Consider the following 62,327-nt stretch of genomic DNA (forward strand, 5'->3'; position numbering starts at 1 on the left):
AATGAATGAAGCTCTGGGCTCAATCCCCAGCACCCTGTAAACTGACAGGATGCTGCATGCCTGTGAATCCAACACTAGGGAAATAAGGCAGGAGGGTCAGGAGTCAAAGGTCATCATTGGCTATATAAGGAATTCAAGTCCAACTTGGATTCCATAAACCCCCAATTCTGAATAAAAAGGAGGTAGAACGTAAGTTTAAAATGTTTTTAAGTAGCTCAGTACAGCCATACATTACATTTACAGATAAAAGAATAAGTTGTCTTTGTGTTTTTGTATAAGCTCTCCTTGGTAATTGAGATTGCTTTAAATTGAAGGAAAAAAAATGAAGTTATCCAATTGGCTAAACCCCTAAGAGGAGAGTGACTTCAGAACAAAATGAGATTAACAAATCATAGCATCTAAATAGATGTTATTGAGAGGGAAGAGTAGCTCTCCATTTAGCAAGCCTCCAGGTGGTCTGAAGGTGTATTAAATAAAGGCGGATGGACCCCACCCCCAGCCTATGATTTAGTAGTCAGGTGTAGGATCCACAGCCACACAGTGTTTGATGTGTACTTAGATTTCTTCTGCAAGAGGCTTCACGTAAATGGCATTTATCACTTTAATGAATTTAGCCTGCTGTAAGATCAGACCTTTCTTTAGAAACCTGATTTCAACAGTAAAAGAGACAGTAACTATTAGTCGAGTTCACGGGTGTAAGGACCAGGATATCACTTTCCCATCATCACTGGACTTTGCCCATAGTAGATTGAATCTGAGGTCTTTCTTCCTGGTGCTGCCTTTGCTCTCAGCTGCCTGGACTGCGGGCATGGTTTTCTAGATTAATATGTTTATTGAGCTAACCTGGTTTGGCTGGTTGGGTGGCTGTTTGTCTCTTTGGGATAACACTGCATACCTTGGCTTTTGATTGATTGTATGTAAACCTTTTAGTGTGTTGAAGAGCATCATTTTAAATCTAGGAAATAGGGGCTGGGGATTTAGCTCAGTGGTAGAGCGCTTGCCTAGCAAGCGCAAGGCCCTGGGTTCGGTCCCCAGCTCCGAAAAAAAAAAAGAAAAAAGAAAGAAAATCTAGGAAATAGAATTTGTCATTGCATATGTGCTGGGTCACAAGACAAAATGGAAGCCACTGATTTTTAAAAATATTTCAAATTCAGGTCTTAATGTTACATATATTCTGCATGAATGATATGAATTATATAAAAAATTATCTTAAGCCAAGGATGGCAGTACATGCCTATGGTCGGCACTGTAGAAGCGGAGGCAGTCAGGAGCTTGTAGCCAGCCTAAGTACTGTAACTATGTCAATTAACTAATTCTGGTCTGACTGTTTTCCTAAGTCTTTTGACCCCTCTGAACATTTTACTCTCAGAATTGTTGGACTAATGATTATCGATACAAGGCCTTGATTTATATTATATTGCAGATACTAAGAGCTGTCATGTCAATTTTTTAAGATAGAAAGGTGGCCCAGTGTGCAAAGGCACTTACTGCCAAGCCTGTCACTGACTACTGTAAGTTAGGTACACGTGCACATGTGGGGCTCACACGCACATGCACACAAATGATTATTAAGAGAAGATGAGAAGGTAATGATACATTTTAAGAACTTGTTGATCTGATCTGAAGAAAGGGGATAAACCTGTTTCCTTTAAAGTCGTCGATACAGAACACCTCATTTTCTTACTCTGAATAAAATTATCACTGAAGGAAGTGCGCAGAATGATATTCCCACAACTGCTCTGTTGCTGCTTACTCATTTGCGTAACCTTGTAGTATGTATTGTCATTGTCCTCGGTTTAGTGATGAGGTTAAGTAGCTGGCCTGAAGCCAAGGATTCAGCGTAAGCATTAGCTGGGGATAAAACTATATTCTACCTCAGGGTTATTACAAGATGCAAATCAGACAAGCTTGGGAGCCTGTACATCCTAAGGACTTGCATGCACAAATATGGTACACTTAGTTCCTGCAGGTAAAACAACCTTACACATAAAAATAAATCTTTGGGGGAAAACACCTGAGTTCTAAAAGAACACGGCCTATAGGGTTGGAGGATTGATTTAGTACTTGTAAAGAGTTTAAGATAATGCCAAATATAGTTCTAAGTAGACACTGAAAAATGGCAAACACCCAAGCTCCTGACTCAATTTCTAAACTTCTGAGCTGGAGTGGGGTGTGGAAGAGAGGGCAGTGACTGTCACCCAGGCAGGCCTGGAGCTCTTCTGTCCTTTTGCACATTGGAGTTGGTGTGTAAACCCTCCCTGTCGTGGTGCTACCAATAACAACTTACTGGGTACTGGTTCCCTCCTTCACTCAACTGTGCGTAGCAGTGGTTCCAGTTCAGGAAAGACAGACACCAGCTGATTCTCTGTACTCTCAGATAGAAATCTGAAGACTGGAGCTGGGCGTGGTGGCTCTTGTATGTAATCCCAGTACTTGGGAGGCTGGGCTGGAAGATTGTTCAAGAGCAGCCTAAGTTACAGAGTGAGACCAGGCCTCAAGTAAAAGATCATTCATACATACATACATACATACATACATACATACACACACACACACACACACATACATACATTTATACATACACACATACACACACACACATACACAAGGAGGGAAGGGAGAGAGGGAAGACAGAATATGAAGAATGAGAATGGATCTGTGGACTACTGTTAAAAATATGTAGTGTTGGGTTAACGAGGTGGCTCAGTGGGTAAAAGCACCTGAATTCTGTCACCAGAACCCACAGGGATTGAAAGAGAGCTGACTCAAAAGTCCAAATGCAAATGCATGCACACAAGTCGAATGTTAAAAAAAAAAAAAACCTCTTTTAGTTAAAAAAAATGTAGTTTAAATACTCCAGGAGAATAAACAAAAATTGTGACCTCTGGACAGGGAGAGACTTCAAGGGAGGAGAACCTAGGAGGCTTCCTGGAGGAGGTGGTGTTGGCAGTTATCCCAGAGGCAGGGTGGAACTTGAATCCTTTGTCAATAGCCTGGACTCCCTGTAGGAGACTAGGCTTCTTATTCTGAGGTTTCTTGCCCAAGTCCAGGGAGCCCTGGCTTCCTTCAGTAACCAACACTGCCAAGCTGAACCCGGGGTTTCTAAAGCCTGTGGGTACACACAAGCTGGAATTTCAAGGTCTGGACACACTAGTTTTGTGGCTAGATAGGCACATTCTCAGGCACTGGGGTGTGTGCTCAGAGAAAGGGGGAAATGTCACCTCTGCTGAGCCGAGTGACTACCCAGATGTAAATGAGGCCGCTTGGCACAACCAGGGCCAGAGACCACAGGCAGAGTGGAACTGTGGCCAGAAAGACAGCTCTTCCGTGTGGTCTCCAAAAATTAACCTCTGAACTTCAGTTCTGTCAACTGCAAGAATGGAGATATGTGGTATTTAGTAAGTTGAAGATAAGATGTTATGTAAAGCATGTGACTAAGAGGTTAGCATATTGAAAACATTTGATTTGTAAGAATCAGCCACAGTGTGTTAGACAGGAGACTTGTATTACACAAGCACACAGGATGCAAACCCAGCCCAAAAGGAAATGGAAGCTCTCAGCCTCCACATTCTTGAAGAAAGCTTCCAGGAGGTCCTGGATCCAAGTTCTCTCAAGCTGCTAGCTTGTATAAGCGCCCACAGGTGCCTGCTGGACTGCTCTGGTGAGGTCTAGAGCCCATCCTTCTTGTTAGCGGTAATATAAAATGCTGGAAACACACATGACTCACATTATTCTGAGAGACTGGCATATTAGCTCCTGTCCCATCCCCCACCAAAACTCAAATCAGAAGTTTATGAAGTGGTGCTTCGTCTGTGTGATTCAGGACAAACCTGACCCCCTCTGTGTCCAAAGATGGGTCTCGACCAGTTAGGTTCTGGATGGAATGGAGGTGCTCTGGTCCCCCCAGGCCTGGCCTGCTACTGGGACGTCTGCAAGGGAGGAGGGCCGCCAAGGTTGGGAGGAGCTGGGCCCGCCCTGCATGTCTGATCAGGTGCTGCCTCCGGAGAGTCCCTGAGAGTCTCTGCCGCCAGCTGCAGCTGTCACCACGAGGGGCCATCAGCGCCCTCCTTCCAGCCAGCCTGTGCCCATGGCCTTCCTGACCACCTGGAAGAGGGCAGCATCCAGGAAAAGAGACCGCAGGTACAGGATCGCGGCCGTGCGGTTAGGGCTTGGGGTGGGGCTGAGGGGGGATCTAAGAGTACCAAGGACAGCGAGGCAGCGAGCTTGGGGCTAACTGCCACCCTCGGGCTACTCAGAGCTTCCTGCATCCAAATGTGCTCCCTGGTCTCCTGCACTCTCCCGGAGCCAGTGAGGTCTGCGGATAAAGGAGTGCAGCCCCATTCCACCTAAGCCAAGTTGCTAGGTCACTGGTCTGGCCTTTGGGGATGGCAGCGCAGAGAAGGGGATCCTGGTTCTCAGCCTTGTGGGGGGTTGGGGGGTGGAGTAGGGGAGCTGAACAGAGGGAGGAGTGGAGATATGCACCAAAGTTCCCCCCTGCACAACTCCATAGGGATGTGCTCTCTTCTGGGTGTCACTCCCCAACTTCCCCCATATGTGTTTGAGTTGGTGGCTTTAGGTGTGTTTGCTATCTGAAGGAACAGTCCTGACTGCCTCACAAGGCTTTCATACTGACATAGCTGTTGCCCATACTGCTGTCCCTGGAAGAGGGCAATGCTGTCCCGAGCACCCCTAACTTGACAAGCCACAACCCTGATAATATATCTTCACCCCCAAACCTGTTCCTCATCCTGTGTCCCCATCTCAGTGAGTGGTATAGTCATCCACCCAGTTGCCCAAGCCTGAAACCTGGGAGTCATCTCTGACGCCTCCCTCCTCATCCCTTCCCTAGTCCTGCTGACTTTAACCTTTGTCTAGCAGAAGCCCCTAGCTTGCCCAGTTTTCTCACTAAAGCAAGTGTATAGGAAGATCAGGGTTCAAGGTTCAGTATCTAGTGAGCTTAAGATGGAAACTGGCCTGGGACACATAAAGCATTAGACCCTGTCTACAAACAAACAAGCAAACAAACCCAGAACAGCCTGTGGCTGCTTACCCCCTGGAAGCTGAGTTACTGGCATCTGCATTGTAGTATTCTTACAGCTGGGCTGAGTTGATCAGATCTGCCTGGGAGACAGTCTCCTCACTCCTTGACACTCAGTAGAGCTCTCCTATTTAAAAATCCCCTTCACACCCCTCCCACTTTGGATGGCTTCTCTAGGTAGCCCTGGCTGTCCTGGATTGCTCTCTGAAGACCAGGCTGGCCCCAAAGTCAAAGCCCACTTGCCTCTGCTTCCTGAGAGCTGGGATTAAAGATGTGAGCCACCAACACATAGTGTGTTGCGCTTCTCTCTCTCTCTCTCTCTCTCTCTCTCTCTCTCTCTCTCTCTCTCTCTCTCTCTCTCTCTCTTTATTGAGGAGGTGGGCAAGCATATTCCACAGTACACATGTGGACAACCTTCAGGGGTCAGTCCTCTCCTTCTACCATATGGTCCCAAGGGTAGAGCTTGGGTCATCAGCTTGACTGCAGCTGAGGTTACCTGCTGAGCCCTCTAGGCAGCCTGAGTTTTCAGATCCAGGGCACTAGCACATTTGCTTCTCCTTTTTTGGTTCTCAATCAGCACTTCAGGACACTCTGTGGATCACTTGCCTTGTGTTAAGCACTGTATGAGGCTTTGTGGCCACAGTTGGAATTTAGACACAGAGGCCTCTGCTCTTGGAGACCATATTCTAGCATAGACCAGCAGCACAGACAAACAGAGACAAAGGGGCATCAGAAATAGGTGCCGGGCAAACTTTACAGTAAGACAATGGGACGCACAGTAAAAGTGGAGCATGCTCAGAGCCTTCCAGAGTGAGAACAGTTCGTGCCAAAGCCAAAGGTATGTCTGAGGGAGCAGAAGGGGGCCAGGAATTAAAGATCTAAGGAGCTCAGAGAAAGGCTGGCCAGAGAAATGAGAATTATTGGTAAGTACCCAAAGACTCTAGGCAGGATTTTCACTTTTTTTAAAGGTGACCGTGCTACCTTAACAAGAAATGATTCTCTAGACAGATCTTCTCAACTATAGGTGATGGCCGTCCACTCCTTCACACAAGAGGGTGGGGTCCCCAGGGCCCAGTAAAAATTGGGGCTCAATATATTTTGGTTCTGATGATGTTACAAGGAGTAATTTCTGAGGAAGATAGAACTCCCTGACTGACATAACGAAGCCGGCTGTGGTCCAGGCCTCTCCTCATCTAGGACCTGTCAATGAGAATTCAGTTGCTCTCTGTCCTGTGGGCAACAGGAAGCCTCCCAAGTAGTCTGCATGTGTATTTCTAGTGTCATTGTGTGGAGAGACCAGAGGCAGGGTAACCAGAAGGGAGGATGGGTTGAAGACCTAGGAGAGGGATGCTGGGGTAGAGATTAGGAGAAAGGGGGAACTGGGAGAGAGAAGCTAAGCAGAAAGGAGACTTGGTAAAACAGGCCAGAGAATCACCAAGAGTGAGGCTCTGGTCAAGAACATGCCTCCACATGAGTGGCCTGCACATCCATGCCTTCAAAGGTCAGCTGTGGCTTGTAGACAGCATCAGGCCATGACTAGTGCTAAATTCAAGTGCATGTCTGTCTTAGTGGAAAAGTGAGGAAATCTTCCATCCTAGATCTGTTCTTTGAGTAGAAGAGATTTGGAAAGTTTCAGGGGTCAGAGGTGGAATTTCCTTCAGGAGAACTAGATAATTTCAGAACTATTGGGGAAATGAATGGGACTGTCCTGGAACCTGTTATCCCTTAATGTGAGCATCACCACCTACCTGGCCTCAAATTGATTTCTTAGCTCAGCCAAACCACAGCCCCAGGCATGGTTTGTGCTAGAGAAGTCCTGCTCTTGGTGTGAGCCCGAGTCAGAGGAGCACTTGAAGTCTAAGGTTGCCAGGGTCCTGGACAGCGTTGCAGGGGACTTGAGGCTTAGATTTTACTCACGATTTCCGGATCCTTCAAGGTGAAGCACTGGTGATTCCTAGGCTTGTGATTTAAAGCCCCAAGTTTTTATACTGTCAGCTATTTAAATTCCAGGATTCTGACCTCCCACATTGCTAGGAATAAGAGTCTGAAAGGAGAGATTCTTCATTAGCACCTCAATCCCCAGTGATGGGTCATGAAAAATCTTCCAAGTAAGCTTTGTCCTGCCTTGTGAGTGTAGGAAGACAGAAACATGAGGCAGCTAGGGCACTTTTTAACATCCGGGAGAAATAGGCTATTGGGGTTGCAGCTTGAGATCTGTCACCATTCTGTTTCCTGAAGGATCCTCAAGTCTGTGGTAAGAGTTGCCTTGCTTCCTTGGAAAGTCTGTCAGCTCACTTTCCATGGCCAGCCCCACTGTCTCCTGATTCTCCTTGCAGCTCCCTGGTTGCCAAACCTTTATATGGCACCAGAAAGCAGAGAGAAAAAGCACCCAGAGGCCACACAGGCTTCTGGAACTCCTGACTTTGAGATAGGAAGGGTGCCTTTGGAAGAAAGACTGTTTGGATAGGTAGGAGGTTGTCTGGTGGGTGGGTCAGTGGGCAGGTTCATTGGTTGTTTGGTGGGTGGCTTGGTGGGTGGGTTGGTGGGTTGGTGGGTTGGTGGGTTGGTTGGTTGGTTTGTGGGTTGGTTGGTGGGTGGGTTGGTTGGTGGGTGGGTTGGTTGGTTGGTTGGTTGGTTGGTAAGTGGATTGGTTGGTTTGTGGGTGGGTTGGTTTGTGGGTGTGTTGGTTTGTGGGTGGGTTGGTTGGTTGGTAAGTGGATTGGTTGGTGGGTGGGTGGGTGGTTTGGTTGGTTGGTAAGTGGATTGGTTGGTAAGTGGATTGGTTGGTTGGTGGGTAGGTTGGCTGGTGGGTAGATTGGTTGGTTGGGTGGTAGGTGGATTGGTTGGTGGGTGGATTAGTTGATGGGTGGGTGGTTGGTGGGTGGGTGGGTTGGTTGGGTGGTAGGTGGATTGGTTGATGGGTGGGTGGTGGGTGGGTGGGTTAGGTGGGTGGGTGGTAGGTGGATTGGTTGGTTGGTTACTTTGAGTTTATTTTTGCTTTCAAGTCAGGGTCTAATGGTCTATTATATGGACTAAACAGGTTGTACTTAGGAATTTAGGAATTTATATGAATATGTATGGATGGATTTGAAAAAGATCAAGGAGGGATTTATAGGAGGGTTTGGAGAAAAGAAAGAAAGGGGGAATTGATAAAAATTATAATCTCAAAAATCTAAAAGAAATACTTAAAAATGGGAGACTTTTAAAATGGGAGTGCTGTTAGGAGTCCCGCTGAGAACCGTGAGGGTTGGGGAGTTTCTCTGTGTAAAGCGCTGAGCACAGCCACAGGGAGTGACTGCATTTGCAGGATTACCTTTCCAGGAGTGGCCCTCCCTCGGGGCTCTTGCTTCATCACCTGTGTCTGTCGGTTTCCCAAGGACAGAATGTTATTTCTCACAATTCTGGAAGTTGGGAAGCCCAGACAGGCAGAGTCCATGTGTGGTGAAAACCTCTCTCCATCTTGGAATGATCCCTGCCTGCACTCTGCCCTCCCTGGTGGCAGACATGAGGCTCTGTCTTTTGTAAAAACATTTTCTTTCTCTGTTTCTGTGATAGCATTCTCTGACAAAGTAACTCAAGGGGGAAGGTTTACTCTGGCTCAGGAGTTAAGTGTACAGCCCACCATAGCAGAGAAATCAAAGTAACAGTCATGGCAGAGAAATCTAGGCAACAGAAGCTTCAAACTGCTGGTCACGTGGTATCCACAGGCAGGAAACAGTGGAGACTGTGTGTGTGTACATGTGTGTATATGCATGCACAGGTATGTGCACATGTGTTTGGGTGTGCATGCACCTGTGGTGGAGGTCAGAAATCAGCTTCAGGTGCTGGTCCTCAGGAGGAACCCACCTGTCTTTTGAGGCAGGATCTGTCACTGGGGCTCTGTAAGCAGAATAGGCTGGCTGGCCAGCAAGTCTAAGGAATCTTCTAGTCACTGCCTCCCAGTACATGCCACCAGGCCTGGCTTTAATAGTAACAACAACAACAACAACAATAATAATATATATAAATATAATGACATTAATATTATTACTACTACTACATTTAGTATGTGAGTGGTGAAGTCAGAGGACAAATTTCTGAACTTGGTTTTTCCCTTCTACCTTGCATCATAGTGATCCGTTGGTTTAGTGGCTTTTTTTTTAAAGTGGGTTCTGGGGAGCTAGGGAGATGGCTCTGCTGTTACACACTGGCTGCTCATCCAGAGAGCCAAGTTAGATTCCCAGCACCCACATGGCAGCTTACAACCATCTGTAACTCCAGTTCAAGGGGATCGAACACCTTCTTCTGGTTCCTGTAGGCACAGGCATGCAATGATTCAGAGACAGCCAGGCAAAACTCATGCACATAAGATGATGATGATGGTGGTGGTGGTGGTGGTGGTGATGATGGCAGTGGTAATGTTGGTTCTGGAAATCAAATTCAGCCCTGTGTTTGCATGGCAAGCACGTTGCCAGCTCTCAGCCCTAAGAGGCCCATTTTTAAGAGTTTAAAAGCTATTCCTGGGCACAAAGCAGACCAGTGGAAGAACACTGTCAGCCCTGCAGATCACGTCTTCCTTCCTCATTTACATTGCAGCCTGAATTCCCAATCCTCCACCCCTTCCGAACCAGGCCCCCACCTCCAGATGCTGCCTCTTCCCGCCTTTGCCACACAAGGAGACCCACCAAGTGAGTGCATGCCGTGGGCCATCTGTTCTCTACAGAACATTAAGCAGGGAGGCCCTGAGGTGCTGGCCATGGTCCCTGGGTGCACCTTCTCTGAACAGCCTCCCTTGGTGACAAGGCCTGTCTGGGCTCACTTTCCTACCTAGTGTTCACAAAATCCTCCTGGTCGCTCTATTGGTGAGGAAACCGAAGCTAAAGAAATAACGGTGAGGTTCTGTCCTGAGAGCTTCCCTGTTGTCTCATTGCACCCCTGAAACAACTCCATCCTGGGGTGTCAGAGCAGGGAAGCAGTCTGCTCTCGCAGCTACTCCCTATGCAGCTGCAAGCTAGCTGGGATGTGGCAGGCTGAGGCATCTACCCAGGTCACCCTTGCTCTATAGCCGAGGCCTTAGCTTCCAACAGGGATACCCCCTCTCCAGAGCTTGGATCCTTGGTGTCAGTCAGAACTGTCCTTGGCCTCTCTGCCTGCCCCATTGCTCCTTCCTCTGGTCCACCCTTTGCAGCACCTGAAGACCAGACTGGAGCAGAGGGGTCCCAATCCTCAAACTTAAAATATCAGAAGACTCTAGAGCCCCCTGCTCTGCCCTCTGTTGGAGGATGAGGGAAACAAAGGCTAAAACGGGAAGTAATGTTTCCAAGGTTTCGAAGTTTGTGGGGACAGAGTACACTGGAGGGAGTAGCCCCATCCTGAGGAGGAACAGGCATCTCCGCAGGAGGTCACTGCTGGGCAGAGTTGAAGAGTTGTGACTCATGCCTGTAATCTTAGCATTTGGGAAGCGGAGGCAAGACAATCACTGAAAGTTCATGGTGAGCCTGGTCAGTGTATGAAGTCCAAGGCTAGCCAGGACGACCTTGAGAATTCCACAAAACAAAACAGCTATGACTGTCATTCCCTCTTTAAGGGCCTATGCTGATGGGCCCGTTCACTTCTAAATCATCAAGAAGCCCAAGCCTATAAGCGGAGTTCAGTCTCCTACAGGACTCGCATGGTGGATGGAGAAAACCAAGTTCTGTAAGTTGTCCTCTGCCCTCACGGGGTACACAGCTCATACTTGCCTCTTCTCTGCAGATAGATTTAAAATGTTTAAAGAGAAATAGAGCTTGCTTTATAGTTACCAGTTTAGTCATGCTAGGAAAACATGGTAGGAGCCAGGGGCCAGATCTGCAGTGACAGCGCCCGAAAGAGTGAGGAGGGGTACTTCATGCCAGGGCAGGGCCTGGGGAGGCAGCTGGCCCTGTCCCACTGCCCCTATGTGTTGGGCTACTGTTCTAGGCTTATGGATAGAAGAGAGGTTTACTGGGATGGAGGCATGGCTGGCTCTAGTTGTTTTTTTGTTTTTTTTTTTTTGTTTTTTTTTTTGTTTTTTTAAGTATCATTTGTCATACACTTGTGCACTCCATTCCTATGGCCCGAATTTCAAATACCCCCTTTCCTTTCTTCTCCCATTCTCTATACTGGGGCTCCACTTGCAGCAGCATGTGCACACAGTGACCTCAGTTATATAGGCCTATAAAATAGGTATATACAAATCAAACATCGACTCGTAATAAATCATAAGGAATTTTATTTTGAAACAGTTCTTTGACACATAATTTTACCATGTATTAAGAATGAAAGTAAATTTGCACACCAGTAAGGTGAATGTGCTTGCTTATTTTGTTTCCCATTGTTCTACTTGTTTATTTTATGTGTATGAATGTTTTGTGTGAATGCAGACATGTGTGCTGCATGTGTGCCTGGTTATCAGATCCTCCAAGACTGAACTTACAGAATTGTAAGCTGTCCTGTGGGAGCTGGGTCTGAATCCAAGTCCTTTGGGCGAGCAGTCCTCTTAACCACTGAGCTGTCTCTCCAGCCTGTCATTTAACGTTGTTGGTTTTTTGTTTTTTTTGTTTTTTTTTTCCTTTTTTTTTTTTTTTTTTTTTTTTGGAGCTGGGGACCGAACCCAGGGGCTTGCGCTTGCTAGGCAAGTGCTCTACCACTGAGCCAAATCTCTAACCATTTAACGTTGTTTTTTGAGACAGAGTTTCTCTGCGTAAGAGCCCTGGCTCTCTTGGGACTAATGGAACTCACTCTGTAGACCAGACTGGGCTCAAGCTCACAGAGATCCACCTGCCTCTGCCTCCCAAAAGCTGGGATTAAAGGCATGCACCATCAATGACTGGATTTGTTGTTTGTTTGTTTGTTTTTTGAAAAGGTCTAGCCTATTCTGGCCTAGAACTCATTTAGGTCAGAACTGCCTCAAACTGGGGCATTCCTCCTGTTTAGCCTTCCAAGCCCTGGGGTTACAGGCATGAGTGCCCCCCCCCCAACACACCAGCATTAAGCAGCAGCTTTTGAAGTCATACATTCTAACAAAATCTAACCCAAATATGAATTAGCTTGAAACTGGGGAGTGATGGTAGGAAAATACTGACAGCCTTTGTTTGGGGATCTATGTAGATGGCACGTGGGTAAGTCAGGCTTCAGGGCCTGACTGTGAATCCCTAGCACTCGTGTAAAAGCCAGGTGTGCCTGTAACCCCAGTGTGGAAGGCTGGGGAGGAGCCAGTCAGCCCCACTAAAGCTGCCCGGTTCAATGAGAGACTGTCAAAGCAGTAAGGTGGAAAGTAAAGGGTACCAGGCATCCTCCTCTGGTCTCCTCCTGTGTATACACCCATGTTCTGCATGATTAACTCATTATATTCTGTAATAGCAAAAAGCTTTTGTGCAGTGCAGGAACACTGAATGGGATGGCATAACAGCAAGGTGTGTGTTCAGAGCCAGAGATGCAGTGATCATGTGGTACAAGGACTGCCAGAAACATCTTAGATTCAAGACAGATTTGATTTTGAATTAATTTTTTTGGTTGTTATGCATTCAGAAACCTTTTATTGTTGCCAAAAATGTTGCAACCCTCATATTCAGTTATATAACTCCACATTGGAATGACAGCTTACAGGTCAAGAAGCTGTAGTTGTCCTCTGACCTCCACACAAGTGTGTGAGCCCACATGTATACACACACACACACACACACACACACAATATTATTTAAACATTTAAAAAGAAGTATTCTGTAGGATAAGGAATCAAGGCTTGGGTTTCAGCTGTGACTAGACCAAAACCTCAGTTTTCTCATCTGTAGGATGGGAGGTAGTGCCACTACAGACTTTCCAGGGCTTTCTGAGGAAGTTTTGCTCACCTAGTATCTTCTGAGACTCTCCAGCTGAGAAAGCACAGATGAGAGTAGTGCACAGAGGTTCTCCTAGTCACGCAGTGAAATCATGTGGTACATCGGACATGTATTATGATCCTAAAGTATAGTATGAATAATGTATAATGGTCCCAAAGTACAGTGTGAATAGTGTAGAGTGGTCCCGAAGTACAGTGTGAGTAGTGTGTAGAGTGGTCCCGAAGTACAGTGTGAATAGTGTGTAGAGTGGTCCCGAAGTACAGTGTGAATAGTGTAGAGTGGTCCTGAAGTACAGTGTGAATAGTGTGTAGAGTGGTCCCGAAGTACAGTGTGAATAGTGTGGAGTGGTCCTGAAGTACAGTGTGAGTAGTGTGTAGAGTGGTCCCGAAGTACAGTGTGAATAGTGTGTAGAGTGGTCCCGAAGTACAGTGTGAATAGTGTAGAGTGGTCCTGAAGTACAGTGTGAATAGTGTGGAGTGGTCCTGAAGTACAGTGTGAGTAGTGTGTAGAGTGGTCCTGAAGTACAGTGTGAATAGTGTGTAGAGTGGTCCCGAAGTACAGTGTGAGTAGTGTGTAGAGTGGTCCCGAAGTACAGTGTGAATAGTGTGTAGAGTGGTCCCGAAGTACAGTGTGAATAGTGTGTAGAGTGGTCCCGAAGTACAGTGTGAATAGTGTGGAGTGGTCCTGAAGTACAGTGTGAATAGTGTGTAGAGTGGTCCTGAAGTAGTGTGAATAGTGTGTAGAGTGGTCCCGAAGTACAGTGTGAATAGTGTGTAGAGTGGTCCCGAAGTACAGTGTGAATAGTGTGTAGAGTGGTCCTGAAGTAGTGTGAATAGTGTGTAGAGTGGTCCCGAAGTACAGTGTGAGTAGTGTGTAGAGTGGTCCCGAAGTACAGTGTGAATAGTGTGGAGTGGTCCTGAAGTACAGTGTGAATAGTGTGTAGAGTGGTCCTGAAGTAGTGTGAATAGTGTGTAGAGTGGTCCCGAAGTACAGTGTGAATAGTGTGTAGAGTGGTCCCGAAGTACAGTGTGAATAGTGTGTAGAGTGGTCCTGAAGTACAGTGTGAGTAGTGTGTAGAGTGGTCCCGAAGTACAGTGTGAATAGTGTGTAGAGTGGTCCTGAAGTACAGTGTGAATAGTGTGTAGAGTGGTCCCGAAGTACAGTGTGAACAGTGTGTAGAGTGGTCCCGAAGTACAGTGTGAATAGTGTGTAGAGTGGTCCTGAAGTAGTGTGAATAGTGTGTAGAGTGGTCCCGAAGTACAGTGTGAATAGTGTGTAGAGTGGTCCCGAAGTACAGTGTGAATAGTGTGTAGAGTGGTCCCGAAGTACAGTGTGAATAGTGTGGAGTGGTCCCGAAGTACAGTGTGAATAGTGTGTAGAGTGGTCCCGAAGTACAGTGTGAATAGTGTGTAGAATGGTCCCGAAGTACAGTGTGAATAGTGTAGAGTGGTCCTGAAGTACAGTGTGAATAGTGTGGAGTGGTCCTGAAGTACAGTGTGAATAGTGTGGAGTGGTCCCCAAGTGAAGAAGCCCAGTGGTCCTGGTTGTATGTTCTTGCGGGTTGTGGAGGAAATGAAGAAGGAAATCAGGGCTGACATCTCTCAGTTATGACAAGTGAGGAAACAGGTGTCCCGACAGATGAGGAGGGGCTGAGACTTAGGAAGTCCTCCGGTGTTGGCTCAACACGGTGCTGAGCATGTGACCCAAGCTGGGTCACCTGGACTGGGAGGGAGAAGCGATGATGAGCTGAAACTGGGCCAGAACTCTTGAGGACCAGGAACGGCCTTGGGGACAGCCCACTGACTCACTGGGTGTCTGGGTCCAGCTTGAGGACCACTGCAGTGATGGGGGAAGGGTTCTGACTCTGCTGCTGTTTGCTCAGCTGTTTTCATCTGTGAAGCGGAGAGAAGAGCAGAGTCCACCCCCAGGCACCAGCACACTATTGTGCCTCATGCCATCCCTCTGCGTCTCTATGTGCACACATTCTTGCTGCTCACGGGGAAGTAGGTATGGTTATTCCGTTTCCCTCAACAGAAACCGAGGTTGCAGAGTAGCTAAACATGAAAGTTGGGCAGGATAACCCTTGTGCACTTACCAGCACATGTGGCTTGTCAGAGGCCTTTGACAAGAGTCAGCCATTGCTAAGCTGATTCCCTCAGAGGGAGCTTGGACCTCCTTGAACCCAGTGCCCACTGTCAGGCATCCGCAGGCAGAGACACAGCGATGCTCTGACTTTACCCTACCGTGAGAGAGAGCCAAGGCTTCTCTTTCTGCTCCTTCCTCATCACATACAGTGTTACCCACAGAAGTTAGGGATACTCATAGGAGGTAAGAGATGAGAGGCCAGGACCCAGCCAGGGACCTCCTGGGAGAGGTGACATCTGAAACGATGCAAGTTCTTAATAAAAATTGGCTAAGTAGAATCAAAACTAATGGAGCTTAGCGCTTCAGGACCACTTACCCACCTGCAAGAAGACCCTGAGTTTCTTACATTAGCAATCTGTCGTATCTACCTATCCCCCGTGCTCTCTTTCATACTGTCTGTCTGTCCATCTGTCTGTCTGTCCATGTCTGTCTCATATAACCTGGCCTGGAAGCCCTTAAATAGCTGAGGTAATTAGAAGTCCTGAGCCTTCTGCTTCTACCTCCCAAATGTTGACTTAACAGTGTGCAGTATCTTTTGAAAAGTGGCCTCTCGATGACAAGCTCCTGGTTCCATTCCTGGTTGCATGGATGAATTATGTGACCAGGAAGGAGTGTGTATTGTAGGCAAAAGGAACAGCATGTGCAAATGCCTAGGGACATGACTGTGCGGGGCATGGACAGGCTTCAGCCTCATCACCTAGAACTCGGCTCTATACTGGTCTCTTCAGAATCACAAACTCCAGCCTTCATCAGTGTGTCCTTACCCACTCCGGTGCCTTTTGCTCCCGACTTCATTAATACACATCTCAAGGCTCAGCTCCCATCTGCTCCAGACAGACCCTTACCCCACATACGTACATATCCTCGTCTAGATTCCTAATAGTTGCTGGTACATGCTGTTATGGTCAAATTCCCATCAATATCTTTTTAAGACCATACGTGAGGCTACCAAGGCTGGAACAGTTTCCACATAGCAGTGCCTGGCCTCTGCCCACACAGGGCAACATAAGAACTCACATTCTGGGAAATGGCTCAGCAGTTAAGAGCACTGGCTGCTCTTCCAGAGGACAGGGGTTCAATTCCAGCACCCACATGGTAACTCATAATGTCTGTAACTCCAGCTCCAGGGGATCTGACACCTTCACACTGGTGTAGCTGCAGGCAAAACTCTAATACACACACACACACAAATTTTTTTTAAAAGAAGAACAACAAACAACTCACAGCCTTTCCGGGCAGCCTATCTTGATGTAAGCAGCAATCCCCCAGACATTTTTCCCTATTCCTAAATTCAACTTGCCTGGCTCTTCTGGGATCTGGTCCAAGTACTTCCCACCATGGCTGCATTTTCAGGCTGCTCTCTCTTGCTTCCTCTTCTGACATCCTGGAGCTCAGGGCCAATCCCTCCTCCTGTCCCTTGCCTTTCTAAAGGGACAGCTCTAATCTAATGGCAGCCACGTGTTATGATGAGTCACGGGAGCATCTGGGCCCAGAGGTAGTGGCCAGTTAACTCTTAATGGGCCAGGGCTCTCTGCTAAAAGATCATGAGGGCTTCTTCGGAACCTGCCTCGGATCTAAGTGCAAAGTGGGCCTCTGGGGATGGACCACTCACTCTGAGAGTGAGAGAGGAGGAGGGCAGAGGGAGAAGGGACTGGGTGTGAGCTTTGGAGTTCCTAAGTTGCAGTTCCTGCTTGCCACTTATTGGAGTGGCTCTACACAGGTCACATGGACTCAACCGCTCTGAGTTTTTGCATCTGGAAAAAGGCAATTTTAGGGATGGTTTGAGAAGACCTGCTAGCGGGGCGTGCTAACCCGCATGATTTCCACCTTCTGGTCTCCTGCAAAACACTGGCCCAGTTGGACAAGTGGTTAGAATGAATGTCCACATCTGTCTACAGAAACTACGCTTTCTCTGCTAAGATGGCTCGGCAGTGTGGCTGGACCGTGAGAGCTCAGGTGCAGGGCGGGGAGCTGTGGCCTAGGGAAGGTGGAGAATTTTCCAGCCTGAGTCGGTGGAGGTGTCGGCAGCTCCGTTAGTTGTCTGCTCCTAGTCCGGGCTGCGCCGACCTTGAGCGCCGGGGTCTCACCTGGCCAGCGCCAGGGGCGGGCGCTGCGCAGCGCGGGCGCGGTCATGGCCCCACTGCGCCGGTGGGCAGCCCGAGACCGGCCCGGCCCCGTCGCCTTCCCCGCCCCCCTGGCGCGCCCCTCCCCGGCCGCCGCGTCGCTGGGATCCGGCCGCAGCACCTGGGCTGCGCCTGGCGTCCGGCGCACGCAGCGATGACCACGGCTAGCGGCCCGGGCGACCTGCCCGCGGGGTGAGTGGCGGAGGCCGCCTCTGGGCGCGGGCCATGAGGGGCGAATGCTGCGGGGGACCTCCCAGGAGGAGCCTTGGGACCGCAGTGCGGCTCCAGCTGCTGCGCAACCTGCAGCCCGCGCCCTGCTGCCTCCTGGGGACCCTGGCTCAGTCACAGGCCTTCTGGGTCCCAACTTTCTCTCCCTCCTCATGGAGTATACACCCGTGGGGTGGGCCTTGTTACGATCACCCTTCTTTGCAGATGAGGAAACTGAGGCATAGCTCTTAAGTGACTTTGATTATCCAGGAGGTTGAGAGCAGAAAGTGAAATTTGAACACAGCTCTGTCGGGTGGCATCCCCCCACTAGGGATATGTTGTGTGTTTGAAGGGCTCTAAGTATGCGAGGGCCAGGGTAGGGGGTGGGGATTGGGTGTAGTAGGAACCTAGGTTGTTAAGGTGGGTGTTGCCACTATCAACATGACTGTCTTGGCCAGCCCCATCCCCACCCCCACCCCTCCAAAGTCACAGTCAGACCCCCTAGATTGTCCCCTGGCACTGCCAGTTGCTGTCTGGAGACAATCAGCCTGTGTTTCAGTGCTTGGGGGCAGTTGCTGGGATCCCAGGCTGCTGGGAGGTTGCTGGGCTGAGATCCTGCTCAGGTGAGCTGGGAGCCTGCCCTACCTGGAGACTCAGACCAGTAACAATATTTGCCAAAGGCCTGAGGCTTGACAGATGAGCAGGGAGGAGAGAAGCCACCAGCCACCTGGAAGCCTCCCCAGGGCCTATAAGTATAGTGTGGGTCTGAGAGAGTGGAAGTTCAGTGCTGGGAGACAGTGTGGCCTGGAGGAGGTCACCTGTTAAGTTTTCTCCTAATCAATTTCTGTTGTATAACTTTGGTCAAGGCTTTTACCTCCCTGACTTGTGGTTCCTCCTTTGGAAAACAGAGAGGCTGGGCTAACTGTGCCCTTCCTGCTGAGGGTTGAAAGCTCAGCTCTCGAGCTTGGCTGGGTAGTTTTCTTCACAGCCCTGACGGAGCACCACCTTCAGTACTAGAAGTTTTCAGAAGAAAAGGCAGACAAGGAACAAGGCTTCCATCCACAGATCCAGACTTACTGGCTGGAAGCCCGGACTCTTCCCTCTTGCCCATATAGCACATCTGTGTCTGAATCCCTGGGCTCCTCTAACCCTGCTCCAGCCTCCAGGCCAGTAAGCACAAATTTCTAGCACAAACAGAATACCTAGGTTCCAGTATGCCTGCGAGGGCCTGGTCTCTGTGGTCACACAGGTTCATTTGTCCAGTCCCTGCTTCTGGTCAGTGCCATCCTTGTGGGATTTGAGCAGGGGAGACCTAAGTAGAAGCAAATCCCACCCCCATCCGTAGACACTTGGTCTCAGCAAACACTCGGGTCTTGTTTGGTTAGAACTCTAAGTTCTATCTACCATATAACAATGATTTCTTGGCAGTGGGACAGGGTGGGTTGAGACAGGGTCTCCTGTAACCCAGGCTACTGTTGCACTCTCTGTGTAGCCAAGGATGACCTTTGAATTCCTCATGGTCCCATCTCTACCTCCCACCAGCTGGGACTATAGGCATGTGCCACCATGCCCAGCTAAAAGATGTGAAATGTTTTTAAGGCTTCAGAAGAATATATTTTGTATAGAAAGAATCCAGAAGAGGGCATCAGATCCCCTGTGGTTGGAATTATAGGCAGTTGTGAGCCATCAGTGAGGGTCCTGGGAACCAGACTCTGGCCCTCCCTGAGAGCAGCACATATTCTTAACCACTAAGCCATCTCTCCAGCCTCTGGGGTAAATAATAAAACAGAGTCCTGTGATCTTGCCACCCCGTGTTGCCAGATATTAACCCTGTGTTCCACATACTCTATCCTCCTTTTAAGAGAGAAGTGTTAGCGGAAACCCTCTGGAACCCCACCCCCACCTGCCGCCTTCCCTCACCAGAGATAATTGCCAGCCTGAGTCTTGAGTTTATAGTTTTCCATTTTTGTTCTCCTGATGGGTATAGGAAAATCTAAAAACAATCCAGCTTGGGGGGGGGGTGTTCCTACTTTCAAGTGTTCTGTAACAGAACCTGCAGAAAACACCATTCTGTGGCTTACTTTTCTAAAAGCTGGGTTTCTGAGGTTTTGCCTCCTTGGGCCCACATGCTGGTCCCCATCACCCTGACACCTGCTTCACCACCCTGTGTAAAGACTTCATTTATTTACTCTTCCTTCTTGTTAGACATTGGGTGGTTTCCTGTGTCCTTCTATTCAAACAGAGTATTCCTGTATGGCTGTCTTTTGTACATAGGAGTGTGCCTCTGTGGTCCTCCTGGTAGTTACGGTGTGCACTCAAGCCTTGCCCTCCCTCCCTCTCTTCTCCCCTACCCCCACCCCTCCCTCTCTTTCTTTTTGACAGGATCTCACTATGTTGACCTTGTTTGTCCTCAGATTCAAGATCTTTCTACCTTGGCCTTCCTGGGTGCTGGGACTTAGGATCGGGCCACCGTGCCTGGCTTGTTCGTTCCTGCTTTAGTCCAGCTTGATGAGAGAGTGGTGGAAGTGTGTAGCATTGGGAAAGAATGGCCAGTGATAGTTCCTGAGTAGTCCCCCTCGGTTTTTCTTCACAGTGGTACCTAGGCTGTAGGTACCATTAAACCCATTGTACTGATGAGGAAATAGAGGCTTATCAAAGTCATGGAACTTTCTCTGTGCTGGGGTTGGAGCTCAGCTGGCACGGTGCTTGTCTAGCATGCCCAGAGACCTGGGTTTGATCCCTCAACACCAAGTAAAGCTGAGCACGGAGGAACACAACCTGTAACCCCAGCATGTGGGAGGTGACACGAGAGGATCAGAAATTCAGGCTCACCCCTGGTTACTGCTGAGTGCCAGCCTTAGATACGACACCCAGTCCAGTCTCAAAGGACAAAACCAAAACACCTCTAGCCGGTGACCAAGTAACTGTGGAGTTGCAGCTCAACCCAGGGCTGTCTGCCTTCAGAACTCTGAAAGGCCATGTCCTGTTAAGTCTCTCCGTGTCTGGTTAAGGGCCCCGGGAGTAGGGGGCTCAAGTGAAACCTCTTGGACATATTTGAAACCTAGAAAGGTCACTTCAGAAGCTCCAACTCCCTATAGATACACACTGCGTTCTTTGAGCTATAGCCCCCTATCCCCAAAGGGCAGAACAGAGATTCAAATCAGGGCTGGCTCCAGTCTGCTCCCTGAGTGACTTTGGTCTCCCGGCTTGAGGTTAGGGTAAGAGGTTAACTGGGTCTGAGGGTCTCCCAGTCACCTTGTCCCGAGCCCTGCTCATAAGACTTCAGAGTAACAGCCTAACCCCATGGCATAGGGAGATGGGGAGGGAAGGGGAGTGGCTCCAGCTGCCTAGCTTGCTTCTCACAGTGGCCTCCCACATGTGTGTGTATGTGAGTGTGGATGTGTCTAAATAGGACAGTTCTTTTCTACTGTGCCTAGGACCCTGATATAGGTCACTAGCCATGCTCCATCCAGCTCATTGCTTGCCCATCTCCATCCCTTTAATGTCCTCATGGATAGCAGATGTCACCATCACAAAAAACATAAGTTGGGCAGAACAAGGTACCTTGGAACGGAGAGGCCTGGGTGGCAAGGGGACAGCCTGTGGGGACTTAGGCCCACCTTCATAGTTCTGGGGAAATCCTGGGGAAGTCTTGTGCTTTGCTTTTGTAGAAGGCCCCCAGGGAGTGGCTCGCACAGCAGTGCTTTAACTCCCTTATCTGTCAAATGTAGATAAGAGTTCAGCTGGGAGAATTGAGCAAAATAGTGACCAGGTTAATTTAGATAAGCTTGGTCTATCTCTTGGTGGGAGGAGTGGTTGTCAATGCCATTAGTCCTATAGAACCAATGTCCCCAGTCTTCCTCCGGGGCTCCCTGTCCAGCCCCTGCCTCACCTCTCCATCCAGCAGGCTTTCTGGAGCCTGTCTTCAGCCTGTCCGGACTGCAGTGCCTCAGAATGGCCTTGTGGCACACGCCACCAGCCCTCTCTCTCTGTACTCGAGTCTCTCTTTGGGCTTCTTTGTCCCCCTTGTGTTCGGTTCAGCTCCATGTGGACCAGACACCTTCCTTGAGTGTCCAGGCTGAGCTGAGGCCTCATCAGCCCTGACGAGTTTTACAGTCACAGCCCTGTTAACTGTGACTGTCATCGTTCTGCCTGCTCTGGAGGCTTCAGAACCCTGAGCACCTCAAGGGCAGGTTCCGGTCTAGGGCCGCGCTGTTCCAGAGCCCAGACTGAACATGGACCAAGAGAGTTTGGTAGGTGTGGTGGGAGGGAAGACAGAGGGAAATAGAGTTCAGGACTCTCTCTAGTGTAAGGGGAGGTTGCTGTAGATGTAACTCACTTCTATTTACACAAAAAGGCACTGGGACCCAGGGGAACAAGTCCACCAGGCTGTGTGTCTTTATCTCCTCCACTCAGGATAGGGTGAGATGGGTAGAGCATCTGCAGAAACGGGAGGCAGGCTTTTGCCTCTGCACTTGATGGATGTGAGCCCTTGATCCCTTGAGGTTGAGCCAACGGACAGCTATATAGGCAGAAATTTAGGTTAGAGCCCAACACTTAGCTCTGTGGTTTTGGTCAAGTCACCTCACTCTGTGCCTCTGTTTTCTCATCTGCAGTGGGTAGAACCCCGTGTCACAAACATTTTGAGGGTACAAGTTAAGAATGTCATTGAATACCCATGGCACTATGTCTCCTGCCTCCCGGTTAATTCAGACCACAAAGATGAATGGGTTGGACACTGGTTGCTAGGCTGGACCTAAACACAAAGGCCAGGCGTCCTGAGAAGAGGGCCAGCCAGCTTTGGGTTGGGACTTTTATGACCGTGAAAAGGAAGTGAGTCTTTGCTCTCAGAGGCACCAGGAACCACGATGGATTGGAAGTAACATGGTTCAGGTCTGTGCTTTCAAAAGATATCTAGCTATGAAGACAGACGTGAGTTACAGACCAGTGTTTCCAGCAGAGCTGGAGGCTGAGTGGGTTACACGGAGCACCCTCTGAGATGACCTCCTGAACTTTTTGACACCAGTCGGTCCTCCCCGGCTGTGGGAGCTGGAGTGTTGACCGGGAAGCCTGTCAGCCTAGTATTTCAGACTCAGAAAGCTCCAGCCCCTCAAGGCAGGGGAAACAGGGTTTAGGGCTTGAACTGTGGGAAGTCTCTGGACACAACCTTTCTCCTGCCCTAAGTGGAGGCCCTGGAGGGTCCAGTATCAGTAAATATTAGGGGAGTGGTAGGAAAGAATTCCCTAAAAAATGACAAATACTAGTTGATTTTCTTGCAAGAGCTTCGGGCTTTTTTTTATTTTTATTTATTTATTTTTTTGGTTCTTTTTTTCGGAGCTGGGAACCGAACCCAGGGCCTTGCGCTTCCTAGGTAAGCGCACTACCACTGAGCTAAATCCTCAGCCCCCAGGCTTTTTTTTTTTAATCATTATTATTTTTAATGCACACTGCCTTTGAGGACCTAGAATCCATGAAGTAAAATGACGAATTTTACAGCATCAGGGTGGTGGTGCCCAGGGAACCTGGTCAAAGTCAACATGGTCCTCTCTGAAGGAATGAGTCCTTATCCCAAGGTCCCTTTGGGAATACTCAAATGTGAGTCCATGCTAAAGGTATAAAGTACACAGCAAAGCAAGCCACTGAAGTGACAGCACGAGAATCAATAAGTAGCAAAATTGTTTTCTCTGAGGATCCAAAATGCTAAAATAATGCATAATTAGTTGTGTCTAAGATGTGTGAAGAAGTTGAAGCTGAATCTGAAACAATAAGCAGGGAACCAAATGCTGTCTAAAATAACCAACCAAATCTGAAAGAAGAATCCAGTGGGCTCCCTGGAAATGGAAACCACAATCAATCTGAAAACACAGCAACCAGCAGGTCCCAACCAAGGAGGAACTGGTGCAGGGAGAGCCCTGAAGGGGAGCAGGGAGCTGTGGACCGTATGTGGGGGTGTGCCTGGGTGGGGGTGGAGGTGCAGAATCCCTAAAGAAAGTCCTCAGCCTGTGACCCCAGCACTTGGAAGGCTGGGGCAAGAGGACTGAGTTGAGCATTTGAGCCAGCTTGGCTTGCTGTCTTAGTCTCCCCGTCTTTGATATTTATTTTATCAATACGAATGTGTCGCCGGCATTGTGTGTGTACACTGTATGTGTGCCCGGTGCCTGTGGAGGTCAGAAGGGGGCAGCTTACCCCTGGAAGGGCGCAATGGATGGTTGGAGATGAGCCCTGGTTCTCTTCAAGTACAAGTGCTCTAAACCCATGAGCCACACCGCCCAGCCCCATCTTAGCCTCTTTTTCTGTTACTGTAATAAAATAACTCCGATAAATGCAATGTAGGAAAGAAAGGAATTATTCTGGGCTTACAGTTCTGCATCTGCGGAAAGTGGTGGCAGGAGCAGGAAGAGCTGCACTGTAAAGCCTCAGGGTGCGCCCCTAGTGGCCCACTTCCCTCAGGAAAACCCACCTTCTAAAGGTTCCTCCCTAATCAGCACTGGCTGAATGTTCACACCGAAGTCTGTAGGGGAGCTTTCTCCTTCAAACCACAATAGCTACACAGTAAGTCCCTGGCTCAAAAGACAAACAAGGCTAGGCAACAGGGCTCAGCAGGCGTTTGCGGCCAAACCTGGAGATCTGAGTTCAATCCCCGTGAGACACATGATAGAAGGAAGACTACTGACTCCAAGTTGTCGACTGATCTCCACACATGTGCATACACACACACACACACACACACACACACACACACACACACCAAAACACAAAAACAAACAAAAAGAAACCAGACAAACCTATCCCAGCTTCGTCCACTGCAAAGGCTGGTGTTACCGCAGGATGCATCAGCTTAAATCTGCCTTGGTGTATCCATCAACTTGGAAATGGTCTTTATTATTTAAAACACAAATGCAAACCATCACCACCCATAAATGAATGCAGACCCTTAGAGAGACAAGAGAAGGACATCTTATGGGACATGATATTCCGTATTAAAGCTGGCTAAGAAACTGGGTGGGAGGTCAAAAGAGAGCAAAGGGGGGGTTTCCTGGCAGACTTGGGTTACCATGGCAACAGCTTGGCCCAGAGGCCCAGAGGCATGGAGGCAGGTGGGCAAGGAGTGTTTCAGAACTGATGGTGTTTGGTGTTGGAGCCCAGTGAGAGGGCGGGGTCAAAGATGGCTGTCAGGCTTCTGGCTAGAGAAATTGGGTTCAGATGGGCTACTCATTAAAACGGCAGGGCTGAGAGGGAGCAGAGCTGGGAGAATGTGCAGGAGATGAGCTTTGAATCTTCTCAGTTTGCCCGGGGAGGTTTGCTGATCGGACTCAGGGTCTGTGCAGGAGCTGGCTGAGTGGAAAACTTTGTCCTCACTGTGGTTTAAGGATCAGGAGTTTCTTAAGCAGAATGTCAAAGGTCAAGCTTTTGTAAGATCCTTCTTTCAGATGCATGCTTGTAAACCCACTGAGGCAGGTGGATTGCTGTGAGTTCCAGGCCAGCCTGATATACATAAAGAGTTCCAGGGTAGCCAGGGATACCCTGTCTCAAAAGACTAAACAAAACAACGCCAACCCTCATGCGATGTGGCCCCTGGAGAAGAGGCATCTTCCAAAGGGAAAGTTGAGAGCCAGGAAAGTCCGAGCCTATGCTTCGTTTATTCATTTACTCACTCATGTATCGGTTAGGACCTTGCTTTGTGCCCTGAAGTGACAGAAGCAAGATTCCTGTTTGTATTTTAGTGAAAGGAGACAGACCATAGTCCAAATACATAGGTAGGGATGCTAAGAGCTGCCGAGGAACTTGAGAACCAGAAGAGGGCCAGGTATGCAGGAGATGTCATCAAGAGGGTGACTTGTGTCTGGAAGGTTCTGGAATGCTCATACCAGACCATGGCCCATTGTGACAGTGTCTGTTCTAGAGTATAGGCCTGAGGTCAACAAGAACTTGGAGAAGAAATACCCAGAGAGGAACAAAGTGGTTGAGCAGTGTCCCTAAGTGGGACAGCAAATCCCAATGGGTCAGAAGGGTCACAAGGACTCCCTTTACGATTGTGAAGGGTAAGAAAGTTCACTCTTAATGGCTTCCTTGCTGCCCATCCTTAGCCCTGTCCCCACCCTGTCATTGGATCTCAGGTGACACCCTCCTTCCTTCCACCATTGGGATCCCTGAGAGGTGGCTGTAAATCATCCCTGTGTCTCAGTATAGCATGGGCAGACCCAAGGAGGCCCAGTTGTCAGGTTGACCAGTCCAGTGAGGCTCTGCCCTGGCCAGAGAGGCCAAAATGTCAGGTGCATGGTCTGTCTCTTCCCTCAGGTCTCCGGTGAGCAGCCTCCATGAGGCCCTGGACCAGTGCATGACAGCCCTGGACCTCTTCCTTACCAACCAGTTCTCAGAAGCACTCAGCTACCTCAAACCCAGGTGAGCTTAAGTCCCTGAGGAGTGCACACATGCAAGTGAGACACAGGAGAGACGTGGGTTAGAGGAGCCTCGTGGGTTGGAGGAGCCCCGTGGGTTGGAGGAGCCCCGTGGGTTGGAGGAGCCCCATGGGTTAGAGGAGCCCCGTGGGTTAGAGGAGCCCCGTGGGTTAGAGGAGCCCCGTGGGTTAGAGGAGCCCATGGGTTAGAGGAGCCCCGTGGGTTAGAGGAGCCCCGTGGGTTAGAGGAGCCCATGGGTTAGAGGAGCCCCGTGGGTTGGAGGAGCCCCGTGGGTTGGAGGAGCCCCGTGGGTTGGAGGAGCCCCGTGGGTTGGAGGAGCCCCGTGAGAGCAGTACACTTTTTGATCATCCAAACTTTGATCAGCCCAGACACCCCTCTTACAGCCTGTAAACAGCCAGGTGGTTTCCACAGTCACAGGGACCTGGAGATTTCCTATTCCCATTGAATTCTGGGGACAGAGGTGGGGGTATCTTCTGAAAACCTTCAGGACCATTCGCTGAGCTTTGGGTAGTAGTGAGGGCTGCAATGTTAGGCATTCCTCAAATGTTTGCTGTTGGTTTGTTTAATTTTGAGACAGCCCAGCCTCTGATTTAAGATCCTCCACATCCCAAATGGTAAGATTTCCACTGTGCACCACTGGGTCTGACATACTATTTCTATACAATATGCACATGGAGCTTTTCTTTCCTAACCTCCCTACTTCTTTTCAGTTTTTAAAACTGAGGTATAACTCAGATACTGTAAAATTCACTTTTAATAAAAATTTTAGTGTGTGTGTGTGTGTGTAGATGTGTGTATGGGGGTGTGTGTGGGTATGTGTGTGTATGTGCGTATGTGTGTATGTGGTGTGTATGTTTGTGTATGTGTGTGTAGGTGTGTATGTATAGGTGTGTGTGTATAATTGTAGGTCTATGTAGATGTGTGTGTGTGTGTGTGTGTGTGTGTGTGTTAGAGGAAAACTCCAGGGAATCAGGCCTCTTCTGCCAGCTTGTGGGATCTTGGGATTAAGTTTGGGCTGTCAGACCTATGTACAGCTGACCCCAAATTCGCTGTTTTATCACTTTAAAAATCTCGTCTCTTGGTAGATAAGAATGCAGCTTGCTTTCACTGGTTATGGTGGCACACATAATTCCAGGACTTGGGAGGCAGAGGCAGGTGGATCTCCAGGAGTTCAAAGCCATCCTGGTTTTTACAGAGTTCTGGGACAGCCAAGGTGACATAGAAAGAGTGTTCCTAAGAAGAGGAGTTTAGCTTTCCTACCCTGATATGATGGTGCACATCCTTAGCCCAGTATTTGGGAGTTACAGATAGACAGTTCAGAGTTTCAGAGTCATCCTCTGCTACATGACGAACTCGAGGTCAGCCTGGACTACATGGGATCTTGAAAAACCAAACCAAAACCAAAAGGATTTGGCTTTTGCCTTCTTACCCACCTGCTAATTATTGTATCATGTGTACCTTTGTCAACTCGAACAAACAAACCACAGCTCTCATCCTAAAGGGAACACGGGAGCCGAGGGAGCCGTTTTCAATGAGCAAGTCCAGGGAGCTCAGGTTTAGGTCAGTAAACTACATTGGTGGGTACCTCAGAAAGGCCGGTACAGCAAGATGAGGGAGGCCTCACAGTAGTCTCCAGATGCTTTCCTAAGGCAGGCGTAGCTTCTGGATTGGTGGAGGCTAATAGTTGGCTAAGTTGGTAGATTCCAAAAGGCTTTATTAGTCACAGGATACTAGTTCCAACATATTCATGGCAAGGAATGGCTGCTCTGGGGCTCAAACTAGCCTAATACTAGGTAACTGGACCCTGAGCCTCCAACATCCCAGTCTGTCCTCAGCACTGAAATTCCAGTCAGCTGCAAACACCACTTCATTTCCATTCTCCACACCTTAGTGATTATTGCTGCTTGACAAGACGGGTTGTGTGTTACAGGATGTGGATGGTGTTTCCCGGCTGTTAGTGGTCTTGTTTCTTCGTTTCCTCATTTGCTGTCCTTTACACTTAGTGATTTGTAACCCTCCACAGGACGACACAAACCCATTGCAAGTTCTCCCTGAATGTTCACACACACAAGTGAGCTCTGAACCCTGCTTGAAGGAGCTTCCTGGCCTCATCCAGCTCTCCCCTCACTCCCCACCTCCTTCTGCCTCAGCTTTCTGTTCTCATGTTGCCTCCATTTTACCAGAGCACGTTTTCTAAAGGCTTCCCAAGAAGGAGCTGTGTAGAGATTTTTTTCTGTCAAAAGTTGGAAAACATCACTCACCTACTCCCCAGAAGCTACTATAGCTACTATGCTGGATAGTTTTATGTCCTCTTGACATAAGCTAAGTCATCTGAGAGGAGGGGATCTCAACTGAGAAAATGCCCTTGCAGGCAAGCCTATAGAACGTCTTTAAAATTAGCGATTGATGTGGGAGAGCCTAGTCCATTGTGGGTGGTACCATCCCTGGGCTGGTGGTCCTGGGTTCTATAAGAAACCATGAGGAGCAAGCCAGTAAGTAGAACCCCTCCATGGCCCTCCTGTGCATCAGCCCCTGCCTTCAGGTTCCTGCCTGTTTGACTTCCTGTCCCAACTCCTTTCACTGATGAACAGTGACGTGGCAGTGTAAGCCAAATACACCTTTCCTGCCCACGTTGCTCTTGGTTATGTTTTCTCCACAGCCACAGTAACTGTGACTGAGACAGCTGGGTTCTAGTTCTTACTCCATGTGTGAGCGTTTCTGTTCATGTCCCAGAAGTGTTTCAGACCGTTTCTTATTCCCGTAAGTAAGCCCCACAGCAGTGGGCTGGGACAAAGGTCTCTTTCATTCTGTAGTTTTGTAATCAAGTCTTTCCATTCTAGGAAATTCCCTTAGTTTTCTGTTCCCTTTCCTTAAGCTATCCTTCCCAGGTTAGCCTTCTCCTGGCTTCTCATTCCCTCCCTCTCTACTTTCCACTTTAAAAAAAATGTGTGCATATGTATGCTGTGTGTGTGTGTGTGTGTGTGCGCACGCGCGCATAAGTGTGTGTCTATATATGCATGTGTGTATAAATGTGCATATGATTGTGCGTGCTTTCATATATGTGTGTAAATGCTTGTGTGTGTGTGTGTGTGTGTGTGTGTGTGTGTGTGCGCTACTGCATACATGTTGAGGTCAAAGGTCAGCTTTCAGGGGTCAGTCCTCTTTTTCCACTGTGTAGATTCTGGGATTTGAACTCAGGATGTCAGTCTTGGCAGCAGGTGCTCCTACACGTTGAACCATCTTGCTGACCCCGACATGCACCACTGCCTGTTCCCTGAGTGTCACTAAGTCCTTCCCTGATTTCTCTTCACGCCCATGATTGTGGCGCTCGTTCTCTAGCTCTTATTTTCCTTTTCTACTTTTGTGTGTGTGACACACGTGTCAGTGTGTGTGTGTGTGTGTGTGTGTGTGAATGTGTGTGCAAATGCATGTGGAGGCCCAAGGTTGATGTTGGAATCGTCCTGATTACTCTTCCACCTCACTGCTTGAAACAGGGTCTCAGATTCAAACCCTCAAACTGCTGATTTGGTCAGTCTTGCCACCCAGCTTGCTCTGGGGGTCCCTTGTCTCCACATTCTTGGGGTAGAATTATAGTTGCGCCACCACACCCACCTAGCATTTATGTGGATTTCTGGGGATCCTCCAGTCTCCATATTCAGATTGCAACTGCAGTTTTAATGACCGAGCTATCTATCCAGCCCACCCTACCCCACTCCTGCTCCTCCCACTTTATCTGTTTACTTGTATTTTACCTGTGTGGGTGTTTGCCTGCATGTATGTCTGTGTATCATGTGTGCCCATAGAAGACTGTAGTGCTGTGTTTAGCTGAGTCACGTTGGTTCCCAGTGGGTCCCACATGCAAACCTGCCCAGGAGCACTCTGGGTTTGAGAATGAAGCACCCCCTCCGGTACTCCCGAGACTCCCAAACCTTCCCCTGCTGCCCCAGGCCAGTAGCCACTTCCCCAAATTCTTACATGGCTGGTTGGCTTTGTCTCCTGCAGCTCTTAAGTCTCCTTCTTCTTCCCCCTGCCCAGCCCCCACCGCAGTCATGGAGATTCTCTGTCTTCTTTTCTCCCAGTTTCTAGCCCACACAAATCTAAAGGTTCCACCTCAGTCTATCTGCCCAGCCATTGGCCCTTGGCTCTTTACTGATGGATCAAAACCAATCGGGGACAAGGACCTTCAGCGTTAGGATCCTGATTAATTAAAGACATTGGAACAAATCCCCGACAGAAGAGAGCTTCTGATCCCCTGGAAGTGGAGTTAAAGAAAATTCTGAACCGTCACATGGATGCTGGGAATCAAACCAAGGCCCTTTGCAAGAGAAAAGGCTTTTAACGGCTGAGCCATCACTCCCTTTCTTACTTACTTTTTTCATAGTAAGACAAAAATCTTATGTAGCCCAGGCTGGCCTCAAACTTGAGATCCTCCTGTCTCAGCTAGCCCATCTCTGGGACTGTACATGTGTACCACACACTAGAACCCAGCCTGCTCCATACTAGAACATACGGTTTCCCTGTTTTTCAGTCCGGGAGGTCAGTAGCCCCCTGTATCTCACTTTAAGACAAGCAAAGTTATCAAATGTCCCAGTGGAGTAAGATTGCATCCTACCAACAACAGAGATTCTCCAGAAATTGTCAGATTTTCTTCTACAGAGTGGAGACAAAAGTACCTCATCTTCCACTGAGAACCACCAAGCTAGAGCAGTGGTCAGCAGCAACAGCACAGCCTCCCGGCCCTGGGGGTTTATAGCCAATGAAACTTCAGAGATGCTTGGGTCCTAAGCCATTTACGTTTCCATAGTGTACACAGGTCTGCTTGGCTGTCCGGACCCTAGCCGGGGGTAGCGTCCCTTCTTTGCTCCCTGGGCGGGCTTAACCAGGTCAACCACACTCCCTTTCCTGCTTCTGCATCTGCTGTCTGGAAGTCACACCTCTGAATGACACTGTCTGTACTGCTGGCTTATGATTCTCAGCACTGTCCCCAAGAACTGTCTGGAACGAGGCAGCTGCAGTGGTTTCTACTGGTGAATAGTCATGGCTCATTAGTGGCGGGGCTTAGCTCTGAACCGAGGCCCACGCTGTGCTGCCAGCTACGTTCTGACTGCTGAGGTTCTTCCAGGTCTCATGTAGGGTGGAATGGACACCTTGCATGGAAGGGCCTCATGCGGCTTCCTCCCGAGGAGGAGGGAGGCAGTAGAAATGCACAGGCACTCACAGAGATAAGTGAGTTCCAAGTGCAGTTTGCCTGAGTTTCTGGAGTTTGCTGATCTAGAGTTTCTCTGAAGGAAGGGGCCAGGAAGTTCTGGGGATGAGGAGAGGAACATTGCTTCTAAGTGGGATGAGGGCTTTAGCTGAGGCTGACCCCCAGCTCACCTGTCTGCGGGTTCCATGCATCTTCTCTCAATAGCAGCTTGGGGGTGTGTGTAGGCCTGGCCTGGGGTTCCTAACTGAGCACAGCAGAAGGTTGGAGGGCTCAGGGTGTGGAGGCTGGGTGCTGAGTCCCAGGCAGGAAGATAGTGTGCTGCTAGTGGAGAAGAGGGGGCTCGAGGCCACCATGTTCCAACCATGCTCTTCCAGCAGTCTCCCCAGACATCTGGTCTGGGCCCTAGGGGGTGTCCTTTCACAGAGCTGGTTTCTGCTCAGGGGTCCAAGTGCAGCATGTATACTTGGGGTTACACATACAACTCTGGGCGTTTGAATTGGGAGTGGGGTTCACCATGCCAGGTCACTATACCAAGCTATTCCTGGTATATAGCATATTCTGCTTCCCACTCCAGGCCTCTCCAGGTTGGAGTTGTCTAGGTGGTGGGCTGGTGAAGGCCAGGATTCCTAGCCACAGGTACACACTGGGGCCTTGGGTCTCAGACTAGAAATTCCACTTTGTCTGCCAGCTGCCTGGCAGGGCTCCTCCCTTCCTGCCCAGCAGGTGTGGCCGGATGGGTAGGGCTTGAATCCTGGAACTCAGGACTCACTCAGGAAAAACAAGAGAGAAGGGCTAAAGGGGTCTTGGGAAGAGGCTGGGAATGCTCTAAGGGATACTGTTGGTTCTTTTAGGATAGCCCCTCAAGTAAGTGACTCTGGATGCTTGTGGGACAGAGGGACTCACATTTCCTGAGCAGGGTGATAGGGCCAGAGATCGGGGAGAACCATTTCAGTCTTCCTAGAAGCTCCAGGAAGAAACATCATTGTATTATTGTATTCATCCTTTTTTTTTCTTTCCTTCCTCCCCCTCCTCCTCCCTCCCTCACTCTCTCCCTCCCTTTCTTCCTTTTTTGGGGGGCTGGGGGGTTCCCTGGATGACCTGGACCTTGCAATGTAGACCAGGCTTACAGAGATCTGCCTACCTCCGCATCCCAAATGTGCTGAGATTAAAGGTGTGACCACCATGCCCAGTGCATTTGTTTTCTATGGAGGGGAACGCTGAGACTCAGAGTCCAGGAGACCCTTCAGGTCACGCAGCAGGTGACTGGCAAAGCCAAGATGCCAACCTGTGTCCGAGAGACTCTGAAGTCCGGAGTTCAGCATCCCCACTGCCGGCAGCCAAATCCTTTCCTCGGGCCACTGTCCCTCACAGAGTGGTTATGGCACAGGCTGGAAGGTATCTGGGAGTTGGCAGGTCCAGGGAGAAGTTCACCAGGCTTTCCATGGGTCCCCAAGAATCCTGACCAATAGCTGGCATAGCCTGGTATGGTGGTGCATGCCTATAACCCCAGCACTTGGGAGGTGGAGAGAGAAGTCCAAGACCCTGCCTCAAAAAAAAGAAAAAAGAAAAAACAAAACAAAAACAAAAACAAAACAAAACAAAAACCAAAAGCCAAAAGCCAAAAACAAAAATAACCCCCCCAAAAAAAACCCAAAAACAAAAACAAACCTTAACCCCCGAGGGTCACTCAGAAGGAAGAGTAGCATCCACAGGCTTTGCTTTATCAAGAAAGGAAGATGGCTAAAGTCACGTGATCTAACAATAAAACCCTTTCTAGAACGTAGCCATCTCCCTCCTCTGATGTCTAGCATTGCCCTGGCACTGAGGCATTTTGTAAATAATTGACAAAGGCACTTGAGGAAGGGAAACCACACTGTCAGGCTCCTGACACGTCAGGCAAGCCGCTCCCCAGCCAGCCCCAGTGGCCCAGCCATCCAGTGTCATCACCCCCTGTTGCTGGGGTAATAACAACTATTTTCTACCCACTATTGCCCTCTCCTCTCTCCACAGTGGGATAAATGCTGCCCCTGTACCCCGAGACGCTCTTTAGCTAGGGTCTGTGGAGGCACAGGGAGGCAGGGGATTAAGGCTTTCTGAGGATACCTTGGCCAGCCCTGTCACATCGGGTCACAGAGAAGTGTCACACCCAAGCCCTGCCCCAAGGTACCCATAATCTGCAGAGAGAGAGAGAGAGAGAGAGAGAGAGAGAGACAGAGACAGAGACAGAGACAGAGACAGAGACAGAGACGCACACTTGGGTTCAGTGTGATCTGTGGCTTGTCAGAGATGTGTGGTTCCCAAGGAGGAGCCACAATTCCCAGGGGGTCTTGAAGGCCGAGGCCCGTGGTTGACTGTGTCAGAAGATGTGGGGCAGGAGAAAGACATCTCAGGCTGAGGGGGGAAGTGTGGGCTTCCTTGTGGCGACTGTGGCTACTGAGGTTGCCAGCCTTGGTGGCAAGCACCTGTGCCTGCTGAGCCATCTTGGTGGCCCAGGGGTGCAGTCTTGAGTGCTGGGAGGTTCAGCCGGGTGCTGTGAGTCAGGAGATGGGGAAGCTGTAGTGAGGGAAGGTGCAGGAGGCTGGTGCTGAGGATGAGGGGTTGGCCTGCTGGAGGATGGGGCCGAGGCTAGAGGCAGGAACTTCCTGTGGGCAAGAGCCCCCTCAGCCAGCATCAGGACCTGTGTCCCCTCACCAGGAGAGAGTAGCTGAGACTTAGACCTGGAAGGTCACTTGAGGTCACTCAGCAGGAAGAGGAACTGAGGACTGGACAGTTTGTTACCTGTCTGCAAAGTGTTTCCTACCTACCCATTGCTTCTTCCACGACCTTCTCTATCCCCTCCTCCTCTCTCCCCCTTCTTCCTTGGACAGAGGTCATTTGAGATGCCATGCAAGGGTTAGACTTTGGAAATGTGTCCCCAGGTAAAATGGGATGACCTCTGGTGTTCTCAATGCCCACTTTGTCCCGCAGAACCAAGGAGAGCATGTATCACTCCCTGACGTATGCCACCATCCTGGAGATGCAGGCCATGATGACCTTCGACCCCCAGGACATCCTGCTTGCTGGCAACATGATGAAGGAGGCGCAGTCGCTGTGTCAGAGGTCAGAGCTGTGGGAGCCAGGGCCTGGGGTAGTGAGGCTCCTGCTTCTGTCTGTCTGCCTCCTTGCTTTGACCAAGCGCCCGGGGTGTCGCTAAACGCTGTTTAAGAGGACTGGTGTCCTCCAGTGCTGAGACCTGTCCCTGTTGGTATGGTAGAACCTCGTCTGATCCAGCCACTGGCTTCTGGATTCTGTCTCTGCCACCTTTAAACTCTGTCTTGGGGAGGCCCCACCCAGGACTCAACTTTCTTCGTTTATAAAATAGGTGTAATGATGTCTGAGTCACAGGGTTGTCCTGGGGACCCGGTGGCAGGGCCTGGTGTGCGCGTGAGTGAGTTGAGTCTGGACTCTATGAATGAAGTAACAGTTCCTGAGTGTGTGTGCACTGGTGGTGCCACTGGCCACTGGGCACACACTCTCATCCTCTCTGGCCCAGGCTGGGGATCCGGGAATGCCTTGGCAGTTCTGCTCAGCTCACTACCCGGCAGGAACGCAGCCCCACCCATGCCATCTGAGGCGGGCAGGCTGGAGGCACTGTAAAGCTTCATCCCACAGTAGCAATGGATCTCGGGGTGGGGTGGGGGTGGGGTGATGCCTGACCACGGTGTGAGCTGGAGGCAGGGGTGACCAAAGAAGGCCAAAAGATTAGAGAGCCCTGGACTAGGGGTTGGGAGTGTGACTCAGTACAGCATTTGCATAGCATATGGGGTGATCTAAGTTTGAACCCCAGCACAGTGAAGAAGGGAGAAATGAAGAATTCCAGCAAGCCAGCCCTGGACTGGGAGAGCTGTGGACCTGAGTCTGGAGAACCCAGTGTGTGGGAGGGGCCCACAAGCCTTCAGATATTTGAAAATATGTGTGTGTGTGTGTGTGTGTGTGTGTGTGTGTGTGTGTGTGTGTGTGTATGTGTGTGTGCACATAAAGACAAGTGTGACCTAGGCTGGTCCCCCTTTCAACCTCATGGAGTCACTGGAGGCCTTTTTCCTTTTCCAGGCACCGAAGGAAGTCCTCTGTGACAGACTCGTTCAGCAGCCTGGTGCACCGTCCCACCATTGACCAGTTCACAGAAGGTCTGGCATCCAAGATTCCTCTCCAGCATGGATTCTGGTGGCTCTAGGCCCAGGAAGGGGAGGGGAGTGTGGTGGGGAGGAGAGAAAAGCTATTCATTCTGGTGTTCCCTAGGGGGCTGTGCTATGGCCTGGGACACAGGTGTCTCTGGCCTATGGCCTTTGGAGGAAGGGTTAGAACAGGAGAGGCCCAGCCACCTAACATTACAGGCTAAGCATCTGGGAGTCGTAAAAGAAGCTTTGCTCCTCAGTCCCAGGGGTGTTTAGAATGTGTCTTTGTGACTTCCTGTGCCCCAGAGGGAAGGCGGCTTTACTTGAGCCTCCTGCCTAGAACACCAGGCTCTGTGTTTTGTTCCTGCAGAGGAGATCCACGCAGAGGTCTGTTATGCAGAATGCCTACTGCAGAGAGCAGCCCTGACCTTCCTGCAGGTAGGAAGCATTCCCCACCCTAACCCCCTACCTTCTCCTGTGCACAGAGCATTAGAATTCCGGGTCAGTCACCAAGTCCAGGCTGACCTAGCCCTGAGAAGTGCAAAGCCTGAGGCTCAGAGTCCCACACTCTGAAACCTGGTCCAGGGGTGAAGGAGTGGGTGTCTCTTCTTCACACACCAGTGCTCTCATGGCACCGCTTCCTTCTGGTCACTGCTGCTGCTCCTGTCACGGCTCACGTGGACACAGGCATTTCCACAGATCTGCTGTGCTTGATTAATGCAGCAAACACATGGGCAAATGATAAACCAGGCTCATGACAGATCTGTCATTTTGCAAAAACATGTGGTATCTGCATACATGTGTGGAGAACAGAAGTTGACATCAGGTATCTCCCTCTGTCATTTTCCACATTTTAAAATATTTTAGTGCATGTGCACATATGTGTGTGTGCATGTGTGTGTGCAAATGGATATGTGCATATGTGTGTATGTGTGTGCACGAATGTGCATGTGTGCAAATGGATTCGTGTGTGTGTGTGTGTGTGTATGTGCGCGCGCGTGTGTGTGCATGTGCATCTGTGATGAGAAGGGGAAAGGCATGCCATGGATGTGTGGAGGTCAGAGAACTTTTTGGGAATCCTTCTCTCCTTCTACTTTGTTTCTGAGGCAGTCTCTCTTATTTTTGCTGCTGAGCTATGTACTCCAGGCTGGCTGGCCAGAAAGCTTCCAGATGATTCTCCTATCTCTGCCTCCATTCTCTGGAAGGGATTACAAATGCACCCTGAGAATCTGGCTAGTGTGGCAGGCACATTACCTTGTGAACTATCTCCCTAGGCCCTGGATATGTTCCATTTGTAGACCTCCCACAATGTCTGTCTGACATTTACACTTGTTAATTAACCTTCACCTCAGAGGACAGGAAAGCAGAATCCTAAGGAGAGGACTCCTAAGGTCACCTGCTTAGTGAACTGGGGTCTGGACAAGTCAGAGACAGGTCTCCCTACCACAGTGGGAATTACGCAGGCCACTGTACAGTCTTCCTAGCAGCATTGTCTGAATGTGTGTGTGTTGGAGGGGGGTAGGTGAGTATGTCTGTGTATTGGAGGGGGGTGGATGAATGTATTGTATGCATGTGTGTGTTTAAAGGAGGGTAGATGAGTGTGTCTATGTATTGGAGGGAAGTGGATGAATGTATTGTATGTGTGTGTGTATTGGAGGAGGGTGGATGAGTATGTGTGTGTATTGGAGGAGGGTAGATGAGTGTATATGTGTGTATTGGAGGGGAGTGGATGAATGTATGTGTGTGTGTGTATTAGAGGAGGGTAGATGAGTGTGTCTGTGTATTGGAGGGGGTGGATGAATGTATTGTATGTGTGTATTGGAGGGGGGTGGATGAGTATGTGTGTGTTGGAGGGGGGTGAATGAGTATGTGTGTGTATTGGAGGGGGGTGGATAAGTATGTGTGTGTATTGGAGGGGGTGGATGAATGTATTATATATATGTGTGTGTGTATTGGAGGGGGTGGATGGAGGTATTGTATGTGTGTGTATTGGAGGGGGGTGGATGAGTGTATTATATATATGTGTGTGTGTATTGGAGGGAGTGGATGAATGTATTGTATGTGTGTGTATTGGAGGGAGTGGATGAATGTATTGTATGTGTGTATTGGAGGGGGGTGGATGAGTGTATTATATATATGTGTGTGTGTATTGGAGGGGGTGGATGAATGTATTGTATGTGTGTATTGGAGGGGGGTGGATGAGTATATTATATATATGTGTCTGTGTATTGGAGGGGGTGGATGAATGTATTATATGTGTGTGTATTGGAGGGGGGTGGGTGGATTTAGCATTGGGTACTATTTGTTTGCTCCTTTTTGTTTTAGATTGGGTCTCATAATGCAGCTCTAACTTACCTGGAGTTCCCCATGCAGACCAAACCAGGCTTGAACTCACAGGAATCCACCTGCTTCTGCCTCCCAAGTGTTAAGATTAGATGTGTGTGCTACCATACCTAGCTTCTTTAGCTCTTTTTAATTTTTAAGAATAGTATTTTACGTGTGGGGGTGTTTTGCTTAATATGCCTGCGTGCTACAGGCATGCCTGGTGTCCTTGGAAGTCAGAAGAAGGCACTGGATACCGAGGATCTGGAGTTACAGACAGTTCTGAGCCACCACGTGGGTGCTGTGAATTTAACCCAGGCCCTCTGGAGGAATAGCCAGTGAGCCAGTATATCAGTCCACATAATGCTACCTGTATGCATATTTTCTGACACTTTGGTACTGGAAATCCAATTGGTGCTCTCAAGCCCTTCCTTAACTCTTTTTTTAAAAATTGCAATTTAATTACATTTCTCCCTTTTCTTTCCTACCTCCGAAGTCACCGTTACACCCATTCCTTCTCTCCTTCAAATTCACGGACTCTTTTCTCACTAGTTGTCATCTCATGCACATCTTTATATGTGTACTCATATATCCCTAAATCTAACTCATTCAATCCATATAATGCTCCTTGTATGTGTGTTTTAGGGGCTGACAGTTTGGCACTGGACAAGCAATTGGTGTGCTCTCCCCTGGGGAAGACCACCCCTCCCAGCTTTCCGATTTTCTATCATTGTCAGTGTAGGCCTCATGGGCTTGTCCCTGTCCACCTTGTCCGTTGGTTTTATCCATGCTCAGCTCATGACTGGGCAGTCACGTGGGTGAATCTTTATGGGCGTAACTTCAGACCTCCCAGGAGACACAGTCTCTCAGCAGACTCCTCATCTTCTGACTCTTCCAGTCTTTGCCCCCTCATCTGCCCAGTGTCCCCCAGCCTCAGGTGTGGGAATGGTTTGTAGATGTACCCTCTGGGACTGGACTCCACAGCACTGCATTTTGAGTGGTTGTGGTTTTCTACAGTTTCTAATGTTTCTAAGAAACATTTTAGAGGCACATTGTAGGACTGAGATTTCCAACCTAAACTAGACTATTCTCCTGGATTAGAATGTTTAAATATCAAATATTTAATATTCTACAGATGATAGCGACTTTGTATTTTCCCTTCTAGTATTATCTTAGCAACAGTGCCACTAAAAAGAGTCTTATTAAGATTTAACGTCTCAGCTGGGCACAGTGGCAAATACCTATAATCCCAGCACTCCAAGAGACAGAGCAGGTGGGCCTGCCAGTCTCCAGTCAAATGCCCTGGACCCAGCTCTCTTCATCTCTCCCCACCACAGGACGAGAACATGGTGAGCTTCATCAAGGGTGGCATCAAAGTTCGGAACAGCTACCAGACTTACAAGTAAGAGGGGCCAGCCTGCAGAGAGCTGGGAGTCTGGGGCCACAGAGTCTATTACCTATCCCCTCAGACTGCATTGTGGGAGGCTCTAAGCCTAGAGAACTGGGAACTCAGATTTCTGTACCTCCAGGACTTTGATTTTTTTGGAATAATGTCCTCCTGGTTTTCTGGCTACACTGAGTGTTTGGCTTCTTGAGTGCCTTGTCTGCTAGGGAAAAAGAAGACCCAGGTTCTACACAAACAGCCTGGGCTGATGGGCAGGAGCCAGCCAGAGGACTTTAAGGAACAGCAGCAGGACTACACGTTCTTAAAGGCCCAGTCCAAATCCTACTTTCCCTTTTTAAAAAGATTTATTTATTTATTTCACGTATCTGAGTACACAAAGTCACTGTCTTCAGACACACCACACCAGAAGAGGGGATTGAATCCCATTACAGATGGTTGTGAGCCACCATGTGGTTGCTGGGATTTGAACTCAGGACCTCTGGAAGAGCAATCAGTGCTCTTAACCCCTGAGCCATCTCTCCAGCCCCCAAATCCTACTTTTCATATGAAGTCTTCCTTGACCTTTCAACATACAGGGATAGCACATGTGCACATAGACATAGATACACACATACAGACATGGACACAGATACACACACATGAATACATACACACACATACACATAGGGAGACACATATGCACAGATACATATACATACACACAGATGCATATTCCCCACACTATGTCTGCGTTCCTGGTACAAGTCCTTTGGGTCAGGAACAAGCTGTGCTGATGGTTGAAAGCCAGAGCACTTTTACCCAGTGTGGCAATGCAGTCTCTCACCTACAAGTCTGAAATCAAAGCTCTGAACACCCAGCCCTCCTCCTGTAAGTTACACAGTAGAACTTAATTTCCTATTACACTTTGAGAACACTTGCTGTCTTTACCTCCTCCTCCAGGGTGACTGTCCCCTGTACAGTACACCTAAAGAAGGCCTATGCTGGGATTGTCCAGGGACAAGTAGACAAGTGTCACAGTCCCTCCAGTGTCCCTGCCAGCTTCCAGAAGGGTGACTGCACAGTATGTGTCTGCCCAGGCCAGCTCTACCCAGCATCCAGGCTCCCCTCTCTTGCAGAGTGATGCCTGGATCTGACCATCCCATGAGCTCCCTCCCCAATCTTGGCAGCCTCTCCATATCACTCTGCTGCAGACCCTTAGGCCTGGCCTCCATTCTTCAAATACGCCAAGCTTGTCTGTGCTTCACAGCTCTCAGACATGCCGGCTCCGTCAGAACCCTGGACCAGGCTAGCTCCAACTCAGCTCCCAGGTCCTAGCTCTCATCCTGGCTCTCTCCCAGAGGAGAGGATCCGCTCACACATAAAGGAAGGAGGCCAGGGATGTCTTAAACATCCTATACTGTGGACGGGTTCCCTCTTTTCCCCCAGCAAAGATCATCCAGCTTAAGATGGCGATGGAGGCCAAAGGAGTGTGTTGTACTGAGCACCACTAGGGCCACTGTGGAGCCAGTTAGGGCTGAGAATCAGGGTGCCATTTAGAGGGGAGGAGCATCGTCTGTGGTAGAAGGAGGTTATTCATCAAGCGACAGCTCTCTGGGCCTGCAGAACTCCAAGTCCTCCATTATTGAGTTCCTGACAGGGAGGTGGAGGGATGGGTCCCAGCCTGGCTCCAGCATGTGGCTAAGCAGCACCCTTCCCACAGGGAACTAGACAGCCTCGTCCAGTCCTCACAATACTCGAAGGGTGAGAGCCACAGACACTTCGAAGGAGGGGTGAAGCTCGGTGTAGGGGCCTTCAACCTGGTGAGTGGGAACCCCTTATTTCTTGAGTTTCTGGGCCCCAGATGCAGATCTCCCGCATGTCCTTATCCCATACAAGGTCACCCTTTTGTGCCACTGTGCCTGGCTGTGCACTAGACACGGGCCCTGAGGTGATCCTTAAGGGGCTTGAGCTGGGGTCACAGCGGGTGACCACCTCCAGAGAGTCCACATGTGCCCACATGGTAGTTTGAGCCCTGCAAGGTGGGTAATTATAGCCATGGAGATTGGCAGTCTCAGAGACCAGACTGTTTCCACCCCAGAGAGCTGCTGTTAAAATGCTTTCCAGGGGTAGGGAAGGAGACAGGCCTGAAAGCAGCTGTGACCCACAGGTGACAGGGATCCAAATTCTCTTCAGGGATCTGGAAAGAGTTCCCAGGGGAGGAAGATAAGCAAGCACTTGAGTTGGCTCTGGAAAGACCCAGCGAGAGTTCCAGGCAGGAAGGGTGTTGCAGGCAGAGGGAGTGATATGGGCTTGGGTCGGAGAGATGCTGAGCGGCTTGTGAAGGAAGGAACTGGTCCAGGGAGACCGTGCAAAGGCTGGTACGAGTCTGGAGGGGGTGGCTGCTCTCTCACCTGAGTAAAGGGTAAGCCGTGGTGGGGCCCTCTGACTTTCCCTAGGATGCCCTCCACACACCCACTGCCTCTGATCCCGCAGACGCTGTCCATGCTTCCCACTAGGATTCTGAGGCTACTGGAGTTTGTCGGGTTTTCAGGAAACAAGGTAAATGCCCACCTTTGGGTGCCCTACACCTTCCTAGTACAGGGTTAGAGCTGGGCTAGACAGAGTGGGGCTGAGGGACCATGGCCTGGTGCTAATCCTCGCTCAGAGCCCCCTCTCTGTGGCCCTGGAGCCAGTCTAGATGTCTGAGCCTCAGGCTTCCCTCAGGGTTTGTGAGGCCACAGATCTCTCCCTGCCTGGCATCTCGCAGGGTAGAGGACCGCACAATAAGGATAGATATGAGGGTAGCCCCAGGGGGACCTGAGGCCACATTGCCTTTCTATGGCATGCATTAGGGACCTGGTCTTCTCCCCTGGGTCGCCTGCTCACTCCAAGGCCTTGAGCTAGTCCTTTATCTAAGGCCAGCCTTTGGTGCCCCTATGCCATCTGTGAGCTGTGCAGGGAGCCCTTCTGCACATCAGACTTTGAGAAGAACCAAGAGACTCACTGAGGGCAAGACCTGGCACACCAGCAGGGGTTGGAGGAAGCAGAGCAGGGAGGTCCCCTTCAGGAGGTGGCCACTGTGTTGATAGAAGCATTGTCCTGGACATCAGGAGTCACCCCCAGCCTCCTCCCCATGATGCCAGACAATTCCCTTTTCCCCGTGAGCCTCATCTCTGTAAAATCAGATGCTCCACATTGTCCTGAAAGTGCTGAGAGAGGGTCTTCTTTCTAACCTTTCCTGATATCAGACACACATGGACCACTAGTTTATGGTTTACCTGTTATTTTTCCCAAAATGACATCATTTTTACCTAATTTTTAAAGGAAATGTTATTATGCAAAATCCATCATGAAAAAAATCATTAAGAGGTCCTGACAAAGCCAGGCATGATGGGTCACAGCTTTTAACATTAGCTAGCACTTAGGAGACAGAGGCAGAGACAGGAGGGTCTCTGTGGGTGCAGGGCCGGCAGCTAGTCTACACAGTGAGTTTCAGTGCACTGAGAGATGCTTGGTGAGCCCCTTTCTCAACAAACAAACCCAGAGAGTGACATAACAGTCTTCAGAAATAGACGTGAGGTTGGCCACAGCCCCGCCTGGGTGAGAACAGAGCTATGTGAGCCCAGAGCTGGGGCTTCCCCAGGGCACCATCAAAACGACAGAATGCAGAACATGCTATAAACATGAGTCCTGGGGGACAAGAAAGGCTGGGTGGGCTCAGCGGCTCCTCAGGTCTATCCTTGGTCTGGGAAACCCTCTGTCTGTGGTACACAGCTGGAGGCTCTGGGGCCTGGTTGGTTGCTCCCTTGAGCAGGCAGTTGGGTGGGGGCTGGGGGATCTCAGGAAGGCTGAGGTGGGAAGGGCACCGAAGTTGCAGGTGTGGGCGGAGCAGAGAAGCTGTGGCAGGGTTGAGGCGGGCCAGGCCTACATTTGAGAAAGGGCATAGATGCTGAGGAAGGTACACACAGGTTAGGTCTGGTCCCAGAGATGGTTTGGAGCATTCTCCCCCAGCAAGCCTTTCAAGGCCTCCTGGTTAGGATTGTTTTCCTCAAGCCATTCCTTCTCCCCTCCCCATCTCTCCACCTGCACATGCTCTTGACCCTCTCATGGGGAGGGAAAGTCAGTCCTTTTCTCGGGGGTCACAGTCATGGCACCACCGCCCCTGGCTCCAGAGATCAGGCATCTTATGGCTGCCTGCCTGGGCCCTGCATTTTCTGGGAGCCCACCCAGCCTTTCTTGTCCCCCAGGACTACGGGCTGCTGCAGCTGGAGGAGGGCGCGACCGGGCACAGCTTCCGCGCAGTGCTGTGCGTCATGCTGTTGCTGTGTTATCACACCTTCCTCACCTTCGTGCTCGGTAGGAGGCCCAGGGTGCGAGATGGCGGGCTCCCGGGTGAGGGGCTGCACACCCTGCTTGGGCTTCCAGGGCTGAGGCCAAGGCAGGTCAGTGGGCCTGTACCTGGCCTGCTGAACATCCACTTCCTCTCTGTGTGGGTTCCATCCGTGAAATGGGGGTGATTGCGTCACCTTGTGGAAAGTATGAAGATGCCGTCCCTTCTGGTTCCGACTGAGAAATGGCCTCCAGATTACTGAGCCTTTGGTGTGATAGGGCACTATCCACATTAGCTTGTTTAAGCCTATCACTCTGGAGATAGGGAGAATCGTTGTGCCATCCCACAAGGGAAAGACAGAGGCTCCAGGAAGGCTCTGGCAGGTTGCTAGAGGGAGCACAGGCCCCAGCAGTGGTAACACGAGCAATGTACCTCCCTGCCTCCTCCAGGTACTGGGAATGTCAACATCGAGGAGGCAGAGAAGCTGCTGAAGCCCTACCTGAACCGATACCCCAAGGTGAGACCAACCCCTGCTGGGCACCCCATCCCACCAGTACCCAGTGGGCCCACACACATCCTCACGAGTTTCATTGCAGGGCGCCATCTTCCTGTTCTTTGCTGGGCGGATTGAAGCTATCAAAGGAAATATTGATGCTGTGAGTGATGTGGGGATCTCTTGGGGTATCCTAGGCCAGCAAGAAGTTAGACACACAGAGGCATACTCGGGGATAGGGTGAGCCCATGAAAGGGCAGGGGTGGGAGAAGCATTCTGTCGGAGGTGGTCTGGGAGGAGGGGCTCGTGCTGTAGGCTTTTGGTAGGAAGATGTAGGATTATGTCATTCCTGATCAGGAAAAGCTGCTGGCCAGGGTGTGGGTGATTAGGCTGGATGTGGGAATAGGAATGAGGTAGGTGGGGAAAGAGCCATGGAAAGGGGCTGAGCAATGTTCCTCAACCTGTGGGCCACCACCCTTTTGGGGTCAAATGACCCTTTCACAGGGGTCACCTAAGACCATCAGAAAACTTAGATATTTACAGTTCACAACAGTAACACAATTGCAGTTATGAAATAGCAATAAAAATAAGTTTATGGCTGGGGGTCACCACAATCTGAAGAACTGTACTAAAAGGTCATAGCACTAGGAAGGTTGATAAACTCTGAGCTAAAGACCTCAGGGAAGGTCACAGTCATGGCAAAGTCCAGAGAACTATGCCATGATAGAAGGCTACATTGTAGAGTCCTGGAAGTGTCCAGCCAGCCCTCTCAGGATCAATCCCTGGGTGTAGGTTACCATGGAAACTATGAGGCTCTTTGGTGTTTTCTCTGAGGCCCAGACATTATTATATCAATATATTAACACCCTCTGGAACTGAGTAGACGGCCCAGTTGGTAAGCTGCTTGGCACAAAAGACCTGAATTTAGTCCCCAGCACCTATGTGGAAAAGCCAGACATGGTGGCATGGGGTTTGTTGACTAGCTAGCCTAGCCTAGTTGGGGAACCCCAAGTCTCAGCAAAAAAGCCCTGACTCAAAACAAAGGCAGATAGCTCATGAGGAAAGACACTTGAGGTTGGCTCCACCCACATCCATTCACAGGAACACACAGGGATGGGAACAGTAGTAACATCTTGTGCTTCCTGTCCCCTCCCCCATGTGCACTACTCCAAGCTTTCACTCAGTGACCAGATCTCTAGAACCCAAAGGAGAGGCAGTCATCATGAATAGCCTACAGGGGGCCCTGGAAAGGTGTCCCTGCTGTGGAGTTAAAGGGTGCAGCAGTGCGGGGCCAGGCGGGCCTCCCTAAGCTGGCTCTGGTTGTCCACAGGCTGTCCGGCGGTTTGAAGAGTGCTGTGAGGCTCAGCAGCACTGGAAGCAGTTTCACCACATGTGCTACTGGGAGCTGATGTGGTGCTTTACCTACAAGGGTCAGTGGAAAATGGCCTACTTCTATGCCGACCTGCTGAGCAAGGAGAACTCCTGGTCCAAGGTGGGCTGACACTGTGGGTCAGGGCTCACCCACATAGACCTAGGAGCCTCAGAGCTAAGGACCAAACCCCAATGAACACAGATGTGTCCACTGGGATCTAAACAGAACCAAAGGTTTGAACAGGACTCAGGGGTGGGAGGAGCTAAAAGCTGTGACAAGCAGAGAAACTTGATTTGGTGCTGGGGGTTGAGTCCAGGGCTGTGCCTGTCCATGCATTCCCTACATCCTGAGCTACATCCCTTCAACTCTAAGGTGTCAGCATAGCTATTTGTCACAAGGAATAGACATGTCTCACTGTCTAGCATGTCCTGTCTACTGTGGCTGGGATGTTCTTCTGCACCACCCAGGTATGGCAGCCACCAGCCACATGGACACACCAAGCACGGAGCATGGAGCACCAAGACAGTTTACACTTTATGTATTTTTAATCGAAAGGCCCCAAGTAGGCGTAAGAAGGCAAAACCTTTGAAGGAGAGTCGTGGAGGAGGACTTAAGGAAAGAGGAGAAAGAGAACAAAGCAGACCCAGAGCAAGAAACACACACGGGCTCAGGGCACTGCCGAGAGGAGCTGTGTCCACTGGGTGAGGGCGTGGTATGAGTGTGGCCCGATGCCAGAAGCCACTTGCTGGAAGCTGACAGGCTGTCTGCCTGGCACAGCCTGGGTTTCCTACTCTTGTGAGGTAAACATTTGTGGAATTAGAGGGCAAAGAGCTGACCCCAGGGAGAAAGGCCTTGGATCAGAAGTGATTGTGGTCCACCTAATGTCCCTGGATGACTTGACGGCATGAGTCACTGCTTGCTCCAGCCTGACTCCTGACTGTACAGTGAGTGTCTATCAGGGTGGGGACAGGGAGGCCAAAGAGCGTGTTTTCACAGGCAAAAGCCTGGAGGGGCTCTGGAGGACAGGGAAGAAATAGCATCAGATGATCCTGTGGAGGAGTTTGGGGCAAGCCATGGGAAGCCTGAGAGGCTCTTTTTGCTTTATTATAACTGGGGCAGAAAGGGCCTGAATCCTTGTGCCTGCTGGACACTCCAAGTGCCAGGCCTTAGCCTCGGCCAGGATACAGAGGAACAAAGGGAAGACACTGAAGGCACATCCTGGAGAGAGATGAAGCACAGAAGATACAGTGTTTGATGCTGGCTATTCAGTGAAAGAAAAAAAAAAAAACCTCCTCAGTCAGGGACAACATTGGGGTACAGTCAAGGGTGTGCCATGTATGTCTTGAAGGAGGACTGGGCTGCAGTGGGCTGCAGGAGGGGGACCCCTTCTCTTTGGAGCAGGGCAATGGCTGGGATTAAAAGCTTGTGCCACCACGTCCAGCTGTCACGGGACTTTTAAAGACTTGTCCTACATCCTCCTGTGGCTTACGGATTTCCATCTGTCTCTATCCCCTTGTCCCATCCTATGACTTATGAACTATGTGTTCCCCTTGACTATATGAGACTACATACTAACTATCTTTCATATGTGGTAGCTATTATCCAGGAACTCACTTGTTTGTGTGCTAGAGCATGTATTTGGCACATGGGTGGATCTGCGAAGGAGGCATTGGCTTCCAGATGTCATTCTCTGTTCACCTTATTTTTTTGTGGTGATGTCTCTTCATGGAACACAAACCTTGCCATTTCAGCTATGTAGGCTTGCCAGTGAACGCTAGGGATCTTCCTGTGTCTGCCCTGCTCCAACTCCTCCCTACTTGCCAGTCCCAAACTGGGGTTCCAGACACCTGCAAGGAAGCCTAGCTTTATGCATGTGCAGAAGATCTTAACTCATTTCTCATGCTTACACAGTGAGCATTTTGCACACTGAGCCATTACCCAGTTTTTTTTTTTTTCCTGGCTGGTTTTTATATCAACTTGATATAAGCTGGAGTCATCTGAGAGGAGGAACTTCAATCGAGAAAATACTTCTGCAAGATCAGGCTGTAGGCAAATTTTAAAAAGTTAGGGATTGGGGTTGGGGATTTAGCTCAGTGGTAGCAAGCACAAGGCCCTGGGTTCGGTCCTCAGCTCTGGAAAAAAAAAAAGTTGGGGATTTGGGGATTGATGTGGAAGGGCCCAGCCCCTTGTGGGTGATATCACTGTGGGCTGGTGGTCCTGGGTTTTATAAAAAAACAGACTGAAAAAGCCATGATGGGTAAGGCAGTAAGCAGCACCCCTCCATGGCCTCTGCATCAGCTCCTGCCTTCAGGTTACTGCCCTGCTTGAGTTCTTGCCCTTGCTGCTTTCTATCACTAATTGCTATATGGAACTGTGAGTGCAGTAAACCCTTTCCTCCTCTGGTTGCTTCTGGTCATGATGGTTCACCACAGCAATAGAAACCCAAACTAAGGCAGTCTCTCACTTCAGCCCAGGCCTAGAATTTATTATGTAGCTTTGGCTGTCCTTAAACTTGAAGCCATTCTCCTGCCTTAAACTAACAATTGTTAGGATTACAGGTGAGAGGGCTCACCTCATGCTAAGATCGTTTAAAAATTATTTTTTAGGTCAGCACACAAAATTATTGGTTTTATTGTGACATTTCCATACATACATGAGAGTATACACTTTATTTTCAGGCCCCTTCTTCCCAGGCCCCTCCCTTTCTCCAAAGTCTTCCTTTTTTTTCCATGTCACATAGAGAACTGAATAGATATAATTCTATGTACATCATCCATCCCTCCCTCCCTCCCTCCATCCATTTCTGGTTTGCTTTCTGTCGCCATGATCTGTTAACACCATGACTACACTGGCTAATTCTAACTCAACTTGACACAGGATAGAGTCATCATCAGAGAAAAGGGAGCCTCAGTTGAGAAAATGCCTCAAGGTCCGGCCACAGGCAAGACTGTGGGGGCATTTTCTTAACTAGTGATTGATGTGGGAGGGCCCAGACCATTGTGGGTAGTTCACCCTGGGAAGGTGATCCTAGGTTCTAAAAGAGCAGGCTGGGCAAGCCACAGGGAAGAAACCAGTGAGTGTCACTCCCCCATGGCCTCTGCATCAGCCCCTGCCCTCACTGCTTTTGATGATGGACTGTTCCGTGAAGTTGCTTTTGGTCATGGTGTTTCAGCACAGCAACAGTAACCCCAAGATAAAATGGTACCAGGACAATGGGGTTTTGTTGTGATAGACCTAACCATGTTTTGAAGAGAATGAAAGGACTTTGGAATTGGGGGCTAGAAAAGCCAATGAGTGTTCAAAGTGTGATGAGCTGTACTGTGGAAGCTTGGAAGATTAAAATTTTGAGAGTAGTGCAGATGATGAAGGCCTGGTTTGTGAAGCTCTAGAAGGAAGTTACAGACTATCAAGGCTGTCTGCTATTTTGAGTTGAGATTCTGTGATTCTGGATAGCTGGGGTTGAAGAACCAGCCACGATTAGCAAGAGACCAGAACCTCTGAAGTAAAATCTTTGCTTTCCTGGGACAACTGATGCTGGAGCTAAGAAATTAGCAGCGATTAAGAAGAAAGCATTGCTGAGGTGAAGCATGGGAAGTGTTTCCTTGGAGTCAGCATGCAGAAGCTAGAGGCAGTCATTATTGTGCCTTGCACTCAAGTGGTGCTGGTTTTGAAGGCATGAAGGACTCATGAAACAAAGCTGGGGCTTGGCACTGTGAGATCAGGATAGACTGAGGTGCAGCCTCAGTGGTTGACGCTTCTCTTTTAGGTATACACCCAGGAGTGGCACACTTAATCGTATGACAGCTCTATTTTTGTTTGTGAAGAATGCCCATACTGATTTCTATACTGGCCACCGATGTACCGTGCCAGCAGGCTATAAGGCTCCTCTTTGTTGCTGGTTTTCTTGAATGTAGTTTTGATTTGCGTTTCCCTTATGGCTAAGGCTGTTGAACATTTCCCCAAATATTCATTGTATCTGTTTTGAAAACTTATGTATTTTGTTAATTTTTGTTTTTATGATTGTGGTGGGCATGTCAGTGTGTGTACACTCTGATCTACCCTTTCACACTTTTGTGGGTTCCTGGATTGTTATGCTTATATAACAACCACTTTACCTATCTACTTTGAGCTATCTAGATGATAGATGACCCCTTTTCCTTTTTTTTTTTTTTTAAAAGAGATGGGGTCTCACTTAGCTCAGGCTGGCCTCAAACTTACAATGAAGCTAAGAATAAACTTCAACTCATGATCTACCTGCCCCGACTTCCCAGCTGCTGCAGTTACAGACTCTCCATGCCCAGATCCCAACTCATTTGCTGATTGGTTGCTAGACCTTTTATAGTCATTTAACAGACATGGTTTTTGACCTGGTTATTTTACACTAATTGGAAGCCCTACTGTCAGTTTTAAATTCTTAGTTTAAAAATCCAAATAAACTGAGTTTGTTTGGGGGCAGTGTTCTAATAAGAAAGATGTTCCTGGGTGTGACGGATGTAGAGTCTGTCTCCATTGCTTATGAAATTGATTTTGAATTAGTGTATATGTACTCAGCCATGTCTTTATTAAATTAATATCTCACAGGCATTCAATCGATAAAGCAAAGCTAGACGGGAGCTACTGTCCCTGGAATTCAGTGCACCCTTGTCAGGGAGAGGAGACCTATAGGTGGTGTACAAGGGGGACACCGTGTTAAAGGTCCTGTGAGGGGATTGCATTACACACCCACAAAGACGGAGCTTAGCTGATTGGAGGGTAGGCCAGCCGAGGGTGCTCCAACATGGATGGTGCAGGCGAATATTCCCGGATGTCCTGATGATCTCTTTTTCTCCAGTTCTATTTTGGCCACTGGCAGGCATTTTCTTTGGCAGAGCTGTCCTGGGAGGCAGCTGTTTCGAAACTTGGCCACTTGAGGGCAGCACTGAGGCAAACGCCTCAGCTCCTGTCTGTCTTGTGATACTTACTGCTTATGGGGTGTGGCCTCTCTGCAGCTGGAGCAGGGTTCCCTACTCTCCCTGTCAGGTGGCCTATGGATCTAGCAGGCAAGGTCCTTGCAGACATTTTCTTTAAGGTGGATTGAGATGACGGTGCAAAGTGAGTGATGTAGGTCTATCACTGAGCCTTGCGAGGGTCCCCTGTTCACTGTTCTGAATCATCTGTGTCCCATGCATGTCCTACCTATCTACTTCCACTCCAAATCTTCCCACGTGCAGTCACTGCTTCCAGTAGCTCTCCTCCATACTCACCCTGTCTGCACCGTCTCAGAAGCCCGCATGTTGCTCAGGTCTCTCTCGTTGGGGCCAAGATGGAGAGGGAGGCTGCTTTGCAGGCACCTAATTCCCACCCCTAAGCTCCTCAGTTGCTTCAGCATCGTCCCTGGGGCTTAGTCATTATAAATCTCTGTGGACCCACAGTGAGGGCTGAATTTCATGTGGCACTCACTGTGACTAGAGGGAGGGCTGCTCGTGCCTCACTGCTGCTGTCTCCCACAGGCCACCTATATCTACATGAAGGCTGCCTACCTCAGCATGTTTGGGAAGGAAGACTACAAGCCATTCGGGGACGATGAAGTGGAGTTGTTCAGGTGGGCCCCGCCACGGTGCTCCTGCTGTAGGTCTTACTGTGATAAAGCACCACGACCACGGACAAGTCCATCACAGCAGGGATGACAACGGGGGCCAGTGGGAAAGGGATGGGCATGGTAACAACTGCAAATGCAAGGCAGAGAGCAAAACTGGAAGTGGGGGGTGCTATGCATGAACTCTCAGAGTTTGGCCCCAAAGACCTACTTCCTCTAGCACACTCATATTTCCTAAACCTGTCCCTAAAACAGCACCACCCACTAGCAGCCAAGTTCAAATCCTTGTAGGGGACATTTTTCATTTAAGCCACCAGACTCTGAGGTAAGAACTCTCTATCAGCTGAGTTTGCTAAAACCACAGAGAGAAGCACAGCCCAAGTCATTGAATCAAACTGACATTAAAGCCACTGCCCAGCTGGACAATTCTATTAAGAAAGGAATAACAAGCAGGCTAATTTTGCAACTGGAAAAGGTATTTGAAGACCCTAGGGTAGAACCTGGAACCAAATATCTTTTCATTGTTTTTTTTAATCACTTATTGCCTTTGGTGAAGTCAAAAGGTTAGTGAGTCCAACCTGGAGTTGGAGGATGGTGTCTAGAACTCTCCTCCCATGTGGAGATGAGGCTGGCCAGCTTCATTAACAGGCCTTTGTTAGTGCTGAAAGACAGCACTTTATGTGCATAGTGCCTTCTGCTAGAGCAAACCGTGGCCCCAGCTCACAGAATTCTCCCAATCTTGAAAGCAGGTATACTTTTGAGATTAGAAAACAGACCCAGAAAGGTTCTGCACTGAACACACAGCAAGGAACCTGAGGTGGCCTCACCCATCCAGTTGTTTCCTGAGCCCACAGAGCTTGGGGTCTGAGATCCCAGCCACACCCAGTGGCCAGGCAGCTGGTAGTGGGTGAGGCTCCAGTCAAGGCATGCCCGGCTGTGTGTGAAACAGCTGAGGCGGCCACAGTTCAGGAGGCTGGAGTTAATTAAGGGTTTGAGCTGTTTGTGCAGGTCCCTCCTTTCTCTGGGTGTTGGTCATGCCTGTGAAACTGGGATTAGACTTTTGTGGGCCCTCCCAGGATGGCCTGGGCGTACAGGGGAGATAACTAGGAGGCAGGCTTAGAAGATACCTAGATACATTCTGCCAGCTCTGGAACCTTTGCTCAACCACCTTCGAAAGCAATCAGGTCATGCAGGAACTGTGAAATGAGCCATAAGAGGCTGGCTTGCACCTTGAAATACTTTTAAGAGTCCCCTCATCATACAGTGTGGAAACCGAGGTCTAGAGAGGCAAAGACTGGAGACCTGTTCTCCCTACACTCTTGCTCTTTTGTTGCTGGGGACTTGGACATGTTAGGCAGGAGCTCTCCCACTGACCTGCATCCTCAACCCTTCTTTCTTCAGGGCTGTGCCAGGCTTGAAGCTCAAGATTGCTGGGAAATCTCTACCCACAGAGAAGTTTGCTATCCGGAAGTCCAGGCGCTACCTCTCCCCCAACCCCATCTCCTTGCCAATCCCTGCTCTGGTGGGTAGGAAGAGAGTCTCTGGGGCAGAAGGTGGATGAAGGGACTAGAAAGGGTTTCACCATCACCTGGGCTGGGAGACCGCCAGCAGGTGCAGGTGGACCTCAAGGCCAGAAGAACAGCTCTTCTAGATACTAGATAACACCCCAGCCCCAAGCAGAGGGATCACCTGGCTGTCTTGTTCCTACAATGACTGTTCTGTTGTCCCAGGGTTCTAATTGCTATTTGCATAGTCATCCTTATTAGATCAACCTTTTCTGAAGTGAGGTTGAGGTCTCTGGCCATATTATGTTTGACTTCATGGTAGGTGTAAAGCAGGTCAGTAATAACTTGAACAGATTAGACAGATGAAGTAAAAAACTTGAATTCAGGGATGTAAAGGCTCCAGAGCCTAAATCCAGGACCACTGTTAGGCTAATTCCATGAATCACTGGAGCTGGGATCAGATAAGCTGAGTCCAGAAAAGTAGGTTCTGCTCTGCTCTGATTGCTGGGTAAACATTCCTGTTCAATAGTGTGTAACCTTAGGGGTCCTTCTACCTCCTGTAAAGTCAGGTCTTTACAGTATTTTACAGACTGAGTGTGGCAGTGCATGTCTGTAATCCCAGCATGTGGAAGTTAGAGGCAAGGGGGTTATCGTCAAGCTACACAGTGATACAAGAGACCCTGTTTCAAAAAGAAAATTAGTTTCAGATGTATAATAAAGTTACTGCTATCAGAATGGGGGTGGGGTACTGTGGCAAGGGTCGAAGTGACTATACCTATGACGTCTGTAGAAAGTGATCTTGAGTAAGTCATGGGAAGGACAGGCAGGCTATGTACTTCTGGTTCTAGAACCGTTATAGCCGTTATTCTATCTCGAGACCACAGAGCGACTTAAGGAACACTGACCTGAATCTACTGTGTAACAAGAGCCCTAACATCTTTAGGGCTCTATAGAAACTGCATTCCGTATCCATTACCTAAGTGATAGTTTAGGAAATGGGACTCAGCTACTAAGTCATTGAAAGTGAAAATTTAATGAATTTCCTGCCGATCAAGATGTTTCCTAACTTTGATGAGGCTGCTGTCCTCGAGCTGCTGTTGAGGAAAGGGACAGTCTTAGGCGCCACTGTCCTGAGATGCTTAGTAGCAACCTCCAACAAGGGAGGCCCTGCCAGCTGGAGCAGGAGGGTCCCCTGAGCAGTGTTGGTCATGGCCTCGTCCTCAGGGAAGGAGTCTGGATAGAGAGAGGGTATGATAGTATTCATGCAAGGTACAGTAGGGAAGTAGCTGAAACCTATCGGCAGTGGGCCTAAACCCTTATAGAATCCCTTGTAAGGCTGCTTCCACAATGCCCTCAATCCTAAAACTTTATAGGCTAGGAGGGGGCCAAGACCTTTTGAACGGAGCTGCCTGTTTTACCGATGGGAAAACTGAGGCCCTGCTGAGGCAGAGACCTAGGACTGACTTGCCCCTCCCACTCTCAGGAGATGATGTACATCTGGAACGGCTATGCTGTGATTGGGAAGCAGCAGAAGCTCACTGATGGGATGCTGGCAGTCATCACCAAAGCTGAAGAGATGCTGGCCATGGGCCCAGGTGATTACCTCAGGCTCCTGATCCTGACAGGCTAGGTCAGGTCTTTAGAGATCAAGGTTCCTCTGCCAAAAATGTCCTCCTCATCCCGCTCTCCTACTAACCAGCCTTTTTAGAAGACCAGTGTTAGGTCTTCTAAGCAAGTGTCCCCTGTCTTCTTGTCCAGGGCCTTCTCTTGAGCCTCCTCCAATCACTCCTAATTCACTCTGGAGCCATTATCTCAATTTCTGTCTTTTCTTCTCAGATGTGAGTCCCCTGAGGTGAATCCTGTCTTGATTCACTTGTGTCCTGGGTTCCACAGAGGGGCTCCCTGAGTAACTGTTGCAGAAGTAAGCAAGCCTACCTTGTTCTCCCACATCTCTATTCTCAGAGAATGAGTACTCAGCAGATGACGACTGCCTGGTCAAATTGCTGAAAGGCCTATGTCTGAAATACCTGGGCCGAATCCAAGAGGCAGAGGAGAATTTCAGGAGCATTTCTGCAAAGTAAGTGCTTCTGGCTGCTCCATCTTCCTACTCCAACTCATTCACCATCCATGTGCTGATGTCTCCTCTGTGCCAGGATAAGATATCAGGAAAGGCTATCAGAGAGACACCTGATGTTTATGGCTTATGGTTTTAATCTTAGCACTTGGGAGGCAGAGGCAGAAATATTTCTAAGAGTTTGAGGTCAAGACATATAAACACAAATTAATAAATTAATTTAGAAGTTTAGCCGGTAGACAAAAACAAAGGGGAAAGTTTTAAGTGGAGTGTGCCTGGGCTCAGGATACACACCAGAAGCTGGTGTCAACAGTGAGGACCTCCCCTGCCTAGAAGGCTAGAGAAAAAGGCCAGGCTAAGAAGGGCCTTGTCTTTACAGAGATAAGCTGTCCTGCAGATGGTCGGGAAAGGACATGGCAAGGAAGATGGTGTTGTTTGTCTCTAGGACAGAATGGGGCAAGGGTCAGAGATACCCAGATAGGGAACAGGCTTCCAGTTTAATAGACCAACCTTGAGAAAAAGTGGTTGAGACTGAAACAGGGGGGTGAGCTAAGTCAGCCTGAAGGCTCTGGAGATGGTCCCAGCTTTTCTATCTAAGGCAAGGAGCTGACGTTCTGAGAAAGCTGTGGAGAGAACCTGAAGGGTGGGCCATGTCTGCTTCTGTTTTGCAGTGAAAAGAAAATTAAATATGACCATTACTTGATTCCAAATGCTCTACTGGAGCTGGCCCTGCTATTTATGGAGCAAGGCAGAAATGAAGAGGCCATCAAACTCCTAGACTCTGCAAAGTAAGGCTTGGTCAATCCTCATGTTTCCTATCTGTGCTCCCTCCGAACTGAGGTGCCCAGGTAACAGTGAGGCTGCTGGCAAAGGCAGTGTTCTGGGAACAGTTCTGACATGTTACAACAGAGTTTTTCCCTCTGTTTACAAATAATTGGCTGAATTCTTGAGACAGGAAGTGAACTACGAATGGCCCGCCCTAAGCCAGCTGTAGAGCTGGTATAAAGACCTAAGTCCCCAACAGGACCAAGAGTGGTAAGAGTAACCCCTTCCATTGGGCAGGGCTCAATTTAGTCTTGAATCCTTGAAAACTAGAGTTTGAGTTGTCTGTGAATGGGGATGCGTCTTACATAGCTCAGATGGGGAACTGAAATATGACACACCTCCCAGAGGAGCCCAGCCTCACCTGTCTGATCCTTTTCTCCCCTTTAGGCAAAACTACAAGAACTACTCCATGGAGTCAAGGACACATTTTCGGATCCAGGCAGCCACACTGCAGGCCAGATCTTCCCTAGGAGACGGCAGCAGATCCCCAGTCTCATCAGTGTCCCTGTAGCTTTCTGCAGCACTCTTGGGCTGGACAGAGCTCCTGGAAACATTTCAAAAGATCACCTCCCCTACCCTGCCCTTCCTTGGGGTCCACCTGGTGCTCCAGTGGGATTGCACAAGAATGTCTGTGCAGAAGCAAAGACAGCCTTTTTACCAGTGTGGCCAAAGCCTTCACACATACGGGTACCTGTTTTACACTGTGATGTTTAAGAGAATGTATGAACAGTTTACATTTCTTTAGAATACATTGATGGGATTATAGTTGGTGTTTAAAAAAAACCTACCCCCCCAAAACAAACAAAACCCTCTAACTGCCTGTTAATCTGTTTACTTCCTGATCTGGAAGTAATTTCCCTACTTGTTATCCAAGGCCAAACTGCTTTTCAAACCTCAGCTTTTGAGGATAGGAGTTCCTAGCATCTGAGACTTTGGCTTCAAAGTTCTACATTGCAAATTCCAGGACAGCCAGAACTACACAATGAGACACTGGGTCTAAAAAAAATAAAACAAAACAAAACAAGTTGCTAACATTTAAAATTTGAGTTTTCATATAAATTTGTCTTCTAATTGAAAAAAAAAAAAGGCATGAGAATCAGAAGCTCAAGGCCAGTCTTGGAGTCTGAAGCCAGATGAGGTGCTTAATTGAAAGGAAAGTCTTAAGACAACAGGAGGCTACTCTACAACCTGTTAGCTTTCTGTGGCTTGCAGCCCACATTATAATGTCAGTCAAAACAAACACTCTATCATGATCCTTTTTCTCACTTAAAGCTTTTTTTTTTCTTCAGAACTACAAAAAAAAAAAAAAAAAAAAAAAAAAAAAAAAAAAAAAACCCTTTCTACAGACAAACCCTTTACAAGTATGTTTTTTTTCTAAAGCCTGGATACTATGCCAAGGCAGCACTGGTCACATCACTAACACATGGTTGGTAAAACTGCAGCTTACAAGACTGCTTTTGCTTCTCTTTTAAACTGTGTGCTGCTGCTGCCGATTTCCTGGTGACTTCATTTAACTAGCCAATTTTTACCTCAATTGCCCTGGTTGTAGTCTGGCTAATGACAGTTCAGTGGATTAGGCTTCTTGTACTCCACCTGTAGCTTCTGAGATAGCCTGGAAAGAGGTTTCTTAATCCTATCCTATCCTGTCCTAGGCTCCTTCATGTCTTGAGTCATTCTAAGCTCCTCTTCTCTAGTACAGACTTTTACAGCACCTCTTCCCTGTAGGAGACTGGGACAGCTGGGAAGCCCAGAGGGCAAGTGTGCCTCACTGTGCAACAAATGGACCAGTTGGCAGGGGAGCAGCAACTGTGTCAGATCTGCATGGGCCGTTGGCTATGTTGTCTAGCTCAGACGCTCCCTGGTCTGCAGGGTGGTTGGCAGTATGCTGGTCCCTATCAGCTCTCACACATCTTGGCAGGTTTCCCAATTTCCTTATCTCTCAAGTCAGAGCAGGAGTGTTTCCAAGTCAGTTGTTACATGAACAGCAAAACTAAAAAAAAACTAGGCCCCCAGAAGGCCAACCTCAAGCCAAGGCTTGGCTTATGTCCAGGTAAGAGATTCCCAGTAAGAATGACATGCTCCTTCAGAAAGTCTCAGCAGGCTGGGACCATTGAGCAAAGCGATCAAACCCATTTAATTTAGAACTCTTTAATTCTAAGATGATGGGGAACCAACAATCTCCCGTTTTACTGCAAATACACAGCCTTCCAGAGTACCTCTTCAACAACCATTTCCTGATGTCCTCATAGCAGGTAAATGAAAAGGCTGGATTCTGAAATCCAATCATAGATGGGTTCCCGTCAGCTTCTGCTTTCCAAAGTTAAAAGGTATTTTTCTGCTAAGGTTAGCACAGGTAAACCTACAACCAACCAACTTCATTTGGAAACTTGAAAATCCATTCCTAAATGAGCAACTATAATTGTTTCCACTGCATAAAGGCAGTTGATAACTAGAGGCATACAGTTGCCAGTAGACAAGACTGATAGGCAGATGGCACAGCTAACACCTTGCAAATGGCCAGGATGGGCTGTTTTCCTCCATAGTAAGGGTCACTTAACAATTGTAGATATCTAGATGGACATGCTGACACATGCCTAAATTCTCAGTGCTCAAGTAGTACAGGTAGGAAGGTTAGGAATTTTCTGCTGGGCAGTGTTGGCATAATCCCAGCATTCAGGAGTTCAAGGCTAACCTAGTCTACAGAGTTCCAGGACACCCAGGGCTACACAGAGAAACCCTGCCTTGAAGAAACAAATGATAAAACAATAAAGGAAATCTGCTACACTGCTACATACTGAGTTCAAAGTCAGCACGGGCTGAGACCCTGTCTCAACAAATCATTGAAACAAAGGGAACACCTATGTTCTATGGAAAAAACTAGTAATAAATGCTCACATCTGCTAGTTGTTACCAAACTAGTTGTAATCCTAAGTGAGGGACTGAATGTTTTAAAAGATGTAAAAACACAGGCTAAGCTTGCCTAACAGATCACATACCCATTATGGATCACAAATATACAACTACTTGAAGCTGAAGCTGAATTCTAAAGCCCATTCTCGGCTAAATTGTTAACTGACTTAAGTTTCATGCGGAAGAGGTACCCACCAATTCCACCTTTGAAAATATTTGTAACACGTTACATAAGACATGGGTCCCTATTCTGCATGCTACCATGGAATACTGAGAGGATCTAAATTCAACAAAAACAACAAGTGGGGCTGAGAAGGTGGCTCATGAGTAAACTTGCTGACAAGCATGAGGACCTAAACCCAGATCCCAGTCGTCCATGTTAAAAAAAAAAGGGGGGGGGGGAGCAAGCAAGCTAGATGGAAAAGCGCACCTAGTCCAGCACTGTGGCAACAGAGACCGGTGGATATGCACACGCGCGCGCACACACACACACACACACACACACACACACACACACACACACACACACACACACACACGATTCCCTAGAGTTGTCTGGGATGCTGGGAACTCAAGTGCGCCGCCATGCCCAGTGAATGCTGGGAACTTGTGAAAGTACATGCTCTTAACAGCTGAGCTATCTCTCCAGGCCCCAGTTACAACTGCCTTTAGTCGTGATGGCTCATGCCTACAATCTCAGCATTTGGGAGACCAAAACACGATAGATAGCTCTGGAGTACAAAGCCCATCTTGGGTTTCAGAACACCAATTTTTGCTTTTAGATTTTTGAGACTGGATCTCACTATGTAGCAGCTGTGGCTGGCTTCAAACTCAGATCCTGTGAGAACTCACATGAAAGTTGTGGGCCAGCAGGCCCAGACTGTTTTACAGATACAACTACCACCTGCTCATTGGGCACCCCCTGTTTTAGTTGTTAAAACACACAGGTAATGCCTGCTAGACTCTTAAAAAAAGGCTCTGGGGGTCCACAAGATGGTTCAGTTTTTGACACGCAGGCCTGACCACCTGAGTTTGATCCCTGGGATCCACAAGTAAAAGAACTAATTCCAATAATTATTACTCTACATGCCCGCCAAGTGATTCATACTATTGACAATGATAACAATTATGTAAATAAGTCCCAGCAGTTCCCACAGAGGAGGCAGGCTTTGGTATGACTAAATTAGGCCATCTCTAGTGCTGCCATTAGGGCCACTGGTTTTTGGGTTTGCTCCTGCATTAGGCGTTCTGTTCAAGTGGCTTCTTTACATGACAGGATATATGACAGGCACTTCAGGCCTCCTGTCCTAGCAGCATAAAGGGTTTCTTTTAACCCTAGTCTGCAAAATGCAGAGTAGGGACAAGTTTGGCCTGGCTCAGCATCTATCACTTAGGCAACAAGTTCAAAAGTTTAAGTCTCAGACTATTATTAGCATCTTTTGTGAACTTGTTAAGGACATTCTCAGATCTAGAAGCTATATGCCAAGAGCCCCAAAGTCTTCCAGATGAATCTGATGCACTCAAGTTCCTGAAGCACTGGTTAGAGACTGGCTCACTAAGAAGGTAGCAATTCAACCGATTTGCTGCTGTTCTTCCTCGCTGCCTCTCAGCTCCTTCTGAGACTGGGTCTCCTTGTGCAGTGTTGGCCGGCCTAGATCCACCTGCCTTTGGTTTCCTTGTGCTTAGCTTCCAACTGTTCATCAGACCTCCCTCCTCACCAGACATGGTCAGATTTCTCTTTTCCTTTACAAAACAAGTATACTTCTATGGGAGCTCATTCTGATAAGGAAGTAAAGAACAGTCAGAGTTAAAATAAGTGTGTGCTGTTTAGTTCAGAAGTAGTCAGCCACAGACAATGTACAGAGGAAAGCTAGAGGGAAGGCACATAATGTAAAAAGGTTGAGGCACTTTACAAGGTACAAAAGGCTAGATGGCAGTCCTATGAAGACAGCCATTTCATCCCAGTTTGGATTTATTTTCAGCCAAACAGGAAGCTATTAATTTTAAGCTGGAGAATGACATCATTCAATTGATTTATAGCATTTTAGCTACTATGTCAAGAATGGATTATCTGGGGTTAAAAATGGCCAACATTTGTTTCTGGCTTGTCTAAAACACTACCAAAATACTGTACCTTCCTCACCAGAACTAGACCTAGAAGAAATTAATGCTGTTTCAATATGCTAAGTAAACAATGATCGCCTGGTTCATTTGGTAAGAATTCATAGTCATGTAGAAGTAGGGAATCAACTGTGCAAAGTTATCCTTGGCCCTTACATACCTTATGGCACTACATGCACCTACACACACACACACACACACACACACACACACACACACACACACAGACAGAGCAGGGGGGAGGGTGGGGGGGAGAAAGAGAGAAGGAGAATGTGTGTGAAATGCGGAGCAGAGAGCAGGCACAAGGAGAGAAAGTTGCTGATGTTCCAGACTGAGGACCTAAAGCCAAACTAGATCCAGAGGAAATGAAGTTTAAAGATATACAAGGATGCTATCATCCTCCAAATGGAACCTCTTCAACACCCCAGGTTGCTCTTTGACCTTCCTGTATACACACATGTATGTAGCACACACAAAACAAAACTAAAGCAGCGGGGAAGACGACACAGAACACATGGCAAGAAGCCTATGTAGCCTTGACTATGGCGTCAGTCACAAATAACTGACAAGCCTCCAACACTCTTAATTGCAATCAGCTAGGAAACAAAACAATGCATCAAAGCAAACGTTACGTTACAGTAGCTTGGGAAAGGATTATCTACCAATTATCCCAAACTCTGCTAGTGCGTCAATAGCTTGAAGAGACTGTAGTAGTTTGATAAGGCCCCCCGTAAGCTCTCCGATCAGTTCCCGCTGGCCGCACTGTCAGTATTTCATGAGTAGGTTAGGTTACAGCTCACCCCACCTTCCAGCTTTTGCTTTTTGCTTCCTAGGTGCATGCAGATGAAAGGTGGAATCATTTAGCTTCCTTCATCTGCTACTGTGACTTCTCTACCACCATTATGCAAATCTAGACTACCTTCTGGAAATAAGCCCAAATAATCTTAACAGACGTGTAATTACTAGAGAGAATGTGAAAAATGTATTGTCTCTCTGCAAGGGAAGAAGAGTCTGTTACTAAATTGAGACCCTACACAGAAGTAACTGAGGATGACCTTAGACTCAGATACTCTTGATTTCACCTCCCAATTGCTGGGATTACAGGCATGTACAAAGAATGAAAATTCTTTCAGGGATCATTTTTGATACTTCAGGTAATTATCATATGGGTCAGTGATTATATATAATACAATGATTGTATTTTAAACATAAATTAGCACCTATTAAGAGTCATCTTGAGAGATAGTTTTAGTTGAGATGTTAGAACAGGAGCCATAAACTGATTCTTTCCCAAACTTAAAGCCAACCTTCCTTGTGTTCATAAATTTCAAAACTAAAGGTTAAAAATTAGTTTGATTATTAATTATTACAATGTTAAGAATGTATTAAGATGTATTTAAAAATACTCACAAATGTATTAAAAAATACAAATGCAAAAAATGTATAACTCACAGAAGAATACAGAGACAAAGTATGATGCAGAGACTGAAGGAAAGGCCATCCAGAGACTGCCACACATATGGATCCATCCCACATGCAGCCACCAAACCCAGTCATTATTGGGGATGTCAAGAGGTATATGCTGACAGGAACCTACCTGATAATAGCTGTCTCCTGAGAGGCTCTGCCAAAGCCTGCCAAATACAGAGGCAGATGCTTACAACCAACCATTGGACTGAGTCGCCAATGGAGGAGTTAGAGAAAGGACTGAAGGAGCTGAGGGGGTTTGCGATCCCATAGGAAGATCCATATCAACCAGCCAGACACCCCAGAGCTCCCAGGAATTAAACCACCAACACATGGAGGGACCCATGGCTCCAGCCTCATATGTAGCAGAGGATGGGCCTCCTTGGTCCTGTGAAGGCTCAATGCCCCAGTGTAGGGGAATGTCAGGACAGAGTGGGTGGGGGAGCACCCCCATGGAAGCATGGAATGGGAGGATGGGACAGGGAGTTCCCATAGGGGAAACCGGGAAGGGGGATAACATTTGAAATGTAGATAAAGGAAATATCCAATAAAAAATGGAAAAAAAATGTTAAAATACATTTGCATGCACATACAAGCAAATAACTAAAGAACGATTGCTGCGATTGGTACCCATAAGCCCAGTACTAAGGAAGCCAATACAGAAGGACTACCATAAGGTTGCCTGGTCTACACAGCGCACTAGGCCAGCCTGGGTTATGGAGTAAGATCCTATCTCACAGAATCAGATGTACAGATTGTACCTACGTAACTAGGCTATTTATTTGTTGTTGCTGGTACTGGGGCTGAACTCAGGGCCT

At 48.7% G+C, this 62,327-nt stretch overlaps 1 protein-coding gene and 1 long non-coding RNA gene across 12 annotated transcripts; one reads left to right on the plus strand and one right to left on the minus strand.

Annotated features, from left to right (window-relative positions):
- The first annotated feature begins 3,459 nt into the window (after positions 1-3,459).
- On the plus strand, positions 3,460-56,052 carry Ttc39a (tetratricopeptide repeat domain 39A). 11 transcript variants are annotated; one of them, XM_087548177.1, is made up of 19 exons: positions 24,393-24,448; positions 25,243-25,393; positions 25,650-25,754; positions 33,945-34,076; positions 35,067-35,143; positions 35,502-35,569; positions 38,791-38,855; positions 40,558-40,657; positions 41,331-41,396; positions 43,085-43,193; positions 43,617-43,684; positions 43,764-43,823; positions 44,991-45,152; positions 50,522-50,613; positions 52,009-52,129; positions 53,596-53,707; positions 54,075-54,189; positions 54,858-54,974; positions 55,399-56,052. In XM_087548177.1, exons 2-19 carry the CDS (start codon positions 25,350-25,352, stop codon positions 55,520-55,522), a joined length of 1,737 nt encoding a protein of 578 aa, XP_087404303.1. In that variant the 5' UTR covers positions 24,393-24,448; positions 25,243-25,349; the 3' UTR covers positions 55,523-56,052. The 11 variants fall into 11 exon arrangements, with proteins under 11 accessions (XP_087404307.1, XP_087404301.1, XP_087404305.1 ...); XM_087548181.1 differs by lacking the exons at positions 24,393-24,448; positions 25,243-25,393 and adding an exon at positions 3,460-4,140 and having other exon boundaries at positions 41,294-41,396; XM_087548175.1 differs by lacking the exons at positions 24,393-24,448; positions 25,243-25,393 and adding an exon at positions 3,509-4,140.
- Positions 53,127-54,256, minus strand: LOC148005976 (uncharacterized). The gene is made up of 2 exons (XR_015621056.1): positions 54,140-54,256; positions 53,127-53,345 (listed from the first exon to the last, which is right to left on the minus strand). It is a non-coding gene; the product is annotated as an uncharacterized LOC148005976 (long non-coding RNA).
- Positions 56,053-62,327: the final 6,275 nt, after the last annotated feature.

Source organism: Rattus norvegicus, chromosome 5 (assembly GCF_021556685.1).
Source record: "Rattus norvegicus strain SHRSP/BbbUtx chromosome 5, alternate assembly SHRSP_T2T, whole genome shotgun sequence".
NCBI classification, from domain to species: domain Eukaryota; kingdom Metazoa; phylum Chordata; class Mammalia; order Rodentia; family Muridae; genus Rattus; species Rattus norvegicus.

Excerpts from the sequence above, each read along its gene's own strand:
- Ttc39a (XM_087548175.1), top strand. The coding sequence starts at position 4,088 with ATGGCCTTCCTGACCACCTGGAAGAGGGCAGCATCCAGGAAAAGAGAC. Across the intron at positions 34,077-35,066 it reads GCGCAGTCGCTGTGTCAGAG|GCACCGAAGGAAGTCCTCTG; the intron begins GTCAGAGCTGTG and ends TTCCTTTTCCAG. Across the intron at positions 41,397-43,084 it reads TCGGGTTTTCAGGAAACAAG|GACTACGGGCTGCTGCAGCT; the intron begins GTAAATGCCCAC and ends CTTGTCCCCCAG.